Raw genomic sequence first — 72,089 nt, forward strand, 5'->3', positions numbered from 1 at the left:
TGTTTTGCTGGAAACACATTCCCTTTAAGGACCTCAAAAGCCAGGACAGCCTCAGGAGGCCAGTGGAGGAGATCAGCACCTTTGCGAGTGAGATCCGTAAGAGGCTTAGCGATGACCGAGAAGTTAGCAATAAATCTCCTGTAATAATTAGCGAACCCCAGGAAGCACTGTAACGCCTTCAGGGAGGCAGGTTGGACCCATTCTGCCACAGCCTGGACCTTGGCAGGGTCCATGCGGAATTCATGAGGAATGAGGATTTGACCCAAAAATGGTATCTCCTGCACACCAAACACACATTTTTCGGTCTTCGCAAACAGTTTGTTTTCCCGAAGGACCTGGAGCACCTTCCTGACATGCTCAATGTGGGAGGACCAGTCCTTGGAAAACACAAGTATGTCATCAAGGTACACTACAAGAAATACCCCCAGGTAGTCTCTTAAAAATCTCATTTATGAAATTCTGGAAGACCGCGGGAGCATTACACAACCCAAAGGGCATGACTAGGTATTTGAAATGACCTTCGGGCGTGTTAAACGCAGTCTTCCACTCATCCCCCTCTTTGATGCGGATAAGGTTATAAGCCCCCCCCCCCCATAGATCAAACTTAGAGAATCATTGGGCCCCCTGAACCTAATTAAAGAGATCAGGAATCAAAGGAAGGGGATACTGGTTCCTTACCGTGACCTTATTCAGGTTTCGGTAGTCAATGCATGGCCTAAGACCACCATCCTTCTTCCCTACGAAGAAGAAGCCAGCACCTACCGGAGAAGTAGAGGGGCGAATGTAACCCTTGGCCAGGCATTCCTGGATATACCCTCTCTTGGCTTCACGTTCGGGACAAGAGAGATTAAATATCCTACCCTTAGGGAGCTTGGCTCCTGGTACCAAATTGATAGCGCAATCGTATTCTCTATGAGGAGGTAACTCTTCGGAGGCCTCCTTAGAGAAAACATCAGCGAAGTCCTGAACAAACTCAGGTAGCGTGTTCATCTCCTCAGGGGGAGAAATAGAATTAACAGAAAAACATGACATCAAGCATTCATTACCCCATTTGGTAAGATCCCCAGTATTCCAGTCAAACGTGGGATTATGCAACTGCAACCAGGGAAGGCCTAAAACCAAATCGGACGATAATCCCTGCATTAACAGTACAGAGCACTGCTCCAAATGCATGGAGCCAACAAGGAGTTCAAAAACAGGGGTATGCTGTGTAAAATAACCATTAGCAAGAGGAGTGGAGTCGATACCCACTACCGGGACAGTTTTAGGCAAATCAATCAAAGGCATGGCTAGAGACATAGCAAATTCCACAGACATGATATTAGCAGAAGACCCTGAATCCACAAAGGCACTGCCGGTAGCAGACCTACCACCAAAAGAGACCTGAAAGGGAAGCAAACCTTTATTACGTTTCATATTTACGGGAAATACCTGTGCGCCCAAGTGACCTCCCCGATGATCACTTAGGCGCGGAAGTTTTCCGGCTGCTTGTTCTTACGCCTAGGACAGTTGTTCACTTGGTGCTTGTCATCCCCACAGTAGAAGCAGAGACCATTCTTCCTGCGGAACTCTCTACGTTGTTGGGGGACACGGAGGCCCCGAGTTGCATAGGTACCTCCAAGTCTTCCGAGGAAGAACGAAGCAACGGAACCTCGGGAGGCATCATGGGGGAGTCAGAGGAGAAAACACCAAGACGTTCAAGTCGTCATTCCCTGAGACGCCGGTAAGCAGGGACAAATAGTTCAAGAAGCTGCAGCAGGGCCAGGAAACCAACAGAGAAGAATCACAAGCAAGGAGGAACAGGAAAGGCAGGTATAAATAGACAGAGGGTGGGAGCTAGCTCCGTCTGGCCAGGCTGTGATAGGCTCTCCCCCTTCTAAGCCTGCCACCCTGAGTGGTGGAAGATGGAGTCAGTCTCACAGACATAGAAGCAGGTGCAGACTGATTACCTATGGGCGTTGACACAGAAGCTGAGCCTGGCAGATCCTTTACAGTGGATACACATACAGGATCAGAATTAGTCTGATTTAAAATATAGAAAAAATGGGCAGATTAATCCAAGGGTATTATTCATACTCATGCGGTACCGCTGCACCATATGACCAATAGAAAATTCAAAAAAATTACATTCATTATATAATTTTATCAACATAAATGTAGTCTAGAAGAACAACAGTCACATATGAGTCCAACGATTACTTCTTCCGATCGTGTGATTCCAATAACAATTATGAAGTAGTCCTTAAAAAATAAGAAAAAAGGAGAATGTCACTATACAGTCACCTTGGAATATATAATCAAGATATTAACACACATATTATATTCCAAATACCAGCCATCTATGTGTCAACAGGATTTATTGGAAGAAATACAGGCCAAAAGAGCAAATCCAGATGTATTAATGTATACAAAAAATTCATTTGGACAACGGAGGTATGTTATTAAGTGAGCCTAGCATTAACCTTATCTATATACATTGAGCGGATAATCCACATTCAGACCATAAGGATGTAAGGAATTAAGTTTTGTAATCCACTGTATTTCACGTTCTTTTAAAATCAGTTCCCTGTTACCTCCCCGTTTTAATGGGGAAACCCCATCAATGATGGTAAATTTAAGTTGCTGTACTGTGTGTCCAGTTTCAGCAAAATGTCGTGCTACGGGCAATTCCACCTTTTTGGTCCTTATGCAGTTGTCACAGGAAAGACAAGGGAAACATACCTTGCGTGTCCTGCAAGCCTGTCCACCATGTATACTGCCAACATCTGTTCTGACCAATTTGTCTTTTAAATTAAGACATCTTTTGTAGGAAAATAGAGGAGGGGAACAAAATTCTGAAACCTTATCATAAAAGTTTCCCAAAACGTGCCAATGTTTTCTAATGATTCCTGCAACATTAGCGCTCCCAGTGCTAAAAGTAGATACCATCGGGAGTCTTTTATCCTTAGTTGTTCTGTCTCTTTTCTCACTCAAAACCTCCCTATCCAATTGTTGTACCCTATCTAGATGTATTTAAACAATCTTTTTCGGATAACCCCTGTTTAAAAACGTATGCATCATCTCATTTAGTCTGGTATCCAGATCATTTGGGTCATCCACTATCCTCTTTACCCTAAGCAACTGGCTAAAGGGCAGAGACCTAATCATCCTGTTCGGATGATGACTAGTGAAATCAAGCAAAGTGTTACAATCAGTAGGTTTCGTATATAAATCAGTCTTCAATCTACCATCCTGAATAAAGACCATCGTATCCAAAAAGGTAAGGTTTGTATCTGAAACCATCTTGGTAAATTTTATATCTGGATCTATATTATTAAGAACATCAAAAAACTGCTCCAAACCTAACAAGTCCCCTGTCCAAACGAGGAAGATGTCGTCGATGTATCTCCACTACCTCAGCACAAAGCTGAAGTGGTGGAATACATAGACCGACATCTCCTCAAGGTCCGCCATGACTATGTTGGCATATGTGGGTGCCACATTCGAGCCCATGGCGGTACCTCTCAACTGCAGAAAAAACTCATCATTGAACAGGAAATAATTACACATAAGGACAATCTCAAGTAGTCCCAAGAGAAAACTCTTGCACTCCGTAGAAAAGTCAGTCCGATCAAGTACCGTCTTAACACTGTTCAAGTCTCGTTCATGATTGATGGATGTATAGAGACTCGTCACATCGAACGAGACTAACAGTGCTCCCGTAGGAATAGAGACCTCCCTGATCTTAAGCAAAAAATCAGAGGTGTCCCTCACATATGATCTGGCTGACGTTGCAAATCTCCTAAGGACCTTATCTAAGAAGATCGCCATATGGCTTAGTAAGGAAACCCTACCCGAGACTATTGGTCTACCAGGGGGTGTAGTCAGATTTTTATGTATCTTAGGCAAGCAATATAGCATAGGCATAATTGGATATTTTGGAATCAGAAATGAGTGTAAATCAGTATCAATGATATCACATGCAAAAGCATTGTCTATAAGAACCTGCATACGTTTCTCTATGTCCTTCCGAGGATCAAGAGACATCCTTTTATAGACATTGATATCTCCAAGCTGTCTATACACTTCCTGTAAATACATCGTTCGGTCCATAACGACGACCGCACCTCCTTTATCGGCAGGTTTAATCACCAGGTCGTCGTTGTGGACCAAATCATTAAGGGCCTTTTTCTCCCCAACCGTTAAATTGTTCTGCGCTCTCAATTTTAAACCTGTTAAGCATTCTTGTTTAAATTTCTCAACGCCCTTCAGAACGGACAGAACAAACGTTTCAACCACCTGTAAACATGCAGGTGGCTGGAAATTACTCTTGTTGAATAATTGCCATTCTTTAAGACATAATTCCTGACATTTTATTACGTCATCCCGTCCAGGAATTACTTCCTGTTGTGAAAACCACGCTTTCAGGCGTACAGATCTAAAAAAATTGTTTCAATCAATATCTAATTGCAGCCAATTTATGTTAGTTACAGGACAAAACGATAGACCTTTGCTCAAAACAGAAAATTCCAAAGAGGTTAAACAGTGTGCAGATATATTTACCACTGATTTAAGTTTGGAGGCACCTTCCTCCCCACTTGTGTATTTAGTTTGGGATGCTTCATACTTCTGGTTCTTGAGCCATCGATTATAGTGTCTACCTCCCCTCCTTGTGCGACGCCGCCGTCCCCATTTCTTCTCTGAGGACCACCTAAAAAATTATCCTGATTATTAACAGACTGTCCAGCTTTGTTTCTAGGCATTCTTGTTTGTGAATCTCTCCGCATTGGTTTCCTCTGTGTTTTTGGCTGTTGCTCTTGTTTCCAACTATAGACTCATCCATTTGCATAATCATCCCTATCCCGATACCACTTGTGGCGTTTGATTTCTTCCTGTTCCTGTTGAAATTTGTGCAGGATAGACTGAAATCTTTCAATATATAGAATGTGTTCATCATCCAACATTAATGTCCGCAATTTTTCTTCCATATCAACTTTCCTTTTTTCACAGCCCTCAATCTCTATCTGTAAAAATTCTATATTTAATAGTATCACATCAAGAGCATACTTGTTGGAAAGTCCCTCCAAACGAGTACAAAAATCAGTGTTGGTAGGAAACAGGGTTGGTTATAGATGTGATCGCAATCCACGAGGTATAATTTGATGTCGATAATATTCCCCCAATAATGACAAATGAAGTTTCAAACTGATAATCCTCCTAGATTCATATTCACAGTTGCGCTTGATATCCACTTTGGCTGGAATACCCAAAAATGCTCCATCTCCCAATGAGCATCCCAAAATCCTATTCACATCATCGGTGGTATAGGAAAAGATGTTGGATGAATTATTTAATGTCTCTATGGACTCCATGTTACTCACGTGCTTGATCTCCTGGTCAACCAGGTGTATAGACAAATCAAGGGTAGGAGCAGCACTGTGATTCCTTGCCTGTTAAGGCTGGTGCTCAGCTTTCAAACAGGGAGTGACCTCTCCCTGCACAAACGTGTATCCAAAAAAGAGAGATAGAAGCAGCACTCAAAAAAAACCTCTGGTTTATTCATCCAGCATCCACTGCAACGTTTCACCTTCTCTATGAAGGCTTTTTCAAGTCAGGTGTGTTAAAGCATACACGTGTATATATAGGGGGCAAAGCCCAGACAATCAGTGTTACAAATCAGTACATAATTAATAAAAAATATAAAAATACATAAATATTATAAATATAAAGTGACAAGCCCTATGGCGATCTTCTTAGATAAGGTCCTTAGGAGATTTGCAACGTCAGCCAGATCATATGTGAGGGACACCTCTGATTTATTGCTTAAGATCAGGGAGGTCTCTATTCCTACGGGAGCACTGTTAGTCTCGTTCGATGTGACGAGTCTCCATACGTCCATCAATCATGAACGAGGCTTGAACAGTGTTAAGACGGTACTTGATCGGACTGACTTTTCTACGGAGTGCAAGAGTTTTCTCTTGGGACTACTTGAGATTGTCCTAACATGTAATTATTTCCTGTTCAATGATGAGTTTTTTCTGCAATTGAGAGGTACCGCCATGGGATCGAATGTGGCACCCACATATGCCAACATAGTCATGGTGGACCTTGAGGAGATGTCGGTCTATGTATTCCACCACTTCAGCTTTGTGCTGAGGTAGTGGAGATACATCGACGACATCTTCCTCGTTTGGACAGGGGACTTGTTAGGTTTGGAGCAGTTTTTTGATGTTCTTAATAATATAGATCCAGATATAAAATTTACCAAGATGGTTTCAGATACAAACCTTACCTTTTTGGATACGATGGCCTTTATTCAGGATAGTAGATTGAAGACTGATTTATATACGAAACCTACTGATTGTAACACTTTGCTTGATTTCACTAGTCATCATCCGAACAGGATGATTAGGTCACTGCCCTTTAGCCAGTTGCTTAGGGTAAAGAGGATAGTGGATGACCCAAATGATCTGGATACCAGACTAAATGAGATGATGCAAAACAGGGGTTATCCGAAAAAGATTGTTAAAATACATCTAGATAGGGTACAACAATTGGATAGGGAGGTTTTGAGTGAGAAAAGAGACAGAACAACTAAGGATAAAAGACTCCCGATGGTATCTACTTTTAGCACTGGGAGCGCTAATGTTGCAGGAATCATTAGAAAACATTGGCACATTTTGGGAAACTTTTATGATAAGGTTTCAGAATTTTGTTCCCCTCCTCTATTTTCCTACAAAAGATGTCGTAATTTGAAAGACAAATTGGTCAGAACAGATGTTGGCAGTATAAATGGTGGACAGGCTTGCAGGACACGCAAGGGATGTTTCCCTTGTCTTTCCTGTGACAACTGTCCCCTCATGATTAAGGGTGATGTCTACACCCACCCCAAGACACATAAAATCTATAACATTAATTCCATCTACACATGTAGAAGTGAATATGTAATATACATACTACAGTGCCCGTGTGATTTAATCTATGTGGGTGAGACTACGACAGAATGTCGTTTGAGATTGAACAATCATAAATCTAGTATAAGGACCAAAAAGGTGGAATTGCCCGTAGTACGACATTTTGCTGAAACTGGACACACAGTACAGCAACTTAAATTTACCATCATTGATGGGGTTTCCCCATTAAAACGGGGAGGTAACAGGGAACTGATTTTAAAACAACGTGAAATACAGTGGATTACAAAACTTAATTCCTTACATCCTTATGGTCTGAATGTGGATTATCCGCTCAATGTATATAGATAAGGTTAATGCTAGGCTCACTTAATAACATACCTCCGTTGTCCAAATGAATTTTTTGTATACATTAATACATCTGGATTTGCTCCTTTGGCCTGTATTTCTTCCAATAAATCCTGTTGACACATAGATGGCTGGTATTTGGAATATAATATGTGTGTTAATATCTTGATTATATATTCCAAGGTGACTGTATAGTGACATTCTCCTTTTTTCTTATTTTTTAAGGACTACTTCATAATTGTTATTGGAATCACACGATCGGAAGAAGGAATCGTTGGACTCATATGTGACTATTGTTCTTCTAGACTACATTTATGTTGATAAAATTATATAATGAATGTAATTTTTTTGAATTTTCTATTGGTCATATGGTGCAGCGGTACCGCATGAGTATGAATAATACCCTTGGATTAATCTGCCCATTTTTTCTATATTTTAAATCTGACTAATTCTGATCCTGTATGTGTATCCACTATGAGGTCGGTGGCGTCTCGATTGGCAGCAGTGATGGCACTAATAAACTTTTAATAATAATAGTCATTAGAATATGACACGCTCTGATAGAGTCAATTAGGTTTATTCGCCTCTTGGCTAGTACCCACTATAAAACCTCTTGGGGATGATATATCCGCTGGAGGTCTATGTGGTGACTGGAGACAGGTTACTCTCTTATGGATAATGAGAGATGTAATCTGTATGGGATGTTGAATACCTTGTAAGTGCCTGAACGAAAATTGCCTAAATGACGTTGTTTGCGTAAATGCGAACGGACCGTTTTCCCTCTTGTTGGAATGACATGTTGGATCTTATTCCCCTTTTGAGATAACTATCCTCTTTTATGTAACAAAAATAGGTTATGGTTAAACTATGGATTTACCTGGCTGGGATTGCGATATTCCCTCTTTAACCCGTTAGTGACCGACCCATCGTGTTTCTACGTCGGTCACTAACGGGCCTTATTCCGATGCCATAGACTTTTTACGTCGCGGCATCGGAATAAGTAAACAGAGCAGGGAACTGTCAGATCTCCCTGCTCTCAGCTGCTAGAGGCAGCTGAGGGCTGGGAGCGTCCCTGCTCTGCCGTGTGAGATCGATATTAGTATCGATCTCACACGTTTAACCACTCAGATGCGGTGCTCAATAGCGAGCACCGCATCTGAGTGGTTTTGGAGAGAGGGAGGGAGCTCCCTCTCTCCCCCACCGACACTCGCCGAGTGTCTGTGTCTCTAATGGCAGCTGGGGGTCTAATAAAGGCCCCCAGGTCTGCCTGGAGTGAATGCCTGCTAGATCATGCCGCAGGCATGAACTAGCAGATGCCTGTCCGTGTTAAACGGACAGGCAGTAATACACTGCAATACAAAAGTATTGCAGTGTATTATAAATGCGATCGCAGAATCGCATATTATAGTCCCCTAATGGGACTAGTAAAAAAGTGAAAAAAAGTTGAATAGTTAATTAAAAAAAAAATTGAAAAAAATGAAAAACCCAGCTTTTCCCCTTACAAAATGCTTTACTATTAAAAAAACAAAATAAAGTTAAAAAGTTACACATATTTGGTATCGCCGCGTCCGTAACGACCCCGACTATAAATCTATTACATTATTTAACCCGCACGGTGAACACCGTAAAAAAAATAATAAAAAACTATGGAAAAATTGCTGTTTTCTGTGAATACTGACTTTAAAAAAATTTAATAAAAAGTGATCAAAAAGTCGCATCTACTCCAAAATGGTACCAATAAAAACTACAAGTCGTCCCGCAAAAAAAAGCCCTCATACAACCGCATCGGCGAAAAAATAAAAACGTTACGGCTCTTCAAATATGGAGACACAAAAACAAATAATTTTGAAAAAAAAGCGTTTTTACTGTGTAAAAGTAGTAAAACATACAAAAACTATACAAATTTGGTATCGTTGCAATCGTAACAACCCGCTGAATAAAGTTATTGTGTTATTTATACCACACGGTAAACGGCGTAGATTTAGGACGCAAAAAAGTGTGACGAAATTTCAGATTTTTTTCTATTCCCCCCCCAAAAAAAGTTAATAAAAGTTAATCAATAAATAATATGTACCTAAAAATGGTGCTATTAAAAAATACAACTTGTCCTGCAAGAAACAAGACCTTATACAGCTATGTCGACGCAAAAATAAGAAGGTTATAGCTCTTGGAATGCGACGATTGAAAAACGTAAAAAATAGCTTGGTCATTAAGGTCCAAAATAGGCTGGTCATTAAGGGGTTAAAGATGGCGGTTTTGAATACCAAACAAGGGATGACGTCTCTATAGTTGAATCTTGCGAGACATACTTGAGGTTCTGCTGCTCCATGTTGCCCTGACGTTATTCGATTTGACGTTCAGTTTATCCAATCTATGCGCTCCTTGTGGACATTCGCAGTATGGTGTGTTTAACGCCGGTTTGGATGGCTATGGACGATTACGTGCGTTACATATGAGTCTCATGATTACCTTTTTTCCTTTCATAGATCGGTGAGTGCCAGCTGATCTAATTTTTAATCAATTACACATGTTGGTTTAATCAATCATAAAGATCAATTTTTATATGTTAGCCATGTTGCATCATCTGTTTGTATTATTGCATCATGTCATAACTCATATTCACTATCTGAATTTGGTTTCACTTGTCACTTTATATTTATAATATTTATGTATTTTTATTCATTATGTACTGATTTGTAACACTGATTGTCTGGGCTTTGCCCCCTATATATACACGTGTATGCTTTAACACACCTGTCTTGAAAAAGCCTTCATAGAGAAGGTGAAACGTTGCAGTGGATGCTGGATGAATAAACCAGAGTTTTTTTGAGTGCTGCCTCTATCTCTCTTTTTTGGATACACGTTTGTGCAGGGAGAGGTCACTCCCTGTTTGAAAGCTGAGCACAAGCCTTAACAGGCAAGGAATCACAGTGCTGCTCCTACCCTTGATTTGTCTATGTATGTATGTATGTATGTATGTATGTATCTATTGTGAGACAGTGACAGGTAAAGTCATTGAGGGAAGGTACATTTCCCCTAGAATCCTGTCATATGTATCCTAGGCTCCAGGGAATTAGTATTTTTTTTCAATAGAAAGCTCTAGCTTTCCAATCTCGGCTTAAAGAAAAGCCGGAAAAAGGGCCTGGAGTTGGATTGGGGAAGAGCAGGGCGGGTTCCCCAATCCCTAGTCCATCTCTGTTTGTAGGACAAGGCTGCTGCTCAATTAGCTACACCTGCAGCCTGTATATAAAAAGGTACAGACACAGTGCGTGTCAGTCTCACCCCTGACTCAGACCGGAGACTACTAAGTCTGGAGTAGCCTGTATTCTATGTGAGTAAAGACCTGTGTTACTTTGTGTCGAGTGCCTGGTAGGAAGGCACTTGGTATAGTTAGATAATATTTTGTTTAGTTAGTGCTCAGACGAGCAGGATTTATTTTGTATTTTGCCTTGTTGTACAAGAGGCTGTTTCTTTGACATGAATAAAACACAGGCAAAGCCCTGTTATGAACTTTAATGCACGGTGTCCCTGTCTCTGGCTACTAAGAAACCGCTGTACCAACCTCTCCTGATGCTAAACCCTCACATATGGTGGCCGATGCGGGCACGGTCTTAAAGAGACATACACCTATTTAAAAGGACTTTTGCTGCTGCAAGCGGAAAATCGTTGCTAGGGGCAACAACATAATTTTTTTTGCTCCCCGAGAGTGCTTGGAAGTGTATGTCTTGGGTGAAAGCGGCAACAGGGCTAGAAAAAGAGACTGTTAAAATGGATGAAATACTTAAACAGCTGATTCAGGCTAATATCAACCAGGGGAAGATAAGCACAGCTTTGCAAGAAGCCAGCGCGACTCAGCGAATGGTGCATGAGGAAGCCATGCGTGCACAGGCTGAAACCAATATTCTGCTGGGTGAAGCCCACAGACTGGCCTTAAAACAACAGCAGCAAATTAATCGCCATTTGCAAGACCAAATTCAGGCCTCAGTGGAGAGGTCAGCGGGGCCTCATGGTTTGCGCCAAACCACTCGTGCAGCGGTACAGACATCTCTGCAGAAGATGACACCCACCGACGACGTTGAGGCCTATCTCATGGTGTTTGAGCGAGTGGCAGAACGAGAGAAGTTATCTTCAGATCAGTTGGCAGCAGTGGTGGCACCTTTCCTAACCGGAGAGCCGCAAAAGGCGTACTTTGATCTCAATGAGCAGGATGCCAAGGATTACTCCAAGCTGAAGGGTGAGATCCTTGCCCGTCTGGGTGTTAATATGAATGTGCGTGCTCGACGGGTGCACAACTGGACTTTTGTGGAACACCTACCTGCCCGATCACAAATGTATGATCTTGTCCATCTTGCAAGGAAATGGCTACAGCCAGAGGAATCAACCCCTGCGCAGATCGTGGAGGGAGTGGTGCTTGACAAATACATCCGCTCCTTACCACCGAAGGTTCAGCGTTGAGTCGGTCAAGGAGATCCTACAGATGCGGAACAGCTGGTGAACCTGATTGAAAGGTACAGAGCTACTCAGGATCTACTCCAAGAAGTACCGCCTGGATGTTCTAACCCCAGGAACAGCAAATCGTGCGGAGCACCCGGTAAGACTGTTCCATTTACTAGAGGGGTGAAAAATGTCTTTAAGGGAGGTGGCTCAGAAGGGGAGCAGACGGAGGGAAGAAATCCCAGAGAGACACTGAAGGCCAGACCAGGGTCTCAAGTTGGGGACCGGGGCCGCATATAGTGCTGGCGGTGTTATGGACCTGGGCATATTGCTGCCAATTGTCCCCTGACTACTGAGCCAATGGAGTGTGATGCAGCAAGGCGAATATCCTTGTTTGCACGTCCTGTTTGTTCTGCTGAGACGATCTACGAGACTGTACAACAAATGTGTGTCGTAAAAGTGGAAGGGTGTACTGTGAGTGCCTTGCTGGATTCTGGTTACCCTGGTGCATGCCAGCCTGATAGACCCTGGGGTCCTGTGCATTCATGGGGACACTAAAGAATACCCCACCGCTTTGGTCACTGTAGAGACTTCCTGTGGAACCGCTTGCCATGAAGTGGGTGTGGTCAAGTCCCTGATGCACAGTGTGATCCTGGGGAGAGACTTCCCAGTGTTCTGGGACTTGTGGAGGAAGAAAGATGTAACCTCCACTGTAAATGTTAATGATGGTATTAATGTGTGCGCTGTGATTAGCCCAGAACCCTTTAACGAGGATGCTGAGGTGCCAGCAGTAGGGGTGACCACTGAGCCTGATAAATTTCCTCTGGATGTTTTTGCTGGTGAAACAGATGAGCAGGAGGAAATTTCTGATATACCAGAGTTAAATGTATCACGTAACAATTTTGGGACTGCTCAACTTAGCGATCCCACATTGGTAAAAGCCAGGGAAAATACTAAGGTATTAAATGGAGTGCCTCAACATCCAGGGGCTGATAAGGTGTTTCCACACATGGCGGTTAACCAGGATTTGCTGTATCAGATAGATAACGTACGTGGGGAGGTTGTTGAACAGCTGGTGATATCCCAGACGTATCGTAGAACGGTGCTGGACCTGGCTCATAAACACGTGCTGGGTGAACATCTAGGTTGCGAAAAGACCAGAAAGCGTATCTGTCACGGACACTGGGTTTGTGGACCCACTAGGCCGCTCCGCCGTAGCGGGGAGGCAGCTGACCGGGTCACAGTCTATGTGAAAGTAAGATGGCAGACAGTAATGCTTAGGTACCTGAAATAGTCCGGACGGTGACTGTGGCTTCAGCACAGATGGAGGCAGGTGCGGAAAGTGTCGCCAGACGTGGTGGGCAGTATCCGATGAGCAGATGGCACTTGACGTGGCAGAAGACACTTGACGTGGCAGATGGCACTTGATGTGGCAGATGGCACTTGACGTGGCAGATGACACTTGACGTGGCAGATGGCACTTGACCACGGGTAGGCACAGGAACAATGCGGAATACAGGAACAGTAACAGGGCACGGGTAACAGCTGGAACGGGAGACACTAAGGGACCATTTGCGAGACAGACAGGGAAAGACTAACAACGCTCAGGCAAGGATCAGAAGGGCTGGGGCATTCTTATAGAGCAGGAAATCATGTGGGTTAATGATCATTGTTTTCATGTGCGCGCGCTGGCCCTTTAAGAGCGGGTGCGAGCGTGCGCACCCTACGGGACCCGGCTGGACGGAGCGGAAGTGAGTGCTGGCATCTCCTAGGAGGGAGACGGTGGCCAGCGCTCACAGATCCATGGCTGCGGGTGTCGGGAGGTGAGTGAACCCGACGGCCTGCGGCGCTACAGTATCCCCCCTCTTACGCCCCCTCTTCTTGGGACCAGAGTGAGAGAGGAACTTTTTAATAAGAGCAGGAGCACTGAGGTTCTCTTCTGGCTCCCAGGACCTCTCCTCAGGACCAAACCCTCTCCAGTCCACCAGATAGAAAGTCCTTCCTCCTACCCTCTTGCGGTCCAGGATCTCCTTTACCTCGAATACATCAGAAGGACCGCTGGAAGCAACTATGGAACTAGAGGTCTTGCTGTAGCGGTTCAGGACCACTGGTTTCAGGAGGGACACATGGAAGGAGTTAGGGATTCTGAGGGTAGGGGGCAGCCGCAGCTTATAGGAAACAGGGTTAATTTGTTGCAGGATCTCGAAGGGACCAAGGAACCTGGGAGCAAACTTGTATGAAGGCACCCTCAAGCGAATGTTTCGAGAGGACAGCCAGACTTTAGTCCCAGGAAGATACTGAGGCGGCTCTCTTCTTTTGGTATCTGCCTTACGCTTCATGCGATCTACCGCCAGCAAAATAGAGGACCGGGTCTGTTGCTAGATTTGCAGGAAGTCCCCATATGCAGAGTCAGCAGCGGGTACCTGCGATGAAGTCGACACTGGAAGAGGAACTCTGGGATGTTGACTGTACACGATGTGAAACGGAGTGGAAGTGGTGGACTCCCTTGTGTGGTTATTATATGAAAACTCCGCCCATGGTAGAAGCTGTACCCAGTTATCGTGCTGTGAAGAGATGAAGTGGCGGAGGTAATTTTCCATGATCTGGTTGATCCTCTCAACTTGCCCATTGGACTGGGGGTGATAGGCAGAGGAAAAGTCCAAACTCACATCCAGGAGTTTACAGAGGGCTCTCCAGAACTTGGAGGTAAACTGAACCACCCGGTCGGACACAATGTGAAGAGGCAAGCCACGCAAGCGGAAGATGTGCTGAATGAAGAAGCTTGCCAGTCGAGGAGCAGAGGGTAGGCCGGTTAGCGGGATAAAATGTGCCATCTTAGAGAACCGGTCCACCACCACCCAGATGGTGTTGCATCCTGCTGAGAGAGGAAGGTCCGTGACGAAGTCCATAGCGATGTGCTGCCAGGGGGCACTGGGTACAGGCAGGGGTTGAAGCAGGCCGGCAGGCTTGCTGTGAGCCACCTTGTTAGAGGCACACACCGTGCAAGCAGAGACAAAGTCCAGAACATCTTTAGGTAGCGTTGGCCACCAGAAGTGACGAGCGACCAGGTCTTGGGTTTTACAGACACAAGCGTGCCCAGCCAGTTTAGAACTGTGTCCCCAGCGGAGAATTCTTTTTCTGTCAGCCAACTGAACAAAAGTTCTCCCTGGAGGGATATTTCTAAGATGCAGAGGATTGGCGGTGACAACGCAGGATGGGTCTATGATCGTCTGAAGGGACTCCACCGTGTCTTCCGTTTCGAATGATCTGGACAGGGCATCGGCCCTCACGTTCTTGTCCGCGGGACGGTAGTGGAGCAGAAATTGGAAACGGGTGAAGTACAGTGACCACCTGGCTTGACGAGGATTCAGTCTTTGAGCGGACTGAAGGTAAGTGAGATTCTTGTGGTCGGTGAAGATCAGGATGGGGTGAGCAGCGCCCTCCAGAAGATTTCTCCACTCCTCCAGGGCCAATTTGTTAGCCAGTAGCTCCCAATCTCCAATGGAATAATTGCGCTCAGCAGAGGAAAACAGTCTTGAGTAGTAGCCACACACTACTGCCTTTCCTTTGGAGCTTCTCTGGAACAGAAGTGCGCCTGTACCAACAGAGGAAGCGTCCACTTCCAGTGAGAACTGCCGAGATATGTCAGGGTGATGGAGGATCGAAGCTGAAGTGAAGGCTTTCTTGAGGCTAATGAATGCGGACTCTGCCTCCGGAGTCCACACCTTGGCGTTCACACCCTTCTTGGTAAGGGTAGAGATAGGGGCCGTCAGAGAAGAAAAGTTCGGAATAAACTGCCGGTAGAAATTGGCGAAACCCAGGAACCGCTGTATGGCCCTTAGGCCTTGAGGACGTGGCCATTCCAGGACAGACTTTAACTTCTCAGGGTCCATCTTAACTCCTTGATCCGAGATGACATAGCCCAGGAAGGGCAGAGACCTCTTTTCAAATGTGCATTTCTCTAACTTGGCATACAAGCGATTCTCTCTTAGTCGCAGAAGAACTTGACGAACGTGCCTCCGATGGGTCATCAGATCTGGGGAGAAGATTAGAATATAATCGAGATAAACTACAATACACGTATAGAGGAGATCTCGGAAGATGTCATTAACGGACTCCTGAAATACTGTGGGAGCGTTACACAGTTTGAAGGGCATCACTCGGTATTCGTAGTGCCCATCGCGGGTGTTAAATGCCGTCTTCTATTCGTCACCCCGGCGATTCCGGATTAGATTATAGGCCCCCCTCAGATCTAGCTTGGAAAAAATTTTGGCTCCTCGTATGCGATCAAACAGCTCGGAAATGAGTAGCAACGGGTATTTGTTCTTGACCGTGATCTGATTGAGACCACGGTAGTCAATGCCGGGTCGGAGAGATCCATCTTTCTTTTTAACGAAGAAGAATCCTGCCCCGGCCGGGGAGGAAGATTTTAGAATAAAACCCCTCTCCAAGTTCTCCTTGATATAGGCTGACATCGATAGCGTCTCTGGCAAGGAGAGAGGATATACTCGTCCACGGGGAAGAGAAGCATTGGGAACCAGTTCAATGGGACAGTCATAACTCCGATGTGGAGGCAACGTCTCAGCCTCTCGTTTGCAGAAGACATCCGCAAAACTGGAATACTGAGAAGGTAGATCGGAGAGTGACTGAGGCAGAGGGGGCACAACAGGACGGACTTGTGACAGGCAATGGCTATGGCATCTGGAGCCCCATTGAAGAACCTCTCCAGAACTCCTTTCGAGTGTCGGGGCGTGTAGACGGAGCCATGGCAGACCCAGCAGGATAGGATTGATAGCCTTGGGTAGTACCAGGAAGGAGATCTGTTCTGAGTGAAGAGCTCCGACCCGTAATGTCACTGGCTCAGTGATGAGCATGATTGGATCAGGCAGCGGTAGACCATTCACAGAGGCAACTGCCAGGGGTCTCTCCAGACGGACAGTGGGTAGTTGAAACCGATCCACTAGATCTTGGTGGATAAAATTAGCAGCTGCTCCAGAGTCAAGATAGGCGGTCAAGATGATGCCTGTCCGGTGACGATGGCCACAGGTATCGATAATTTGGAAGAGGTTTTAACGTTTGGAGACGTTCCACCTAGAGTTGCCTCTCCAACCAACCCTAGGTACTGGAGTTTCCCGGTTTCTGTGGGCATTGACGCACAAAATGACGCTTGAGGCCGCAATACATGCAAAGTCCAGAGGAGCGTCTGCGCTGCTTCTCCTGTTCAGATAACCGGACTCTGTCTACCTGCATGGGTTCCTCAGGTAGCGCACTAGGAGTGGACAATTGTGGTCTCTGGGCAGGGGGTGCTGGTCTGTGGGCCCGGCTCTCCTGACGAACCTCTTGAGAGCGCTCCCGGATTCTCATATCAACCCGGGTGGCTAACAGGATGAGGGCATCCAAGGTAGAAGGAAGGTCGCGGGCTGCCAGTTCGTCCTTGATGTGAGAGGACAGTCCCTGCCAGAAGGTCGCCACCAGTGCCTCATTGTTCCATGCCAGCTCGGCTGCTAGGGTACGGAAGGAGATCGCATACTCCCCTACTGTGGAGCCTTCTTGCTTGAGGGTCAACAGAGTGGCTGCGGCAGAGGATGTTCGACCCGGCTCCTCGAACACGGCACGAAAGGACTGCAGGAACAAGGCTAGGTCAGCGGATACAGGTCCTTGTTGCTCCAAGATTGGGTTCGCCCATGCGAGGGCCTTGCCAGCGAGGAGGGAGATAATGAACGCTACTTTAGCCTCCTCGGAGGGGAAGAGATGAGGCCGTAGCCTAAAATGCACCGTGCATTGATTAAGAAATCCTCTGCATGCTCTGGGATCACCGTCGTAGCGAGGAAGAGGCAGAGGAACTGAGGATCCGGAACAAACAGGGGGAGCAACAGGCAGTGGCACGGCAACAGCTTCTGGAGGAAGAACCGGGGGTGGAACAGCGAGTAGATCCAGGCGGACCAGAATAGAATTCACCGCCTCAAGGAGTTGATCCTAACGAGTGCGTAGGTCATGCATCTCTGTCTGAATCTTCTGTACTGGGGTCTTGGGCTGGCCAGCGGGTTCCATGGCCTGAGCGTACTGTCACGGACACTGGGTTTGGGGACCCACTAGGCCGCTCCGCCGTAGCGGGGAGGCTGCTGACCGGGTCACAGTCTATGTGAAAGTAAGATGGCAGACAGTAATGCTTTGGTACCTGAAATAGTCCGGACGGTGACTGTGGCTTCAGCACGGATGGAGGCAGGTGCGGAAAGTGGCGCCAGACATGGCGGGCAGTATCCGATGAGCAGATGGCACTTGACGTGGCAGAAGACACTTTACGTGGCAGATGGTACTTGACGTGGCAGATGGCACTTGACCACAGGTAGGCACAGGAACAATGCGGAATACAGGAACGGTAACAGGGCACGGGTAACAGATGGAACGGGAGACACTAAGGGACCATTTGTGAGACAGACAGGGAAAGACTAACAACGCTCAGGCAAGGATCAGAAGGGCTGGGGCATTCTTATAGAGCAGGAAATCATGTGGGTTAATGATCATTGTTTTCATGTGCGCGCACTGGCCCTTTAAGAGCGGGCGTGAGCGTGCGCGCGCACCCTACGGGACCCGGCCGGACGGAGCGGAAGTGAGCGCTGGCATCTCCTAGGAGGGAGACGGAGGCCAGCGCTCACAGATCCATGGCTGCGGGTGTCGGGAGGTGAGTGAACCCGACGGCCCGCAGCCATGGGCGCTACAGTATCTTACAACGATTCTTCTGGCCGGGGGTATATACGGAAGTTCAGAGGTATTGCGAGTCCTACCCGGAGTGTCAGATAACGGCTCCTATGCCACATTTTAGGAGTCCTCTGGTGCCTTTGCCTATTATTGGGATCCCTTTTGAAAGAATTGCAATGGATCTGGTCGGCCCTTTAGTCAAATCCTCTAGAGGACATCAATATATCCTAGTGGTGTTGGACTATGCCACACGCTACCCTGAGGCAGTCCCTTTGCGAAATTCCTCTTCAAAAGCCATTGCAAGAGAGTTGTTTTACATGTTTTCCCGTACTGGTTTACCTAAGGAAATCCTTACCGATCAGGGAACTCCCTTTATGTCCAAAATCACCAAGGAATTATGTAAACTGCTGAAAATTAAACACCTGCGTACCTCTATATATCACCCTCAAACTGATGGTCTTGTCGAAAGATTCAATAAGACATTAAAAGGCATGTTAAGGAAGGTGGTTAGTAAGGATGGGAAGGATTGGGACTGTCTTCTGCCCTATTTGATGTTCGCTGTAAGTGAAGTTCCTCAATTATCCACAGGGTTTTCTCCTTTTGAACTTGTATACGGCAGACAACCCTGTGGTCTCCTGGACATAGCCAAGGAAACCTGGGAGCAAGAGTCCACACCTTATAGGAGTGTAATTGAGCATGTCACGTTGATGAAAGACCAAATCGCTGCGGTCATGCCGATAGTTAAGGAACACTTGGAGCAAGCTCAGGATGCTCAGAGCAGGGTGTATAACCGAACTGCTAAAGTTAGAAATTTTAACTCTGGTGATCGATTGTTGGTCTTAGTACCAACCGTAGAAAGCAAATTTCTTGCTAGATGGCAAGGGCCGTATGAGATAATTGAAAAGGTCGGGGATGTAAATTATTAAGTTTACCAACCAGGTAAAAGGAAGACAGTGCAGTTATAGCATGTAAATTAATTAAGCCATGGAAAGAAAGAGAGACCCTGGTGGCAGTAAGTACCCCCTATAGTCTTAACCCAGATGTGTGTCAGAATCCCTCGCAAAGCCACAGAAACAGGAGACAAAAGAGTTTGTGCAGAGAAACACAGACGTGTTTTCAGAACTGCCAGGACAGACTAGTATAATAAAACATGACATTGTGACCCAGCCTCAGGTTCGGGTCCACTTGAAACCCTACAGAGTCCCTGAAGCTCGTAGACAAGCCATATCTGAGGAGGTCAAGAAAATGCTAGACCTTGGAATTATTGAAGAGTCAAAAAGTGAATGGTCAAGTCCCATTGTATTGATTCCGAAACTAGATGGGTCATTACGTTTCTGTAACGACTTCCGTAAGTTAAATTAGATGTCAAAGTTTGACGCATACCCAATGCCAAGAGTTGATGAGTTAATAGAGAGACTGGGCCATTCAATGTATTTTTCAACACTTGATTTAACCAAAGGCTATTGGCAAGTACCCCTCACGGAGGGCGCCATAGAGAAAACTGCGTTCATCACCCCGGATGGTCTGTTTCAATATATTTGTTTACCATTTGTGCTACATGGGGCTCCAGCGACCTTTCAAAAGGTTAATGGACATAGTCCTCAAACCCCATCGTCGGTATACTTCGGCATATCTGGACATTATAATCTTTAGTGATGACTGGGAAAGCCACTTACCAAAAGTACAAGCAGTACTAAACTCCCTCAGAGCCGCGGGGTTAACAGCAAACCCAAAGAAATGTTCCTTAGGCTTGAAGGAAGCACGGTATCTGGGGTACATAATTGGGAGAGGGGTGATAAAGCCACAGGTCAACAAAGTTGGGGCTATCCAAAACTGGCCCCAGCCCTCAACCAAAAAGCAGGTCAGAGCTTTTCTAGGAATTGTAGGTTATTACCACAGGTTCATTCCAAACTTTGCCAGCACAGCAGCGCCCCTGACAGATCTTACCAAGGAAAGTAAGTCTGTCATAGTCAAGTGGGACACGAAGGCTGAAAGCGCCTTTCAAGAGTTGAAACTGGCCCTGTGTAACCAACCAGTCTTAGTCACTCCTGACTTAAAAAAGGAGTTTGTTGTCCAAACTGATGCTTCTGATGTGGGGCTCGGAGCAGTTCTGTCTCAAGAGGTGGGTGGTGAGGAACATCCTGTGACCTATTTGAGCAGAAAACTTACCCCGGCTGAGAAAAACTATAGCATAGTTGAACGGGAGTGCTTGGCAATTAAGTGGGCACTTGAGTCCCTGAGATATTATTTATTGGGTCGTCGGTTTAGGTTGGTTACAGATCACTCTCCTCTTACGTGGATATGTCAAGCTAAAGAGAGAAATTCAAGAGTTACACGGTGGTTTCTTACTTTGCAGTACTTCAAATAAACTGCAGGGCAATGCTGACGCTTTGTCTAGGACACACTGCCTTGTAGCTAAATGTGTCCGATCCCACGGGCTCGAACAGAGGAAGAGGGTATATGAGACAGTGACAGGTAAAGTCATTGAGGGAAGGTACATTTCCCCTAGAATCCTGTCATATGTATCCTAGGCTCCAGGGAATGAGTATTTTTTGCAATAGAAAGCTCTAGCTTTCCAATCTCGGCTTAAGGAAAAGCCGGAAAAAGGGCCTGGAGTTGGATTGGGGAAGAGCAGGGCGGGTTCCCCAATCCCGAGTCCATCTCTGTTTGTAGGACAAGGCTGCGGCTCAATTAGCTGCACCTGCAGCCTGTATATAAAAAGGTGCAGACACAGTGTGTGTCAGTCTCAGCCCTGACTCAGACCGGAGACTACTAAGTCTGGAGTAGCCTGTATTCTATGTGAGTAAAGACCTGTGTTACTTTGTGTCGAGTTCCTGGTAGGAAGGCACTTGGTATAGTTAGATAATATCTTGTTTAGTTAGTGCTCAGACGAGCAGGATTTATTTTGTATTTTGCCTTGTTGTACAAGAGGCTGTTTCTTTGACAAGAATAAAACACAGGCAAAGCTCTGTTATGAACTTTAATGCACGTCTCGTGTCCCTGTCTCTGGCTACTAAGAAACCGCTGTACCAACCTCTCCTGATGCTAAACCCTCACATAATGTATGTTTGCATGTATGTATGTATATATGTCTGTATGGCCATGTATGATACACACACACACACATATACACACAAACACCTATACACACACACATATGCACAAACACACACATATACACACAAACACTTCACAAACCTTCAGCCGACCACAGACTTCTCCTTACGACTGGTGCCTTGCCCTCATCTACTGCGCATGCGCCGATTTGCGCGTTCATGAGAAAAATTACATTCTCTTCTAAGGACGAAGAGGATATCATTGCGCATGCGCGGCCATCGCTAAAGGTAAGTAGCGGTGGCCGGATCCCTAGACAACGAGCTACAAAGACGGACTGACAGCGACTTTAATCAACAATAGCAAGAAAACGACATCGCTGGGCGACAGACTGGTAATTAGAAAAATTATTAACTTTAGAAGGGTGAGCTTAATAGCTAAATTTATGAAGATGGGAATAACCCTTTAAGACGCATAAAAGTGTGGCAAAATTGCTGTTTTTTTTTCTATCCCCCCCAAAAAATGTTGTATAAAAGTTAATCAATAAATTCTATGTACTCCAAAATGGTGCTGTTACAAAATACAACTTGTCCCACAAAAGACAAGACCTTATACAGCTACGTCGACAAAAATAAAAAAAGTTATAGCTCTTTGAATGAGACGATGGAAAAACGTAAAAAAAATAGCTTGGTATTTTAGGGTACGCACGGCCTATTTTTGGGCCATAAACGCCCGAAAAACGGCTGAAAAATTGGAAGAAGAACGCCTCCAAACCTCTGCCCATTGATTTCAATGGGAAAAATGGCGCTTTGTTCTGACGGGTCGTTTTGAAAAATGGCCGCAAAAAAGAAGTGCAGGTCACTTCTTGGGACGTTTTTGGAGCAGTTTTTCATAGACTCTATTGAAAACAGCTCCACAAACGGCCGTAAAAAACGCTGCGAAAATCGCGAGTGGCTTAAAAAACGACTGAAGATCAGGAGCTGTTTTCCCTTGAAAACAGCTCCGTATTTTCAGATGTTTTTGAGTTTGTGTGTGAACATACCCTAATGCCTAAAATAGGCTGGTCATTAAGGGGTTAAAGTCTGTGAATAATCTGATGCGTTTAAACTTTTTTTTTTTTTGCTCTTCTAGCATTTCCCACATTCTAAACGAGATTATGGTTTCTATTCCTTGTGAATTCTCTGCGGAGTTCTTAAATGTAAATTTCTTTGTAAAACATCTTCCGCATATAGAATATCAAAATGGCTTCTCCCCTGTGTGGTTTCTCTGATGAGCCCTAAGTTTGCCTTTAGTAGTAAAACATTTCCCACATTCTGAACATGAATATAATTTCTGTCATGTGTGACTTCTCTCATGTCTAACAAGATTTGATTTTTTTGTAAAACATTTCCCACATTCTGAACATGAATACGGCTTCTCTCCTGTGTGAATTCTCTTATGTCTAACAAGACCTAAATTATCTGTAAAACATTTGCCACATTCTGAACATGAATATGGCTTCTCTCCTGTGTGAATTTTCTCATGTTTAACAAGATTTGATTTATGTGTAAAACATTTCCCACATTCTGAACATGAATACGGCTTCTCTCCTGTGTGAATTCTCTTATGTCTAACAAGACCTAAATTAGCTGTAAAACATTTTCCACATTCTGAACATGAATATGGCTTCTCTCCTGTGTGAATTTTCTCATGTTTAACAAGATTTGATTTATGTGTAAAACATTTCCCACATTCTGAACATGAATATGGCTTCTCTCCTGTGTGAATTTTCTCATGTCTAACAAGACCTGAATTATCTGTAAAACATTTCCCACATTCTGAACATGAATACGGCTTCTCCCCTGTGTGACTTCTCTCATGTGTAACAAAATGTGATTTATCTGTAAAACATTTCCCACATTCTGAACATGAATATGGCTTCTGTCCTGTGTGTCGTCTCCGATGCATAACAAGATCTGATTTTTGTGCAAAACATTTCCCACATTCTGAACATGAATACTGCTTCTCTCCTGTGTGAATTCTCTCATGTCTAACAAGACCTGAATTATCTGTAAAACATTTCCCACATTCTGAACATGAATACGGCTTCTCTCCTGTGTGAATTCTCTCATGTCTAACAAGACCTGATTTATCTGTAAAACATTTCCCACATTCTGAACATGAATATGGCTTCTGTCCTGTGTGTCGTCTCCGATGCATAACAAGATCTGATTTTTGTGCAAAACATTTCCCACATTCTGAACATGAATATGGCTTCTCACCTGTGTGAATTCTCTCATGTGGAACAATATGTGATTTATGTGTAAAACATTTCCCACATTCTGAACATGAATACGGTTTCTCTCCTGTGTGAATTCTCTCATGTCTAACAAGACCTGATTTATCTCTAAAGCATTTTCCACATTCTGAACATGAATACGGCTTCACTCCTGTATGAATTCTTCTGTTTGTTAAAAGACCTGAGATTTTTGTGAACTGTTTACTACATTGAAACCTTTTACCCCCTTTCTGAGCTGTACTTGTGGTAACAATCTGTGATTGGTCAGAAGGTTCCTCTTGATTAGTGAAATTATATGATGGGTCTTTACTGTGAAGTCCTGGATGTAGATTAAGGGTAATGAGGTTTTCCCCTAAAGGCTGCTGCATTATATCTTCATCTTCTACTTTATAATTTAGCAATAACGTGAAGTTTCCCTCAGAGTTCTTACTGGGATTTTCTGTTAGGATTATAAAAAAAATAGTGATTTTGTTTCACAATAGAAAAGTTGACAAATTTCTAACATTCGTATTCGGCTGGAAACACACATGCAGTGTTTTGAGCCAAAGCCAGAAGTGAATCAAGCAGGAGGGAGATGTTTGCAGAACCTTGTCTGGCAATGAAGTATGCCCTTTGCTAACACATTTGGCCCTTTAACCCCTTTGTGACCAGGGCCGGACTAGATGGCGCCCCGTGCGAAGTTATCTTTCGGCGCCCCATCCCAATCATCCAAAAATGCCCACTAAAAAATAGAATGCCCTAAATAGTGCCCCCACACAGTATAATGCCCCTTTAGCGCCCCTCATACATTATAATAATTAATAATATTATAACCCTTTCAGGGACATAGTATTTTGTCCTCTAATTGTGCCCAAACAATATTGTGCCCCCACACAGTATAATGTCCGCTTAGTGGCCTCCACACAGTATAATGCCCCCTCCACTGGCTGCCACACACAGCCCCTCTTGTAGATAGTGCCCCACTGTAGATTGTGCCATACAGCCTCCCTGTAGACAGTGACATAATCACCCACCTCCCACTTGTAGACAGTGCCATACAGCCCCCCACCCAGAGGCGCAGCTAGGTTCTCCAGCACCCGGGGCAAAGATTCAGTTTGGCGCCCCCCCCCCAACCTCTTTCCCGACACCTCCTTCCCCCTCGCCATGTTTGTTTTCTCTACCAATCGACGTGTCATTGCTTTTTATGTAACACATTTGTACATCTTACAAGCAATATGGTTCTATACACAACACCAGAACCAAACTCAGTACATAAATACAACACCAGCACAAATACAGCTCAATTTAGTGCAACCCCTGCTGTATAGGTGTGTACGGCGTAAAACTACAGCTCCCAGCATGGCCCGAACAATGGTAAGGATATGCTGTTTACCAAAAAAAAATCCTATCATAATCATCTCACTGCAGATCATACAGTGACTACATTACTGATTAGAGGCAGAATAAACATTTACATTAAGTGACTCACCGGTGACGTCTCAGATTCTAGTTCTTTTTCTCCATCCGGTCCAGACCTCTATGATGACTACTCCCGGTCACAGCCCATTTCTGCAGTTTGCCGCTCACATGTCTTCAGCTTCTCACTTTACCAACATTTCTGCACCTAGAAATAAAGATAGTTATCATTATACCACACACTACACCCCTAAATATAATAGTGCCATACACCGTGTCCCACACACACACTGTGCCCCCTGTAGATCGTGCCCCCATATAGCCCACCCCTGTATATAGTGTCCCACAAATAACTCCCTCTATAGTGCTCTACAGATAGCCCACCCCTGTATATAGCCCCCTGTAGATATAGCCCAGCCCTGTATATAGTGATCCACGTATAGCCCAACCCTGTATATAGCCCCCTGTACATATAGCCCACCCCTGTATATAGTGCTCTACAGATAGCCCACCCCTGTATATAGCCCCCTGTAGATATAGCCCACCCCTGTATATAGCCCACCCCTGTATATAGTACTCCACAGATAGCCCAACCATGTATGTAGCCCCCCTGTAGATATAGCCCACCCCTGTATATAATGCTCCACATATAGTCCTCCCCTGTATATAGTGCTCCACATATAGTCCACCCCTGTATATAGTGCTCCACATATAGCCCTCCCCTGTATATAGTGGTCCACATATAGGCCACCCCTGTATATAGCCCCCCTGTACATATAGTCCACCCCTGTATATAGTGCTCCACAGATAGCCCACCCCTGTATATAGTGCTCCACATATAGCCCACCCCTGTATATAGCCCCCTGTAGATATAGCCCAGCCCTGTATATAGTGATCCACGTATAGCCCAACCCTGTATATAGCCCCCTGTACATATAGCCCACCCCTGTATATAGTGCTCTACAGATAGCCCACCCCTGTATATAGCCCCCCTGTAGATATAGCCCACCCCTGTATATAGCCCACCCCTGTATATAGTACTCCACAGATAGCCCAACCATGTATGTAGCCCCCCTGTAGATATAGCCCACCCCTGTATATAATGCTCCACATATAGTCCTCCCCTGTATATAGTGCTCCACATATAGTCCACCCCTGTATATAGTGCTCCACATATAGCCCTCCCCTGTATATAGTGGTCCACATATAGGCCACCCCTGTATATAGCCCCCCTGTACATATAGTCCACCCCTGTATATAGTGCTCCACAGATAGCCCACCCCTGTATATAGTGCTCCACATATAGCCCACCCCTGTATATAGCCCCCTGTAGATATAGCCCAGCCCTGTATATAGTGATCCACGTATAGCCCAACCCTGTATATAGCCCCCTGTACATATAGCCCACCCCTGTATATAGTGCTCTACAGATAGCCCACCCCTGTATATAGCCCCCCTGTAGATATAGCCCACCCCTGTATATAGCCCACCCCTGTATATAGTACTCCACAGATAGCCCAACCATGTATGTAGCCCCCCTGTAGATATAGCCCACCCCTGTATATAATGCTCCACATATAGTCCTCCCCTGTATATAGTGCTCCACATATAGTCCACCCCTGTATATAGTGCTCCACATATAGCCCTCCCCTGTATATAGTGCTCCACATATAGGCCACCCCTGTATATAGCCCCCCTGTACATATAGTCCACCCCTGTATATAGTGCTCCACAGATAGCCCACCCCTGTATATAGTGCTCCACATATAGCCCACCCCTGTATATAGCCCCCCTGTACATATAGGGCTATCCGTGGATCACTATATACAGGGGTTGCCTATATGTACAAGGGGGCTATATACAGGGGTGGGCTTTCTGTGGAGCACTATAGGGGGAGATATTTGTGGGATACTATATACAGGGGTGGGCTATATCTACAGGGGTGGGCTATATCTACTGGGGTGGGCTATATCTACAGGGGGGGACTATATCTACAGAGGTGCTATATCTACAAGGGGGCTATATCTACAGGGGTGGGCTATATACTATATAGCCCCCTGTAGCTATAGCCCACCCCTGTATATGGTGCTCCATAGATAGCCCACCCCAGTATATAGCCCCCCCTGTAGATAGACACCCCCCCGTAGATAAAGTCCCCCGCGTGTAGATAAAGTCCCCCTTGTAGATGAAGGCCCCCCCGTGAAGAAAAACTCCCCCCCCCCATTTATAAAGTCTCCCCTGTAGACAAAGACGTCCCCCCTGTAGATACAGCCACATTTTTATTACAATTAAAAAAAAATTAAAAAAAACACAATTCAAACTCACCTTATTCCCGCTCCCACGCCGTCCGGCAGCCATGGAGACCTGCTCTCTTCTGCGCAGGTCTCCTGGGGATTGAACGCAGCGTCTATGAAAGGCGCTGATTGGCTGGGCAGGATGACTTTCCCTGTCAGTCAGTCAGTGCCTTTCATCGACGGAAGCGTCACTGGTACAAAAGGTACCAGTCGCTTCATTCGTGGAAAGGCGCTGAATGGCCGGTCATTCATTGCTTATAATTATACCTGTGTGCTTGCGACACAGGTACAATTATAGTGCAGGAGGAGGTGGAGCTGGCGCCCCGCCCTAAAATGCTCCCGGGGCACATGCCTTGCCTGCCCCCCCCTAGCTACGCCCCTGCCCCCACCTCTCGTTGTAGGTAGAGCCACACAACCGATCAAGCAGGAAGAGGTTTAAGCCAAGACTTTTGACTCCATTCCAGCCTTATAACGCTTTGTATAACACTTTAAAATAAATCCATGACAGTCCAGGATTCTGGTCTACACGCAGTCCTCCACTATTAATTTATTACACAAAGCTTGACTTAATACAATTATTTTTTTTGAAAAGCAGAACCTTGTCTGGCAATGAGGCCTGTTCTCTGCCAACACATTTAGCCGTTTAAATGCTAATAAGGCATACACAATCCTAACTTAATATTGTTACAGACAGTCTAATATTGCCCACAGTCTACATTTAACCCCTTCCCGCTCCTGGACGTACTATTAGGTCATGGTAGCTGTATCGTTCGCGCTCCATGACCTAATAGTACGTCACGAGAGTAACCTCCATTTCGGCCGTCCTCCCGACACATACTGGAGCTGTGACAGCTGCTGTGTTGTTCAGCAGTTGCCGCAGCTCCTACAGCGGGGACCGATCGCTGTGTCCCCACCGATTAACCCCTTAAAAGCTGCGTTCAATAGTGATTGCGGCTTTTTAGGGGTTAAGTTACCAATCGCCGGCCTGGAACACGATAGCGGCCGGAGATGGTGACTATGGCAACCGGACACCTAACAATGGCATCCGGCTATACCATCGACGGAAGCCTAGTGGGTCCTGACAAAGTCAGGACCCACTATGCTTGCGGTCAGTGAGTAGCTGACAGCTCTAATACACTGCACTACGCATGTAGTGCAGTGTATTAGAATAGCGATCAGGGCCTCCTGCCCTCAAGTCCCCTAGTGGGTCAAAGTAATAAAGGTAAAAAAAGATGTGTAAAAATAAGAAAATAAAAGTTTTAAAAGTAATAAAAAGTAAAAATCCCCCTTTTTCCCTGATCAGTCTTTTATTATTAATAAAAATATATAAACAAACAAATAAACTATACATAATTGGTATCGCCGCGTCCATAACGGCCTGAACTACAACATTATTTCGTTATTTAACCCGCGCGGTGAACGCCGTAAAAGAAAATAATAAACCGTACCAGAATCACAATTGTTTGGTCCCTTCACCTCCCAATAAATGGAATAAAAAAAGATCCAAAAGTTGCACGTACCTAAAAATGGTGATGATCGAAACTACAGTTCGTTACGCAAAAAATAAGTCCTCACACGGCTTTCTTGATGGAAAAATAAAAAAGTTATGGCTCTTAGAATAAGGTAACACAAAAAGTTAATTATTTTTTACAAAAAGTATTTTATTGTGCAAACGCCATAGGACATAAAAAAAACTATAAACATCTGGTATCGCCGTAATCGTATCGCCCCGCAGAATAAAGTGAATATGTCATTTATAGCGCACGGTGAACGCCGTAAAAAAATAGAATAAGAAAACAATAGTAGAATTGCTGTTTTTTAGTCCCTATGCCACTTAAAAATAGAATAAAAACTGATCAGTCCATGCACCCCATGAAAACGACAATGAATTCCTCAAGGGGTCTAGTTTCCAAAATGGGGTCACTTTTGGGGGGTTTCCACTGTTTTGGCACCACAAGACCTCTTCAAACCGGACATGGTGCCTAATAAAAAGGAGGCCTCAAAATCCACTAGGTGCTCCCTTGCTTCGGAGGCCAGTGCTTCAGTCCATTACCGCACTAGGGCCACTGCAGAACTGAACTGGAACCCAAAAAAATAAATAAATGAGGCAATACTTCGCTTCTTACATTATACTGATAATGAGCCATGCCCACCCCGAGATGACCCCAGTTTTGACCATTTGTATTAGACCGTTTCAGTGCCTGGTTTTCCCAAGCATACACCCCCGAGAAGTGTATTTCTATTGAGTCCCTGGTACATTTTAAAAGGAGGCTTCAATTCCGCCAGTACCTGCCGAGTAAGAGGGCAAGGTATGGCGTGAAGATGAGCTGTGTGAGAGTGCATCAGGGTACACCTACAAATTTATGATATATGAAGGAAAGGACACCAGTATTCAGCCCCCAGAATGCCCCCCCTTACTGGGAGTTAATGCAAAAATTGTGTGGGATTTGGTGCACCCACTGCTGGACCAGGGTTACCACCTCTACCTGGATAATTTTTATACCAGCATCCCACTCTTCAAGTGCCTCGCTTCCAGAAGTACTGTGGCATGCGGCACTTCTAGTATGTAATATGTGAGGAGCACAACAGGGTATATGTAATATGTGAGGAGTACATCAGGGTATATGTAATATGTGAGGAGTACATCAGGATATATGTAATATGTGAGGAATACATCAGGGTATATGTAATATGTGTGGAGTACATCAGGATATATGTAATATGTGAGGAGTACATCAGGGTATATGTAATATATGAGGAGTACATCAGGATATATGTAATTTGTGAGGAGTACATCAGGGTATATGTAATATGTGAGGAATACATCAGGGTATATGTAATATGTGAGGAGTACATCAGGGTATATGTAATCTGTGACTAGTACATCAAGATATATGTAATCTGGGAGGAGTACATCAGGGTATATGTAATATGTGAGGGGCACATCAGGATATATGTAATATGTGAGGAGTACATCAGGGTATATGTAATCTGGGAGGAGTACATCAGGATATATGAAATATGTGAGGAGTACATCAGGGTATATGTAATCTGGGAGGAGTACATCAGGGTATATGTAATATGTGAGGAGTACATCAGGGTATATGTAATATGTGAGGAGTACATCAGGGTATATGTAATATGTGCGGAGTACATCAGGGTATATGTAATATGTGAGTACATCAGTGTTAGGGATCTGCCAGGTACTTCATCTAGCTACACTCCTGGGATTAATCAATCCACACCTGAGGCCAGACCTGTTCGACTGACACCTTCTCCCACCAACCAGGGTGGCAGGCTCAGGAGTGGGAGAGCCTATCGCGGCCTGGTCTCTCGGAGTTAGCTCCGCCCCTTGCCCTTTATTACCTGCCCTGTGCTCTCCCTCAGTGCTTGTAATTCTTTTGGATTCCTGGCCCCACTGCTGCTTGCTCCAGCCTGCTTCTGCCGTGCTTCTGCCTTGCTGCAGTTCTGCTTGACCTGCTTTGCTTGCCCTGGCTTGCTTCTGTCTCCGTGTCCGCTCGGGTGTACTCACTTCGTCCTGGTCCTGACTGTTCGTTCGCCGCCCCGTTTCCTCGTGGCGTTCCGTGGCTACTGCCCCTTCCCTTGCGTGTTCCCTGTTTGTCTTCCTGTGCACTTAGCCAGCGTAGGGACCGCCGCCCAGTTGTACCTCGTCGCCTAGGGCGGGTCGTTGCAAGTAGGCAGGGACAGGGCGGTGGGTAGATTAGGGCTCACTTTCCCTTCACCTCCTTCCTGCCATTACATAATTACAAGCCCTTACCTAGTCTACCATTTCTCCTACGCTGACGCTTTCATGGACCCCCTTGAGACCCTGACCCAGCAGATGCAGGGCCTCTCCCTACAGGTCCAGGCCCTGGCCCAAAGGGTCAATCAGGGTGACGCTGCTTTAGTAGTACCCCTCATCTCACCTCTAGAACCCGACCTCAAGTTACCTGACCGGTTTTCAGGGGACCGTAAGACGTTTCTCTCCTTCCGGGAGAGTTGCAGACTGTATTTCCGCCTAAAGCCCCACTCCTCAGGTTCCGAGAACCAGCGGGTGGGTATCATCATATCCCGACTCCAGGAAGGGCCCCAAGAGTGGGCCTTCTCCTTGGCTCCTGACGCCCCTGAACTTTCCTCTGTTGATCGTTTTTTCTCTGCCCTCGGACTCATTTACGACGAGACTGACAGGACTGCTTTAGCCGAGAGTCAGCTGGTGACCTTACGTCAGGGTAGAAGACCGGTTGAGGAATACTGTTCTGATTTTAGGAAGTGGTGCGTAGCTTCTCAGTGGAACGATCCGGCCCTAAGGTGCCAGTTTAGGTTAGGATTATCTGACGCCCTGAAGGATCTGCTGGTTAGCTACCCCTCGCCTGACTCCCTTGACCAGGTTATGGCCCTAGCAGTACGACTTGACCGACGTCTCAGGGAACGTCAGCTAGAACGCTTCAGTGTGCTCCCCTCTGACTTTTCTGCGATTCCCCCCGAGGTCCCGTCTCCTCGCCCCTCCACGGAGGACTCGGAGGTACCTATGCAACTCGGGGCCTCCATGTCCCCTCGACAACGTAGGGAGTTTCGCAGAATGAATGGTCTCTGCTTCTACTGTGGGGACGACAAGCATCTACTGAACACCTGTCCCAGGCGCAAGAATAAGAAGCCGGAAAACTTCCGCGCCTAAGTGATCATCGGGGAGGTCACTTGGGCGCACAGGTATTTCCCGTTAATGTGAAACGCAATAAAATTTTGCTTCCCTTTCAGGTCTCGTTTGCTGGCCGGTCTGCCACGGGCAGTGCTTTCGTGGATTCTGGCTCATCTGCTAATATCATGTCTGTGGAATTTGCTATGTCTCTAAAGATGCCTTGTATTGATTTACCTTATCCTATCCCTGTAGTAGGAATCGACTCAACACCCCTTGCTAATGGTTATTTTACTCAGCATACTCCTGTTTTTGAACTCCTGGTTGGCTCCATGCATTTGGAGCAGTGCTCTGTACTGGTGATGCAGGGATTATCGTCTGATCTGGTTTTAGGCCTTCCCTGGTTGCAGTTGCATAATCCCACATTTGATTGGAATACTGGGGATCTCACCAAATGGGGTAATGAATGTCTGATGTCATGTCTTTCTGTTAACTCTATTTCTCCCCGGGAGGAGGTAAACACACTTCCTGAGTTTGTTCAGGACTTCGCCGATGTGTTTTCTAAGGAGGCCTCCGAGGTGTTGCCCCCCCATAGAGATTACGATTGCGCTATCGATTTGGTGCCTGGTGCCAAGCTTCCTAAGGGTAGGATATTTAATCTTTCATGTCCTGAACGTGAAGCGATGAGGGTGTATATCCAAGAATGCCTGGCCAAGGGTTTCATTCGCCCCTCGACTTCTCCTGTAGGTGCTGGCTTCTTCTTCGTGGGGAAGAAGGATGGTGGTCTTAGGCCGTGCATTGATTATCGTAACCTGAATAAGGTCACCGTAAGGAACCAGTACCCACTTCCTTTGATTCCGGATCTTTTTAATCAGGTTCAGGGAGCCCAATGGTTTTCTAAGTTCGATCTACGGGGGGCATATAACCTTATCCGCATCAAAGAGGGGGATGAGTGGAAAACTGCGTTCAACACACCCGAGGGTCATTTCGAATACCTGGTCATGCCCTTTGGGTTGTGTAATGCCCCTGCTGTCTTCCAGAATTTTATTAATGAAATCCTGAGAGAGTACCTGGGTAATTTTCTTGTTGTGTACCTTGATGACATACTGGTGTTTTCCAAGGACTGGTCCTCCCACGTGGAGCATGTCAGGAAGGTGCTCCAGGTCCTTCGGGAGAATAATCTGTTTGCTAAGACTGAAAAATGTGTCTTTGGGGTACAGGAGATACCATTTTTAGGGCAAATCCTCACTCCTCATGAATTCCGCATGGACCCTGCCAAGGTTCAAGCTGTGGCGGAATGGGTCCAACCTGCCTCCCTTAAGGCGTTACAGTGTTTTTTAGGGTTCGCCAACTATTACAGGAGATTTATTGCCAACTTCTCGGTCGTCGCTAAGCCTCTTACGGACCTTACCCGCAAGGGTGCCGATGTCCTCCATTGGCCCCCTGAGGCCGTCCAGGCCTTTGAGACTCTCAAGAAGTGCTTTATCTCGGCCCCTGTGCTGATTCAGCCCAACCAAGAGGAGCCATTTATTGTGGAGGTTGACGCTTCCGAGGTGGGAGTGGGGGCCGTCCTGTCCCAGGGTACCAGCTCCCTCACCCATCTCCGCCCCTGTGCTTACTTCTCTAGGAAGTTTTCGCCCACGGAGAGTAACTATGATATTGGCAACCGCGAACTTCTAGCCATTAAATGGGCTTTTGAGGAGTGGCGGCACTTCCTGGAGGGGGCCAGACACCAGGTAACGGTCCTTACGGATCACAAGAATCTGGTTTTCCTAGAATCGGCCCGGAGGCTTAATCCTAGACAAGCTCGGTGGGCACTATTCTTTACCAGATTTAATTTCTTGGTTACCTATAGGGCTGGGTCCAAGAATATTAAGGCTGACGCTCTGTCACGTAGTTTCATGGCCAATCCTCCTTCCGAGAAGGATCCCGCTTGTATTTTACCCCCTGGTATAATCGTCTCTGCCACGGATTCTGATTTAGCTTCTGATATCGCGGCTGATCAGGGTGCAGCTCCCGGGAACGTCCCTGGGGACAAACTGTTTGTTCCCCTGCAATACCGGCTGAGGGTACTCAGGGAAAACCATGACTCCGCTCTATCTGGTCATCCTGGCATCTTGGGCACCAAACACCTCATTACCAGAAACTATTGGTGGCCTGGGTTGCCTAAAGATGTTAGGGCTTACGTCGCCGCTTGTGAGGTTTGCGCTAGGTCCAAAACCCCTAGGTCCCGACCTGCGGGCCTACTACGTTCCTTGCCCATTCCCCAGAGACCTTGGACCCATATCTCCATGGATTTTATCACCGATTTGCCTCCATCTCAGGGCAAGTCGGTGGTGTGGGTGGTAGTCGACCGCTTCAGCAAGATGTGCCACTTTGTGCCCCTTAAGAAGCTACCTAACGCCAAGACGTTAGCTTCTTTGTTTGTGAAACACATCCTGCGTCTCCATGGGGCCCCAGTCAATATCGTTTCTGACAGAGGGGTACAATTTGTTTCCTTATTTTGGAGAGCTTTTTGTAAAAAGTTGGAGATTGATCTGTCCTTCTCCTCCGCCTTCCATCCCGAAACCAATGGCCAAACGGAAAGGACCAACCAATCCCTGGAACAATATTTAAGGTGTTTCATCTCTGACTGTCAATTCGATTGGGTCTCATTCCTTCCCCTTGCTGAATTTTCCCTGAATAACCGGGTCAGTAACTCGTCAGGGGTCTCCCCGTTTTTCTGTAATTTCGGGTTTAACCCTAGGTTCTCCTCCGTCTCCCCTGGTTGTTCCAATAATCCTGAGGTAGAGGAGGTTCATCGGGAACTGTGCACTGTCTGGGCCCAGGTTCAGAAGAACCTAGAGGCGTCCCAGAGCGCACAAAAGATTCAGGCGGATAGTAGACGTTCTGCTAACCCCCGGTTTGTCGTCGGGGATTTGGTCTGGTTGTCGTCCAGGAACTTGCGCCTTAAGGTCCCGTCCAGGAAGTTTGCTCCCCGATTTATTGGACCTTATAAGATCATTGAAGTCCTCAACCCTGTATCCTTCCGTCTGGAGCTCCCCCCATCCTTTCGCATACATGACGTCTTCCATGCCTCCCTCCTTAAACGCTGCTCCCCGTCCTGGTCCCCCTCGAGGATACCTCCTGTTCCCGTTCTCACCCCTGAGGGGGTGGAATTCGAGGTGGCCAAGATTATGGACAGTAGGATGGTCCAGGGCTCCCTCCAGTACCTGGTCCATTGGAGAGGATACGGGCCGGAGGAGAGGACTTGGGTACCTGCCCGTGATGTTCACGCTGGGGTATTGATCAGGAGGTTCCACCTCCTCTTCCCCACTAAACCGGGTCCCCTTAGTAAGGGTCCGGTGGCCCCTCATAAAAGGGGGAGTACTGTTAGGGATCTGCCAGGTACTTCATCTAGCTACACTCCTGGGATTAATCAATCCACACCTGAGGCCAGACCTGTTCGACTGACACCTTCTCCCACCAACCAGGGTGGCAGGCTCAGGAGTGGGAGAGCCTATCGCGGCCTGGTCTCTCGGAGTTAGCTCCGCCCCTTGCCCTTTATTACCTGCCCTGTGCTCTCCCTCAGTGCTTGTAATTCTTTTGGATTCCTGGCCCCACTGCTGCTTGCTCCAGCCTGCTTCTGCCGTGCTTCTGCCTTGCTGCAGTTCTGCTTGACCTGCTTTGCTTGCCCTGGCTTGCTTCTGTCTCCGTGTCCGCTCGGGTGTACTCACTTCGTCCTGGTCCTGACTGTTCGTTCGCCGCCCCGTTTCCTCGTGGCGTTCCGTGGCTACTGCCCCTTCCCTTGCGTGTTCCCTGTTTGTCTTCCTGTGCACTTAGCCAGCGTAGGGACCGCCGCCCAGTTGTACCTCGTCGCCTAGGGCGGGTCGTTGCAAGTAGGCAGGGACAGGGCGGTGGGTAGATTAGGGCTCACTTTCCCTTCACCTCCTTCCTGCCATTACAATCAGGGTATATGTAATATGTGAGGAGTACATCAGGATATATGTAATATGTGAGGAGCACATCAGGATATATGTAATATGTGAGGAGCACATCAGGATATATGTAATATGTGCGGGTACATCAGGATATATGTAATATGTGAGGAGTACATCACGGTATATGTAATATGTGAGGAGTACATCAGGGTATATGTAATATGTGAGGAGTACATCAGGGTATATGTAATATGTGAGGAGTACATCAGGATATATGTAATATGTGAGGAGTACATCAGGGTATATGTAATATGTGAGGAGTACATCAGGGTATATGTAATATGTGAGGTGTACATCAGGGTATATGTAATATGTGAGTACATCAGGGTATATGTAATATGTGAGGAGTACATCAGGATATATGTAATATGTGAGGAGTACATCAGGGTATATGTAATATGTGAGGAGTACATCAGGATATATGTAATATGTGAGGAGTACATCAGGGTATATGTAATATGTGAGGAGTACATCACGGTATATGTAATATGTGAGGAGTACATCAGGATATATGTAATATGTGAGGAGTACATCAGGATATATGTAATATGTGAGGAGTACATCAGGGTATATGTAATATGTGAGGAGTACATCAGGATATATGTAATATGTGAGGAGTACATCAGGGTATATGTAATATGTGAGGGGCACATCAGGATATATGTAATATGTGAGGAGTACATCAGGGTATATGTAATCTGGGAGGAGTACATCAGGGTATATGTAATATGTGAGGGGCACATCAGGATATATGTAATATGTGAGGAGTACATCAGGGTATATGTAATCTGGGAGGAGTACATCAGGATATATGCAATATGTGAGGAGTACATCAGGGTATATGTAATCTGGGAGGAGTACATCAGGGTATATGTAATATGTGCGGAGTACATCAGGGAATATGTAAGATGTGAGGAGTACATCAGGGTATATGTAATATGTGAGTACATCAGGGTATATGTAATATGTGAGGAGTACATCAGGATATATGTAATATGTGAGGAGTACATCAGGGTATATGTAATATGTGAGGAGTACATCAGGATATATGTAATATGTGAGGAGTACATCAGGATATATGTAATATGTGAGGAGTACATCAGGGTATATGTAATATGTGCGGGTACATCAGGATATATGTAATATGTGAGGAGTACATCACTGTATATGTAATATGTGAGGAGTACATCAGGGTATATGTAATATGTGAGGAGTACATCAGGGTATATGTAATATGTGAGGAGTACATCAGGGTATATGTAATATGTGAGGAGTACATCAGGATATATGTAATATGTGAGGAGTACATCAGGGTATATGTAATATGTGAGTACATCAGGGTATATGTAATATGTGAGGAGTACATCAGGATATATGTAATATGTGAGGAGCACATCAGGATATATGTAATATGTGAGGAGCACATCAGGATATATGTAATATGTGCGGGTACATCAGGATATATGTAATATGTGAGGAGTACATCACTGTATATGTAATATGTGAGGAGTACATCAGGGTATATGTAATATGTGAGGAGTACATCAGGGTATATGTAATATGTGAGGAGTACATCAGGGTATATGTAATATGTGAGGAGTACATCAGGATATATGTAATATGTGAGGAGTACATCAGGGTATATGTAATATGTGAGGAGCACATCAGGATATATGTAATATGTGAGGAGCACATCAGGATATATGTAATATGTGCGGGTACATCAGGATATATGTAATATGTGAGGAGTACATCACGGTATATGTAATATGTGAGGAGTACATCAGGGTATATGTAATATGTGAGGAGTACATCAGGGTATATGTAATATGTGAGGAGTACATCAGGGTATATGTAATATGTGAGTACATCAGGGTATATGTAATATGTGAGGAGTACATCAGGATATATGTAATCTGTGAGGAGTACATCAGGATATATGTAATATGTGAGGAGTACATCAGGGTATATGTAATATGTGAGGAGTACATCAGGGTATATGTAATATGTGAGGAGTACATCAGGATATATGTAATATGTGAGGAGTACATCAGGGTATATGTAATCTGGGAGGAGTACATCAGGATATATGCAATATGTGAGGAGTACATCAGGGTATATGTAATCTGGGAGGAGTACATCAGGGTATATGTAATATGTGCGGAGTACATCAGGGAATATGTAAGATGTGAGGAGTACATCAGGGTATATGTAATATGTGAGTACATCAGGGTATATGTAATATGTGAGGAGTACATCAGGATATATGTAATATGTGAGGAGTACATCAGGGTATATGTAATCTGGGAGGAGTACATCAGGGTATATGTAATATGTGAGGAGCACATCAGGATATATGTAATATGTGAGGAGCACATCAGGATATATGTAATATGTGCGGGTACATCAGGATATATGTAATATGTGAGGAGTACATCACGGTATATGTAATATGTGAGGAGTACATCAGGGTATATGTAATATGTGAGGAGTACATCAGGGTATATGTAATATGTGAGGAGTACATCAGGGTATATGTAATATGTGAGTACATCAGGGTATATGTAATATGTGAGGAGTACATCAGGATATATGTAATATGTGAGGAGTACATCAGGATATATGTAATATGTGAGGAGTACATCAGGGTATATGTAATATGTGAGGAGTACATCAGGGTATATGTAATATGTGAGGAGTACATCAGGATATATGTAATATGTGAGGAGTACATCAGGGTATATGTAATATGTGAGGGGCACATCAGGATATATGTAATATGTGAGGAGTACATCAGGGTATATGTAATCTGGGAGGAGTACATCAGGGTATATGTAATATGTGAGGGGCACATCAGGATATATGTAATATGTGAGGAGTACATCAGGGTATATGTAATCTGGGAGGAGTACATCAGGATATATGCAATATGTGAGGAGTACATCTGGGTATATGTAATCTGGGAGGAGTACATCAGGGTATATGTAAGATGTGAGGAGTACATCAGGGTATATGTAATATGTGAGTACATCAGGGTATATGTAATATGTGAGGAGTACATCAGGGTATATGTAATATGTGAGGAGTACATCAGGGTATATGTAATATGTGAGTACATCAGGATATATGTAATATGTGTGGAGTACATCAGGGTATATGTAATATGTGAGGAGTACATCAGGGTATATGTAATATGTGAGGAATACATCAGGATATATGTAATATGTGAGGAGTACATCAGGATATATGTAATATGTGAGGAGTACATCAGGGTATATGTAATATGTGAGGAGCACATCAGGATATATGTAATATGTGCGGGTACATCAGGATATATGTAATATGTGAGGAGTACATCACTGTATATGTAATATGTGAGGAGTACATCAGGGTATATGTAATATGTGAGGAGTACATCAGGGTATATGTAATATGTGAGGAGTACATCAGGGTATATGTAATATGTGAGGAGTACATCAGGATATATGTAATATGTGAGGAGTACATCAGGGTATATGTAATCTGGGAGGAGTACAACAGGGTATATGTAATATGTGCGGAGTACATCAGGGTATATGTAAGATGTGAGGAGTACATCAGGATATATGTAATATGTGAGGGGTACATCAGGGTATATGTAATATGTGAGGAGTACATCAGGGTATAAGTAATATGTGAGGAGTACATCAGGGTATATGTAATATGTGAGGAGTATATCAGGATATATGTAATATGTGAGGAGTACATCAGGGTATATGTAATATGTGATGAGTACATCAGGGTATATGTAATATGTGCGGAGTACATCAGGGTATATGTAATCTGTGAGGAGTACATCAGGGTATATGTAATATGTGAGGAGTACATCAGGGTATATGTAATATGTGAGGAGTACATCAGGGTATATGTAATATGTGAGGAGTACATCAGGATATATGTAATGTGTGAGGAGTACATCAGGGTATATGTAATATGTGAGGAGTACATCAGGGTATATGTAATATGTGAGGAGTACATCAGAGTATATATAATATGTGAGGAGTACATCAGGATATATGTAATATGTGAGGAGTACATCAGGGTATATGTAATATGTGAGGAGTACATCAGGGTATATGTAATATGTGAGGAGTACATCAGAGTATATATAATATGTGAGGAGTACATCAGGATATATGTAATATGTGAGGAGTACATCAGGGTATATGTAATGTGTGAGAAGTACATCAGGGTATATGTAATATGTGAGGAGTACATCAGGGTATATGTAATATGTGAGGAGTACATCAGGGTATATGTAATATGTGAGGAGTACATCAGGATATATGTAATATGTGAGGAGTACATCAGGATATATGTAATATGTGAGGAGTACATCAGGATATATGTAATATGTGAGGAGTACATCAGGGTATATGTAATATGTGAGGAGTACATCAGGATATATGTAATCTGTGAGGAGTACATCAGGGTATATGTAATATGTGAGGAGTACATCAGGGTATATGTAGTATGTGAGGAGTACATCAGGGTATATGTAATATGTGAGGAGTACATCAGGGTATATGTAATATGTGAGGAGTACATCAGGATATATGTAATCTGTGAGGAGTACATCAGGGTATATGTAATATGTGAGGAGTACATCAGGGTATATGTAATATGTGAGGAGTACATCAGGATATATGTAATATGTGAGGAGTACATCAGGATATATGTAATATGTGAGGAGTACATCAGGGTATATGTAATATGTGAGGAGTACATCAGGGTATATGTAATATGTGAGGAGTACATCAGGATATATGTAATCTGTGAGGAGTACATCAGGGTATATGTAATATGTGAGGAGTACATCAGGGTATATGTAATGTGTGCGGATTACATCAGGGTATATGTAATCTGTGAGGAGTACATCAGGGTATATGTAATATGTGAGGAGTACATCAGGGTATATGTAATATGTGAGGAGTACATCAGGGTATATGTAATATGTGAGGAGTACATCAGGGTATATGTAATGTGTGAGGAGTACATCAGGGTACATGTAATATGTGAGGAGTACATCAGGGTATATGTAATATGTGTGGAGTACATCAGGGTATATGTAATATGTGAGGAGTACATCAGGGTATATGTAATATGTGAGGAGTACATCAGGGTATATGTAATATGTGAGGAGTACATCAGGATATATGTAATATGTGAGGAGTACATCAGGATATATGTAATATGTGAGGAGTACATCAGGGTATATGTAATGTGTGAGGAGTACATCAGGGTATATGTAATGTGTGAGGAGTACATCAGGGTATATGTAATATGTGAGGAGTACATCAGGATATATGTAATATGTGAGGAATACATCAGGGTATATGTAATATGTGAGGAGTACATCAGGGTATATGTAATATGTGAGGAGTACATCAGGGTATATGTAATCTGTGAGGAGTACATCAGGGTATATGTAATATGTGAGGAGTACATCAGGATATATGTAATATGTGAGGAGTACATCAGGGTATATGTAATCTGTGAGGAGTACATCAGGGTATATGTAATATGTGAGGAGTACATCAGGATATATGTAATATGTGAGGAGTACATCAGGGTATATGTAATATGTGAGGAGTACATCAGGATATATGTAATATGTGAGGAGTACATCAGGGTATATGTAATGTGTGAGGCGTACATCAGGGTAAATGTAATATGTGAGGCGTACATCAGGGTATATGTAATATGTGATGAGTACATCAGGGTATATGTAATATGTGATGAGTACATCAGGGTATATGTAATATGTGCGGAGTACATCAGGGTATATGTAATATGTGAGGATAACATCAGGAGATATGTAATATGTGAGGAGTACATCAGGGTATATGTAATATGTGAGGAGTACATCAGGGTATATGTAATCTGTGAGGAGTACATCAGGATATATGTAATCTGTGAGGAGTACATCAGGGTATATATAAGCTGTGAGGAGTACATCAGGGTATATGTAATCTGTGCGGAATACATCAGGATATATGTAATATGTGAGGAGTACATCAGGGTATATGTAATATGTGAGGAGTACATTAGGGTATATGTAATATGTGAGGAGTACATCAGGGTATATGTAATATGTGAGGAGTACATCAGGGTATATGTAATATGTGAGGAGTACATCAGGGTATATGTAATATGTGAGGAGTACATCAGGGTATATGTAATATGTGAGGAGTACATCAGGATATATGTAATATGTGAGGAGTACATCAGGATATATGTAATATGTGAGGAGTACATCAGGTTATATGTAATATGTGAGGAGTACATCAGGGTATATGTAATATGTGAGGAGTACATCAGGGTATATGTAATATGTGAGGAGTACATCAGGGTATATGTAATATGTGAGGAGTACATCAGGGTATATGTAATATGTGAGGAGTACATCAGGGTATATGTAATATGTGAGGAGTACATCAGGATATATGTAATATGTGAGGAGTACATCAGGGTATATGTAATGTGAGGAGTACATCAGGATATATGTAATATGTGAGGAGTACATCAGGGTATATGTAATATGTGAGGAGTACATCAGGGTATATGTAATATGTGAGGAGTACATCAGGGTATATGTAATATGTGAGGAGTACATCAGGGTATATGTAATATGTGAGGAGTACATCAGGGTATATGTAATATGTGAGGAGTACATCAGGATATATGTAATATGTGAGGAGTACATCAGGATATATGGAATATGTGAGGAGTACATCAGGGTATATGTAATATGTGAGGAGTACATCAGGGTATATGTAATATGTGAGGAGTAGATCAGGATATATGTAAGCTGTGAGGAGTACATCAGGATATATGTAATATGTGAGGAGTACATCAGGGTATATGTAATATGTGAGGAGTACATCAGGATATATGTAATATGTGAGGAGTACATCAGGGTATATGTAATGTGAGGAGTACATCAGGATATATGTAATATGTGAGGAGTACATCAGGGTATATGTAATATGTGAGGAGTACATCAGGGTATATGTAATATGTGAGGAGTACATCAGGGTATATGTAATATGTGAGGAGTACATCAGGGTATATGTAATATGTGAGGAGTACATCAGGGTATATGTAATATGTGAGGAGTACATCAGGATATATGTAATATGTGAGGAGTACATCAGGATATATGGAATATGTGAGGAGTACATCAGGGTATATGTAATATGTGAGGAGTACATCAGGGTATATGTAATATGTGAGGAGTACATCAGGGTATATGTAATATGTGAGGAGTACATCAGGGGTATATGTAATATGTGAGGAGTACATCAGGGTATATATAATATGTGAGGAGTACATCAGTGTATATGTAATATGTGAGGAGTACATCAGGGTATATGTAATATGTGAGGAGTACATCAGGGTATATGTAATATGTGAGGAGTACATCAGGGTATATGTAATATGTGAGGAGTACATCAGGGTATATGTAATCTGTGAGGAGTACATCAGGATATATGTAATATGTGAGGAGTACATCAGGATATATGTAATATGTGAGGAGTACATCAGGATATATGTAATATGTGAGGAGTACATCAGGATATATGTAATATGTGAGGAGTACATCAGGGTATATGTAATATGTGAGGAGTACATCAGGATATATATAATATGTGAGGAGTACATCAGGGTATAATAAGAGGGTATAATAATGGGGTAAATAATACAATTCTCCATAGATGTGGGTTACGCTGTGATGAATCCGTTATGCACAGGCCGGTGTCGCACTGATATATGCTGTGCTTTCCGATCCCCTTTTGGTCCACACTCTGCACCTTTGTGGTTTGGGGAGTTTTGCTGGGAAAGTGTTGTCCCGGTATAATACGGCCCCCCTCGCTTCCAGCAGATGTTTGGGCCCTTCTCTTCCTGGTTCCCAAATATTAGAGCCCTGATAATCGCCTCCTGATACAGAAGGACGGTTCCCCTCGGACCGGCTCATCGGCATATTTTTTCATCCTCGACTAATGGGAGCCTTTTTATTAACACCATTTTGGTCACTTGCAACTTTTGAAACACTTTTTATTCCATTTGTTTTCCCGGTTCTGTATAAATCTCGTTACCTTTATCCTGCCGGTTATTTTATTGTTTGGTGATTGAGCAGAGTAAAGGGTTATTTTTGTGGGCGAGCTGTAGTTTTATTGGTACGACTTTTTGATCACTTTTTATTACATTATTTTTTAGCGCTAAAGTGACAAAAAAAATATCGATTCTGCCGGTTTCATTGTTTTTACAGTGTTCACCGTGCGATTTAAATAAGGTTATATTGTAATTCTGCGCCTGCGCGTTCGGCATGATGTTGGTGGTGGACTTCCGTCTAATGACGCGCCGGGAGTCACATGACCATACGTCACGGATGACATGGGCGACGGTGATTGGCCGTTTTCAAGGCTTTGCCTCAGCCCCAGGGGAGGAGTATTAATTCTATAAACACGGAGTCCTGAGTGGAGCGCGCCGCTGACACCCATGCGAGCACGCTTCCGTGTGTGTAACAGAATATCTCTTACAGTTCTACATCACTGGCGCTTCAGTCAGGCTGATAAAAGTACAGACCCCTGATGAAATAATACATAGAAACGCGTAGGTCAGATGAGAGAGGGATTATAGCGCAGGTGACAGTGGCAGCACTGGGGTACTGAGGAGCGGTAACTGAGGGCTCTGGTGTGTTGCAGGGTCCCATCCACTGATACACCAATGTTTAAGCGCTGATCCCACATTTTCAAGCACTCAATTAGAGGAGGGGTCACAAACGAACCAATAATTGCAGTATACATAGAATACGTTTTTTACCAAGCACGGGGGGGGGGCTCTTTTCACGGTGGTGATTTTAATCCTGTTTTTAGAGAGTTATCTAATAAAAATGATACATTTTACTCATTAATCACTTCAGTGAACTCTTATATTGTAATTCAGACTTTTAATGATTCGGTGATACCAATTAGGTTTATTTTTTTACAATACTTTAACCCCTTTAGCACACAGCCTGTTTTGGCCGATGTGCTACAAACCCCCTACATGCGGAGATCGGGTTACTGTAATGTAGAACTAAGGAGGAACCCCACCTTACCAAACCTCCCAATTCATTATTACTGACCTCTGGTAACACCTCCTGGAATTTCCTCCTCCACTTCACTCTTACACGGGTGATCGCCCCTCACCCGCTCTTCTTCTTCTTCATCCTCCGCTTTATTATTAGTCAGATCTTCCCCCTGATTTCACATATGTAACAATTCAGTATAATACAGCAGAGAGTGCGAAGAATCTAACAGATCAACATAAGAAACCACCAAAATCTATGACCCCATCTATGACCGCAGGACCAAAAAGCTCCACACCCCCCTATATAGATCTGGTATATGGCTCAGCTTCATCTACCTGATGATTCTCTGGGACATTGTGATTTTCCTGTGGACAGTCCTGGAAATACAGAGGACTGGGACATCTCTCTGGTGGATTTCTCCTACTGGATCCATCTGTAGGAAACACACAGTGATGGAATAGATTATTTACATGGGATGATGAGATGATGGGAGTGGTATCTAGGTGACCCTCAATACAGGTTTGTCTTTACAACTAATGAACGTCCCCCCTCCTTACACTGATCAGCCATTACATCCGTCTCCTCTTCTGCTTCATCTTTAACCTCAACCTTAATATCCATCAGATTTTCACTCTAAACAAACAAGAAAAGAAAAAACATAGTATGAACTTCGAGTTAATTACTTTATGGTCATATTTTGATGAGACTTTGGCACCATCTACCCAGTGGCAGATTATCATTAGGGTTTGTTCAGCAGCCTGGGGCCCAAAGCTTCCAGGGGGCCCATGGCCGCCCGAACCGCACATGACCCCTCATACCTGGTCGCATCGCTAGCACCGGAGGGGGCCCGGTTCTAGCAACAGCCACTAAGGGGCATAGCTAGGGGGGGCAGGCGGAGCATGTGCCCCAGGCGCAATTAGGTGGTAGGAGGGGGGCTCCGCAGAGCAGCTGATCGGTGCTGATAGGTGCCCTGTATGTTGGGACACCTGCAGCAGCGATCAGCAGAAGGAAGAGCTAGGAGTTCATGCAGCAGCGTTCTGACTGTGGTCTCTGACTGCTCGGGAGTGGACCGGTCCAGTCACCTGACCTGTCACCTGACCTCATGTCAGTGACATGAGGTCAGATGACTCTGGTCAGGAGACTGGACCGGTCCACTCCCGGGCTGTCACCGACCCTAGTCAGAAAGAACTGTGCCACATGAACTCCTCGGCTCCTCCGATAAGTCACGTCAGGCAGAGCAGAGAGTGGTAGCTGTAGGCCCACGGCTTCAGTGTGTGGTAATATCTACCGGGAGTAGCGTGTGGTAATATCTACCGGGAGAAGCGTGTGGTAATATATACAGGGAGCAGTGTGTGTGGTAATATATACAGGGGGCAGTGTGTGTGGTAATATATACAGGGGGCAGTGTGTGTGGTAATATCTACCGGGAGAAGCGTGTGGTAATATATACAGGGAGCAGTGTGTGTGGTAATATATACAGGGAGCAGTGTGTGTGGTAATATCTACAGGGAGCAGTGTGTGTGGTAATATCTACAGGGAGCAGTGTGTGTGGTAATATATACAGGGAGCAGTGTGTGTGGTAATATATACAGGGAGCAGTGTGTGTGGTAATATCTACAGGGGGCAGCGTGTGGTAATATATACAGGGAGCAGTGTGTGTGGTAATATATACAGGGAGCAGTGTGTGTGGTAATATATACAGGGGGCAGTGTGTGTGGTAATATATACAGGGAGCAGTGTGTGTGGTAATATCTACAGGGAGCAGTGTGTGTGGTAATATCTACAGGGAGCAGTGTGTGTGGTAATATATACAGGGAGCAGTGTGTGTGGTAATATATACAGGGAGCAGTGTGTGTGGTAATATATACAGGGAGCAGTGTGTGTGGTAATATATACAGGGGGCAGTGTGTGTGGTAATATATACAGGGAGCAGTGTGTGTGGTAATATCTACAGGGAGCAGTGTGTGTGGTAATATCTACAGGGAGCAGTGTGTGTGGTAATATATACAGGAGCAGTGTGTGTGGTAATATATACAGGGGGCAGTGTGTGTGGTAATATCTACAGGGAGCAGTGTGTGTGGTAATATCTACAGGGAGCAGTGCGTGTGGTAATATCTACAGGGAGCAGTGTGTGTGGTAATATCTACAGGGAGCAGTGTGTGTGGTAATATCTACAGGGGGCAGTGTGTGTGGTAATATCTACAAGGAGCAGTGTGTGTGGTAATATATACAGGGAGCAGTGTGTGTGGTAATATCTACAGGGAGCAGCGTGTGTGGTAATATATACAGGGAGCAGTGTGTGTGGTAATATATACAGGGAGCAGCGTGTGTGGTAATATATACAGGGAGCAGTGTGTGTGGTAATATATACAGGGAGCAGTGTGTGTGGTAATATATACAGGGGGCAGTGTGTGTGGTAATATATACAGGGAGCAGTGTGTGTGGTAATATCTACAGGGAGCAGTGTGTGTGGTAATATCTACAGGGAGCAGTGTGTGTGGTAATATATACAGGAGCAGTGTGTGTGGTAATATATACAGGGGGCAGTGTGTGTGGTAATATCTACAAGGAGCAGTGTGTGTGGTAATATATACAGGGAGCAGTGTGTGTGGTAATATCTACAGGGAGCAGCGTGTGTGGCAATATATACAGGGAGCAGTGTGTGTGGTAATATCTACAGGGAGCAGTGTGTGTGGTAATATATACAGGGAGCAGTGTGTGTGGTAATATATACAGGGAGCAGCGTGTGTGGTAATATATACAGGGAGCAGTGTGTGTGGTAATATATACAGGGAGCAGTGTGTGTAGTAATATATACAGGGGGCAGTGTGTGTGGTAATATATACAGGGAGCAGTGTGTGTGGTAATATATACAGGGAGCAGTGTGTGTGGTAATATATACAGGGAGCAGTGTGTGTGGTAATATATACAGGGAGCAGTGTGTGTGGTAATATATACAGGGAGCAGCGTGTGTGGTAATATATACAGGGAGCAGTGTGTGTGGTAATATCTACAGGGAGCAGCGAGTGTGGTAATATCTACAGGGAGCAGCGTGTGTGGTAATATATACAGGGAGCAGTGTGTGTGGTAATATATACAGGGAGCAGCGTGTGTGGTAATATATACAGGGAGCAGTGTGTGTGGTAATATATACAGGGAGCAGCGTGTGTGGTAATATCTACAGGGAGCAGCGTGTGTGGTAATATCTACAGGGAGCAGTGTGTGTGGTAATATCTACAGGGAGCAGTGTGTGTGGTAATATCTACAGGGAGCAGTGTGTGTGGTAATATCTACAGGGAGCAGCGTGTGTGGTAATATCTACAGGGAGCAGCGTGTGTGGTAATATATACAGGGAGCAGTGTGTGTGGTAATATATACAGGGAGCAGTGTGTGTGGTAATATATACAGGGAGCAGTGTGTGTGGTAATATCTACAGGGAGCAGTGTGTGTGGTAATATATACAGGGAGCAGTGTGTGGTAATATCTACAGGGAGCAGCGTGTGTGGTAATATCTACAGGGAGCAGTGTGTGGTAATATCTACAGAGAGCAGTGTGTGGTAATATCTACAGGGAGCAGTGTGTGTGGTAATATATACAGGGAGCAGTGTGTGTGGTAATATATACAGGGGGCAGTGTGTGTGGTAATATATACAGGGGGCAGTGTGTGTGGTAATATCTACAGGGAGCAGCGTGTGGTAATATATACAGGGAGCAGTGTGTGTGGTAATATCTACAGGGAGCAGTGTGTGTGGTAATATATACAGGGAGCAGTGTGTGGTAATATATACAGGGAGCAGTGTGTGGTAATATCTACAGGGAGCAGTGTGTGTGGTAATATCTACAGGGAGCAGCGTGTGTGGTAATATCTACAGGGAGCAGTGTGTGTGGTAATATATACAGGGAGCAGTGTGTGTGGTAATATATACAGGGAGCAGTGTGTGGTAATATCTACAGGGAGCAGTGTGTGTGGTAATATATACAGGGAGCAGTGTGTGTGGTAATATCTACAGGGAGCAGTGTGTGTGGTAATATATACAGGGAGCAGTGTGTGTGGTAATATATACAGGGAGCAGTGTGTGTGGTAATATCTACAGGGAGCAGTGTGTGTGGCAATATATACAGGGGGCAGCGTGTGTGGTAATATATACAGGGAGCAGTGTGTGTGGGATTATCTACAGGGAGCAGTGTGTGGTAATATCTACAGGGGGCAGTGTGTGTGGTAATATCTACAGGGAGCAGTGTGTGGTAATATCTACAGGGAGCAGTGTGTGTGGCAATATATACAGGGGGCAGCGTGTGTGGTAATATATACAGGGAGCAGTGTGTGTGGTAATATATACAGGGGGCAGTGTGTGGTAATATCTACAGGGGGCAGTGTGTGGTAATATCTACAGGGAGCAGTGTGTGGTAATATCTATAGGGAGCAGCGTGTGTGGTAATATCTACAGGGAGCAGTGTGTGTGGTAATATATACAGGGAGCAGTGTGTGTGGTAATATCTACAGGGAGCAGTGTGTGTGGTAATATATACAGGGAGCAGTGTGTGGTAATATCTACAGGGAGCAGTGTGTGTGGTAATATCTACAGGGAGCAGCATGTGTGGCGCTATGTACAGGGGGCTGTGTGTGGCGCTATGTACAGGGGGCTGTGTGTGGCGCGATGTATAGGGGGCTGTGTGTGGCGCTATGTACAGGGGGCTGTGTGTGGCGCTATGTACAGGGGGCTGTGTGTGGCGCTATGTACAGGGGGCTGTGTGTGGCGCTATGTACAGGGGGCTGTGTGTGGCGCTATGTACAGGGGGCTGTGTGTGGCACTATGGACAGGGGGCTGTGTGTGGCACTATGGACAGGGGGCTGGGTGTGGAACTATGGACAGGGGGCTGTGTGTGGAACTATGTACAGGGGGCTGTGTGTGGAACTATGTACAGGGGGCTGGGTGTGGAACTATGTACAGGGGGCTGGGTGTGGAACTATGTACAGGGGGCTGGGTGTGGAACTATGTACAGGGGGCGGTGTGTGGAACTATGTACAGGGGGCTGTGTGTGGCACTATGTACAGGGGGCTGTGTGTGGAACTATGTACAGGGGGCACTGTGTATGTGGTGCTTTACCTTACAGTGTTTGGTACTATTTTATTCAGAGGCGCAGTGTATGGTACTATTGTATTTAGGGGCGCAGTGTATGGTGCTATTATATTTAGGGGTGCAGTATATGGTGCTATTATATTTAGGGGCGCAGTGTATGGTGCGATTATATTTAGGGACACAGTGTGTGGTATTATATTCAGGGGCACAGTGTTTGGTGCTATTATATTTAGGGGCGCAGTGTATGGTGCTATTATATTTAGGGGCGCAGTGTATGGTGCTATTATATTTAGGGGTGCAGTGTATGGTGCGATTATATTCAGGGGCACACTGTTTGGTGCCATTATATTTAGAGGCACAGTGTTTGGTGCTATCATATTTAGGGGAATAATGTGTGGTACCATGATAATTTTATCAAGAATTTTATCTTCGTTTATAGGTGTGGAAACGTTGGAAAAGTGAGAAGCTGAAGACATCTGAGTGGAAAATTCTTCAGAAATGGGTCATGGCCTGGATACGATGGAGAAGAAAAGAGGAAAAAAAAACTACTAGAGTCTGAGAAGACGTCACCTGTGAGTCACTAGATTTACAGAGAATCTGTCACCTCTGCTGACATGTTTATTATAGGAAATCCTTGTATTTCGCATAATGTCTTTGTGCAGTCCAGGACTGATAGACAAATGTGTGTTACCATTCGCCTTGTCAGGAGGATGTGTCCCTGCAGAGTGTGATACGGTCAGCGATGGTTGGAGATTGTCAGCAGGTAGGGACACAACCCTGTGACAAGGGGAATTGTAACACCCAATTGTTAATGATTGCACAAAAAGGTAGTGTTAACAATAGTTACGGCGCAGCAGTGGAGATGGGGGGCCCAAGTTTGGGTAACAGCCCAGGGCCTATGGTCTACTTAATCCGCCACTGCATCTACCTCATGATTCTCTGGCACATTGTGATTTTCTTCTGGACAGTCCTGGGAATACAGAGGACTGGGACATCTCTCTGGTGGATTTCTTCTACTGGATCCATCTGTAGGAAACACACAGTGACTGATATATAGACAGATATACAGTAGTCATGTATTCAGACACTTCATTAGGCCCACGGCAGCCATAGAACACCCTGCGATCTTACACAGGGTGCCGGTGGGGTGAGAGAGGGAGCTCCCTCCCTCTCTCCAAAACCACTCAGATGCGGCGCTCGCTATGGATACCAAAGAAACGCAACGCAATATTTATTCCTACGATTCCGCATTTTATAGAAATATCCCACATGTGGCGCATGAGTCCTATTTAGTGAAACATGGGCCCCAGAAACGAAGGAGCACCTTGTGGATTCTGGGGTCTCCTTTTCATTTTCTAGGCACCACTATAGGTTTGAGGAGGCCTTAAAGGGGCTCTCCAAACCCTAAAAATTGATGATAGTGTACCAATAGCTGATAGGTCCGACTCCTGGTACCCCCAACGATCAGCTGTTTTGAAGGGGGTGCAGTGCTTGGGGGGGGGGGTGGGAATAGAAAAAAAAACAGAAATTCCGCCATCGTTCTATGCATTATAAACTTACGCAGTAAGTAAAAGTAGTAAACACGCCCCGATGTACGCACATAATACACGCCCAGTTGGACTTTTACTTTAAACACGCCCAGTTGGACTTTTGCAAGCCTCATTTGCATAAATACAAAAATGGTCATAACTTGGCCAAAAATGCTCGTTTTTTAAAAATAAAAACGTTACTGTAATCTACATTGCAGCGCCTATCTGCTGCAATAGCAGATAGGGGCTGCAAAATCTGGTGACAGAGCCTCTTTAACTTTATTGTGAGGATCATTACGGTCGCGGCGATACCATATTTGTGTACTTTTATTTCTTTTTTACACTTTTACTAAATAAAAACACTTTTTAATGGAAAAAATGTTTCCAATGTAGTCATTTTTATTAATAATTTTTATTTCACAGTAATTACTTATTTTTTTCTCCCACTAGGGGACTTCACTGTGCGATCTTCTGATCGCAGATATAGTGCTTTGGTATACTTAGTATACCGGAGCATTTCTGCTTCTGGCACGGCCTAATAGGCACAGCCAGGGCAGGCCTGGGGGCTTTGTTAGGCCCCCGGCTTCCATGGTACCTCATCGTGGGCCCGCGATCGCGTTTCCGGGCCGCCCATGGGTGACAGAGGGAGCTCCCTCCCTTCGTAAACCACAATTGATGATGTAATCACCATTGACTGCAGCATTTAAGGGGTTAAATGGCCGTGATTGACGGAAACTTCGAGGTGGAGCACCCGCTTCAGCCTGCATGGGACGACCGTGCAGAACTTAGACTGGGCAGACATGAAAAGCCATTTTGGTGGTCACAAAGGGGTTAAACTTGAAATCGTTTTTCTTTTTTTCGTCTTACTAGGGGACTTGAAGATCCAACGTTGTGGTCACTGGTATAATGCTTATGTGTTGCAGGGTATTACACCCGTCAGCTTTACACTGACAGACTGACTATTAGACTCCCCCTGACAGGCTTCCGTAGATGGAGGACCTGGAGGACATTGTTAGACCTCCAGTTGCCATAGCAAAGCCGAACAGAAACTAAACTGCTGAGCGCTTCTGCCGCTTCGTTTTAGCGATCGGTGGGGGTCTCCGTAGACGTCAGAAGTTTGTTGAACGTTTAGTTACACTTTAAGCATTTTTTTAGTCTAATGTTTAACTTATGTTCTGGGGTCAAACATCTTCTATAAAGTGTTTGTTTGGAGCTGCCGGCGACAGCTCTATAGAATGCCGGACAGCAAGCACTGGACATAAGGGAATAGGAGGGGGGGTGGTGACCCCATTATGTAATACAGCAGTGTGCAGTGAGCATGCTCCCACCTCGCCCCCTGCACTGAGAGGAGGGGGAGGCAGCCGCTCACTCCCTGGACCACACGTCTATCACACACCGCAGTATGGAGATGTGTATTACCAAGCTGCGGATGTGTATACCCCACATGATGACACAGAAGAGGGTCCCGGACAACAACAGTCTCATCATGTGGGGAATACACCCCCCCGACACGGCAATACCTCTGTATACTGCAGTGTAAAGATGTGTACTCCATGCAGTTATGGGGGAACTGAGGACAATAATAACGGAGGCTGTCAGGACATGCTGGGAGTTGTAGTTCTGCACAGCAGGAGCGACACAGGTTGGAAAACATTGCCCCAGGACATAAAGGCGACGGTGTAAGTGCAGAATGAAGTGTCTACCAGGAGAACGTCTCATCCATGTGCAGAAGAGAAGACCCCAGTATTAGATCTCACACTGAACCTGCAGAACATCTTTCCACATGATTGTCATGTCCGCTGTTCACACATGGTAGAACTTTACACTCCTCATGTAGGAGATTATAAGAGCGGCGCAGATCAGTCACTGGTTATATAAGACCATGTTCACACACACAAGTCACTGTCCATCTCCGCTGAATGCAGAAGCTGCAGAAACTACAACATTCAGATATATGGAAACTTCTACAACAAATCTGTGACCATCCCCTAGTGCAGCACTGCAGCAAAGCGAGGAACGTGCGATCAGAGATCAGGAATCACATGTCTGTATATACTGCACATTACGAAACTAACACTTCAACAATAAACTAATAATATATCAATTATATATCTATATCTCACCCTGTGATGTGCGCGGCCGGTAGTCCTCCATCATGACCTCCTCGTACCGATCCTTGTGTCCTTCTAGATACTCCCACTCCTCCATGGAGAAATAGACAGTGACATCCTGACACCTTATAGGAACCTGACACACACAATGACACAGTCATCACCCAGACACCTCCAGTGCTGTTACTGTAGAAATTCCCAGCATTCCCAGCAGTGTCACCTCTCCAGTCAGCAGCTCCGTCATCTTGTAGATCAGTTCTAAGATCTTCTTCTCGTATATCCGGGAGTGAGGGGGAGGCTCTGTGATGGGGCTCTGACTACTGCTCCATCCTCCTGACTCCTGGATGATGGGAGTCATACAGTCACCCGATGTCTTCTTCACTATTGTGTACTCCTGTGTATGGAGAGAGACACTTAGAGAACTGAACACAGTATTCCCCCCTCAGTAGAAAGAGGGAGATTGTGACCCCGCTGTATAGAGCTCTAGTGACCCCACATCTGTAATACTGGAGACCTCACCTACAAAAAGACATTGAGAAAATAGAACGAGGCCAAAACTAAAGAGGAAATAATATTGGGGGGACTAGATGGACCATGTGCTCTCCTCCTGCCGTCATCTTCTATGTTTCTATATAGAGGTCATCCTGATCCTCCTGGTTCCTTGTCATTGCTCTACAACATTACTATTGCTGCATTGGTGACATGACACATAACTGACCATATTGGTGGCTGATCTTCAGCTTTTCTGCTGGTGGCTTCTTGACGTCACTTGGAAGGTCTGGACGCTGTTATACAGGACACTGGATTCTTCCTATTACTTCCCATTATGTATTGTCCCTTCCCTATGTGTGACTTGTTCTATAATGTAGAAAAGTTTACCTCTCCGCTCAACAGGTAGATGATCTCCAAGGTGAAGTCTAATATTCTTCTGCTCATCTCATTCCTGTCCTTGTCCATCCTTGGTGGGTCACTCAGGAGAAGGAGCGTTGTGGAGGAGAAGATGAGAAAACTGGAGGAACTGGAGGATCTAGTACTGCAGACGTCTTTATGAAGAAAGGAGAAGATGGAGATCATACAGGGGACAACATCATGTGTGACATACAGAACCTCACTTATTCATCATTGAGAGAAACATCTTCTCAGAGCCGTCACCACATGGAATAAAGGGGTATTCCCAACACGGACATTTCTCCCCAGGATATGCCAGAAATGTCTGGTAGATGCGGCTCCACCTCTGGCCGTGCTCGGCTGTTTCTGGAACTCCTATACAAGTGAATGGAGAGAGTCGTGCACACGTGTGGTCACCTCTCCATTCATTCTCCACCTGGATGTAGTCATCACCTCACCAGGCGGGTCGGGGGACCTGACAACCTGACACATGGCGGATACTGGGGAGACATTGCTGACATCTCACAAGACGTGGTGCACACTATGCAGTCAGTGTTTGATATGAACTGTGAGGTTCTGCAGAAGCTGAGGCAACATTATATATAGGGAACATGCAGTGTGATCTCTTATCATCATGTTATAGCGCAGGTGGAGCGGAGCAGAGTGATACATTGTTTTCTGGGATAAGATTCTGTATAGACTTTTATTTTACTCATTTAACCCCTTCCTGCACAGGACATTTACCGCTCAGGAGTTGTTCACATGACATAGAGAAGACCGGACACCTGCTGCAAAGGCCGGAGACCGGAGAGGACTGCGATTACAGCCATTTAACCCCTTTGATGCTGTGGTCAATGAGGCATGGGTTTGAGGTTTGGGAGCGGGCTCCTCTGTGAGATCATCCGAACCTCGAGATTGTGGAGTAATGATGAGTTGTCAATTTCAATTGTGAACAGAAACGGAAAAAACTTCACCTTACAAAATGTTTTATTATGGATTTTTTGGAACTATAAATAATTGTTATCACCCCAAAAATAATGTCCGGACTTATAAATGATGATATTTTACGACTTCTTTCAGCGTGACGAATAAGGAGCTCAGAAACATTATTGTAAAGTGTCTTCCCATTTGCGGTCAGGACTGGATGACATTATTCGGGATGGTGTACGAGTTATTCCAGAGAGACCCCAACACGAGGACAACGTCTCCCCCGAGTTTATGTAGAGAGTGAAATACGGAGTCAGACTTGTCTCACCACTGAAGGTTATTTCCACCGTGGTCATAAAAAGCCGATCCTGGAATTATAACAAAGCTACAAATAGTTCTTCATCTTGTACAGATAACGGGGTGTCACTAGTAAGACAGATATAGATTATACACATCACGTCATTTATCTCATCCGCTCCCTACAATGTCAGGGTCAATATGTCAGTTGTACAACAGTTAGGGTATGTGCACACGACCTCTTCTCAGATGTAATGGAGGCGTTTTACGCCTTGAATTACGCCTGAAAAGACGGCTCCAATACGTTGGCAAACATCTGCCCATTGCTTGCAATTGGTCTTACGATGTTCTGTGCAGACGAGCTGTCAAATTGAACGTCGCTGTCAAAAGACGGCGCGTAAAATGACGCCTGCGGCAAAGAAGTGCAGGACACTTCTTGGGACGTATTTGGAGCCATTTTTCATTGATTTAAATGAAAACCAGCTGCAATTACATCCGTAAAAGACGCCGCGAAAAACGCGTGCACTTGTAAAAACGTCTGAAAACAGCTCCATAATTTCAGACGTATTTGGCGTTGGTGTGCACATACTCTAATGGTGCGAATACATAAACCCCTTCTAGATAGTAACAAGAAAGACTAAAGCAATCCATCAGTCATGTCCAAAGGCGGCCATCCCCATGACAACACTGAACGTCATGGTGCGGGGGGAGAAGTATGGAGCGGGTTTACAGGCTGAGCCCGCTCCAATGGAACCCATGAACGGAGCCCTGACACAGATGTGAACGAAACCTAAGCAGGCTAAAAAAGGTATCAACTATTTGTATATAAGACAGTCTCTCTCCTCTTTGTATATCCGACAGGAGAGAGACTGTCTAATGTAAATAGAGGAGAGAGAGAAACGCTGATAGTCTCTCTCCTGTTTACTTCATAATTACCTGGCTACCTCCTCCTCCTTCGGTCTCTCCTTTTCCCTTTAGAGCCCGCAGGATCCAGTGTGTGTCCTTGAGTTCCTTATGCTCTTGTCTGCCCCTCAGTACATGAGGGGCAGGGCCAGGAAGCAACGGTTGTGTTGCATGGTGAGGCGGCCCGGCAGGTGTGCAGAGGAGGGTGAAGACGTCGGGGGTCAGGGGGGTGTAAGTTCGGAGAGCCTGCTGGTGCTGGACTCGCTGCTGCTCTAGCGGCTTCTTCCTCCAGTGCCCCTCCCGCCAAAATGTGAAGCCAATACCGTGGGGTCGGGACTGAGATCAATTTTTACGATTCTAATAAAAATTGTAATCGTGCTGCAATAAAAGGGCAAATTAATTGAATTAATTTGATTAGGTGCTCAACCCCAGCAGCAAGTGTATTACAGCGGACACGTCGCACTAAGGCCCCATGCACACGGCCGTGCCTGTAGTCACGGCCCGCGATGATGGGCACGGCCACCGCGGACAGCCACTCACATTTTCGGCCCGTGCTCCCATACAAAGTGTGGGAGCACGGCCCGTAAAATGCAAAAAAACTAACGTGTTCCATAATTTGCGGTACACTTCTACACCCCGGACACCTTCCCTCAAATATATGGGAAGGTGTCTGTGGTCAATAGTAGTGGATGGGTCTGTAATTGCGGACCGTAATTACGGTCCATTTTTAAATTTGTGTACATGGGGCCTAACGGCCAGGAACAGAGAGAACTCCAATCCCGGCTATTTAACTACTTAGATGCCTTGGTCAATAGCAACTGCGGAATTTAAGCTGTTAGAATGAGGGGGTCGTCCTCTGACAGCTCATCGGCTCCTCCCGACGCAATCACGGGGTGCAGATGGTTGTCATGGCAGCCGGGGGGGGGGGTAATGAAGGTCTGCCATCTTTCTACTCCTATTAAGCCTCAATAGTTCAAGTCGCCAAGGGAAGTAGTACAATTTGTTAAAAGTAGTCAAATAAAGTTTTTAGTTATGTTCAAAAATACTAAAATAACTTCCCATTTTTTCTCTAAAGTAACGTAAAAAAAACACTAAATAAACATAACTGGTATCACCGCATCCATAAAAGTCAGAACCATTACACTTTAACCCCTTAAGGACGCAGCCTTGTTTTGGCCTTAAGGCTGAGCCCATTTTTCAAATCTGACATATTTCACTTTATGTGGTAATAACGTCGGAATGCTTAAACCGACCCAAGCGATTCTGAGACTGTTTTCTCGTGACACATTGGGCTTTATGTTACTGGTAAAATTTGGACGATATATTCAATGTTTATTGGTGAAAAATTTCAAAATGTAGAGAAAATTTATAAAAAATAGCATTTTTCAGAATTTAAATGCATCTGCTTGTAAGACAGACGGTTATACCACCCAAAATAGTTACTAGTTCACATTTCCCATATGTCTACTTTAGATTGGCATCGTTTTTTGAACATTCTTTTATTTTTCTTGGACGTTACAAGGCTTAGAACATAAACTGCAATTTCTCATATTTTTAAGAAAATTTCAAAAGCCTTTTTTTTAAGGTGTCTGTTCATTTCTGAAGTGGCTTTGAGGGGCCTATGTATTAGAAACCCAGATAAAACACCCCATATTAAAAACTAGACCCCTCAAAGTATTCAAAACAGCATTTAGACAGTTTTTTAACGCTTCAGGCGTTTCACAGGAATTAAAGCAAAGTGGAGGTGAAATTTGCAAATTTCATTTTTCTTGCTGAATTTCAATTTCATTCAATTCTTTTCTGTAACACAGAAGGTTTTACCAGAGAAACACTACTAAATATGTATTGTCCAGATACTGCAGTTTTTAGAAATGTCCCACATGTGGCTCTAGTGCGCTCGTGGAATAAAACACAAGCCCTAGAAGCAAAGAAGCACCTAGTGCATTTTGAGGCCTCTTTTTTATTAGAATATATTTTAGGCAGCATGCCAGGTTTGAAGAAGTGTTGAGATATCAAAGCAATGGAAACCCACCAGAAGAAGTGACCCCATTTTGGAAACTACACCCCTCAAGGAATTCATTTATGGTTGTTGTTATCATTTTGACCGCACAGTTTTTTCACAGCACCTATTTGAATTGGGCTGTGAAATAAAAAAAATGTCATTTTTTCCAATAAGATGTAATTTTTGATCAAAATTTCTTAGTTTTACAGGGAACAAAATACCCCATTTTGTTGCCCATTTTCTCCTGAGTGCAGCAATACCCCATTTGTGGCGATAAACTGCCGTTTGGGCCCATGGCAGGGCTCAGAAGGAAAGGAGCGCTATGTGTTTGTTGGAGTCCAGATTTTGATGGATTGGTTTTCGGGTGCCATGTCGCATTTGCAGAGCCCCAGAGGTATCAAATCAATGGAAACCCACCAGAAGTGACCCCATTTTGGAAACTACACCCCTCAAGGAATTCATTTATGGTTGTTGTTATCATTTTGACCGCACAGTTTTTTCACAGCACCTATTTGAATTGGGCTGTGACAATAAAAAAATTAAATTTTTTCCAATAAGATGTAATTTTTGATCAAAATTTCTTATTTTCACAGGGAACAAAATACCCCATTTTGTTGCCCAATTTGTCCTTAGTGCGACAATACCCCATTTGTGGTGATAAACTGCCGTTTAGGCCCATGGCAGGGCTCAGAAGGAAAGGACTACCATTTGGCCTCCTGGAGCTTTTCTGGTGCTAAGTCATGTATGCAGAAGCCCCTGAGGTACCAGTACAGTTGAAACCCCCGAGATGTGACCCCATTTTAAAAACGACACCCCTTAAGACATTCATCTAGAGGTGTAGTGAGCATTTTGACCCCACAGGTACTGTGTAAAAGATAATGCGCAGCAGATGGTGCAGAGTGAGATTTGCAATTTTCTATATACAGTGAAGGAAATAAGCATTTGATCCCTTGCTGATTTTGTAAGTTTGCCCACTGTCAAAGACATGAACTGTCTTGAATTTTTAGGCTAGGTTAATTTTACCAGTGAGAGATAGATTATATTTAAAAAAAAAACAGAAAATCACATAGTCAAAATTATATATATTTATTTGCATTGTGCACAGAGAAATAAGTATTTGATCCCTTTGGCAAACAAGACTTAATACTTGGTGGCAAAACCCTTGTTGGCAAGCACAGCAGTCAGACGTTTTTTGTAGTTGATGATGAGGTTTGCACACATGTTAGATGGGATTTTGGCCCACTACTCTTTGCAGATCATCTGTAAATCATTAAGATTTCGAGGCTGTCGCTTGGCAACTCGGATCTTCAGCTCCCTCCATAAGTTTTTGATGGGATTAAGGTCCGGAGACTGGCTAGGCCACTCCTTGACCTTAATGTGCTTCTTTTTGAGCCACTCCTTTGTTGCCTTGGCTGTATGTTTCGGGTCATTGTCGTGCTGGAAGACCCAGCCACGAGCCATTTTTAATGTCCTTGTGGAGGGAAGGAGGTTGTCACTCAGGATTTGACGGTACATGGCTCCATCCATTCTCCCATTAATGCGGTGAAGTAGTCCTGTGCCCTTAGCAGAGAAACACCCCCAAAACATAATGTTTCCACCTCCATGCTTGACAGTGGGGACGGTGTTCTTTGGGTCATAGGCAGCATTTATCTTCCTCCAAACACGGCGAGTTGAGTTAATGCCAAAGAGCTAAATTTTAGTCTCATCTGACCACAGCACCTTCTCCCAATCACTCTCAGAATCATCCAGATGTTCATTTGCAAACTTCAGGCGGGCCTGTACATGTGCCTTCTTGAGCAGGGGGACCTTGCGGGCACTGCAGGATTTTAATCCATTACGGCGTAATGTGTTACCAATGGTTTTCTTGGTGACTGTGGTCCCAGCTGCCTTGAGATCATTAACAAGTTCCCCCCGTGTAGTTTTTGGCTGAGCCCTCACCTTCCTCAGGATTAAGGATACCCCATGAGGTGAGATTTTGCATGGAGCCCCAGATCGATGTCGATTGACAGTCATTTTGTATGTCTTCCATTTTCTTACTATTGCACCAACAGTTGTCTCCTTGTCACCCAGCGTCTTACTTATGGTTTTGTAGCCCATTCCAGCCTTGTGCAGGTCTATGATCTTGTCCCCGACATCCTTAGAAAGCTCTTTGGTCTTGCCCATGTTGTAGAGGTTAGAGTCAGACTGATTCATTGAGTCTGTGGACAGGAGTCTTTTATACAGGTGACCATTTAAGAGCTGTCTTTAATGCAGGCACCAAGGTGATTTGGAGCGTGTAACTGGTCTGGAGGAGGCGGAACTCTTAATGGTTGGTCGGGGATCAAATACTTATTTCTCTGTGCACATTGCAAATAAATATATATAAGTTTGACTATGTGATTTTCTGTTTTTTTTTAATTTTTATATAATCTATCTCTCACTGGTAAAATTAACCTAGCCTAAAAATTCTAGACTGTTCATGTCTTTGACAGTGGGCAAACTTACAAAATCAGCAAGGGATCAAATATTTATTTCCTTCACTGTATATGGCATGTCAGTGTCCGATATAGTGTGCCCAGCATGTGCCACCGGAGATCTACACCCCATAAGCTGTAATGTGGGTTCTCCCGGGTACGGCAATACCCTAAATGTGGCTGTTATCAGCTGCCTGGGCACACGGCAGGGCTCAGAAGGGAAAGATGAGGGTGATAAGCTGTGCGGAGTGCATCGGGGTAAATTAAAAATTAAGGGATGTATGATAAATTCGAAAACAATCTTTCATACAGAGCCCTGGTTTTTCGGGACACGTGTCACATTGGTATATTGTTTCCCTCCTTATCCCCCTCTTTGAGCAGACTCTGCACCTCTTTTGACTTTTTCCCTTCTTGCCAGTTTGGTGAACTTCTCCTGAAAAGTGTTGCCCTGGTACGATGCATGTGGCCTTGCTTCCAGAAGTACTGGGTGCCCCCCCTTCTTGGTCCTTAAAGATTAGGCTCTTGATACCCACCTCTTGAAATTCCAGGAAAGTTCCCGTCTGGCCTGCACATCGATGTAGCACGTACGCATTGTACAAAGCCATCGGCATGATGTGCACGGCCAGCTTCTTATACCACACCGCATAGCGCTGTAGGGCTTCAGGGCTTGATCTGACAAGTCTACCCCTGCCATGTACCTATTGTAGTTCACGATGCAGTCTGGTTTGGGGGTCTCTGTACTGGTGCCTCGTACAGGTACATGGGTACTGGTGTGACATCTCTCTTGTCTTGTCTTTGACACACAATATGTTGCTGCTAGATTGTGCCCTGCTCTCACCCCTTCTTGTTTGCCCTGCAGAGTCTTAGGGAGGCCTCTCAGATTTCTTCTAGCAGTGCCCCATGCCGCAGGACTTCTGGAAGCGAGGCAGTTGAAGAGTGGGACACTGGTATAAAAATTATCCAGGTAGAGGTGGTAACCCTGGTCCAGCAGTGGGTCCACCAAATCCCACACAATTTTTGCATTAATTCCCAGTAAGGGGGGGGGGGGGCATTCTGGGGGCTGAATACTGGTGTCCTTCCCTTCATATAACATAAATTTATATGTATACCCTGATGCACGCTCGCACAGATTATACAACTTCACGCCATACCTTGCCCTCTTACCCGGCAGGTACTCGCGGAATTGAAGCCTCCCTTTAAAATGTACCAAGGACTCACCAATAGAAATACACTTCTCGGGGGTGTATGCTTGGGCAAACCGGGCACTGAAACGGTCTAATAGGGGTCTCAGTTTGTACAAACGGTCAAAACTGGGGTCATCTCGGGGTGGGCACTGCTCATTATCAGCATAATGTAAGAAGCGAAGTATTGCCTCATAACGCATCCTGGACATGGCCATGCGGTACATCGGGGTGTGGTATAAGAGTCCGTGCTCCAGTAGGTCCTAATGGATGGCTTTTTCAGAAGCCCCATGTTCAAATGAAGTCCCCAGAACTTGCTCAACTCTGCTGCATCTACAGGGGTCCACCTGTGGGATTGGGCATAAAATGATGTGGGGTTCTTAGTAATACACTGTTGGGCATATAAATTCGTCTGGGAGACCATAAGATCTATAAAGTCATCAGTGAAGAAGAACTTGAAAAAGTCCATTTCACTGAGCCCTGCCATATTAAATTTTATCCCTGAGCTGCCCGTGCACTCTGGGATTTGGGGCTCATAAATGTCTGGTGTGGGAGTCCAAATGGGGTCAATTCGCTCGGGGGCTTGAACTGCGCCAGGGTCATTTCGCTCGGGGGCTTCAACTGCAGTGGTGGTCCTGGGGCGTCTCCTAGGGGGTTCCCCTTCTTCAACAGAGTCTCACCACCCGACGACTCTGTGTCGGAGGCAAGAAATGAATATGCCTCTTCGGCACTAAATGTCCGTTGGGACATGTTTGATTCCTTCCCTAACTAGGAGCAATCGGCTGCTACCTAAACCAGCCAAAAATATTGATGTTTTTATAGAACGAGTGGGCTTCCCTGACACTAAACCTAACTACTGCGAGGGTTCCTAACACTAAACCTAACTAGATTTTATTTGAACTTCCCTGAGACTAAATCTAACTACGGCGACTATTCCCTGACACTAAACCTATCTAGATTATTCCGAGCTTCCCTAACACTAAACCTAACTACGGTGATGGACCCCTAACGCTAGATCTAACTACGGTGACGGATTACTGACGCTAAATTCCCTGACGCTATACCTAACTACGCGTTTTGACGGTTCCCTGACACTAACTAAGGCCTCATGCACACGACCGTAAAAACACCCGTTATTATGGGTCGTAATTACGACCCGTAATAACGGGCTCATAGACTTCTATTGGCCACGGGTACCTCCCCGTATGCTTACGGGAAGGTGCCCGTGCCGTTGAAAAAGATAGAACATGTCCTATTTCAGGCCGTAATAACGGCACGGGCCGGCCCATAGAAGTCTATGGAGCTCCCGTAATGACGGGTGGCTACATGTGTGCACCCGTCATTACGGGAGCTTTGCTAGGCGACGTCGGTAAATAGTCACTGTCCAGAGTGCTGAAAGAGTTAACTGATCGGCAGTAACTCTTTCAGCACCCTGGACAGTGAATTCCGATCAGAATATAGAGCAACCTGTAAAAAAAAAAAGACGTTCATACTTACCGAGAACTTCCTGCTTCCTCCAGTCCGGCCTCCTGGCCGTTTGCCTTGGTGACGCGTCCCTCTCGACATCCGGCGCGACTTCCCTGGATGACGTTTCAGCCCATGTGACCGCTGCAGCCAATCACAGGCCAATCATTGGCTGCAGCGGTCACATGGACTGCCGCGTCATCCAGGGATGTCGGGCTGGATGTGAAGAGAGGGACGCGTCACCAAGACAACGGCCGGTAAGTATGAATTTCTTTAACTTTTATTACAGAAAGGGCTGCCCCTTCTCTCTATCCTGCACTGATAGAGAGAAGGGGCTGCCGATTAGTGCAGTGCTATTTTTCAGCCAAAAACGTGCCTGTAAATACGGGTGGAATACTGCTGACACCGGGCCCGTATTTACGGGTGGGAAAAAATACAGTCGTGTACATGAGGCCTAACCCTAATACTAAACTAACCAGTTAAATTGTCTAAATTAAGTTTTTATATATTTTTTTGTTTTATATGTTTTATAAAGAAAAAAAAAAGAAAGTTACTCACTAACTGTCCAATAGTGGCGATCGTGGAGGCGGGACCATCGCGATGCATTTTCCCCGCGACGTAATAGTCCGTCACTGAGCGCGAACGATACACTTAGCGCGACAGATTATTACGCCGCCGAGTGTGAAGGGGTTAATGTTATTTACCCGTACAGTTAACGCAATAAGGGGGGAGCTAGAATCGCTGTTTTGTGGTCAGCTCGGCCCACAAAAAACAAGAAACCGTCACTCCGCTCCATCCACAGAAGATAAAATAGTTCTGGCTCTGAGAATACGGCGACACAAAACTCATATTTTTTTTCCGATTCGTTTTGTTCTTTGTAAATGTCGCACATCATGAAAAACGATAGAGATTTGGGATCTCCGTAATTGTATTGACCTTCAAAATAAAAAAAATGTCATTTTTACCAACCTGGTGAGCGCGATAAGGCTCTGCGCACACACAAAATAAACACCGGCTTAAACTACAATCGAAAACCGCTCCTGATTATCAGACGTTTTCGCTGCATTTTTAACGGCCGGTTTTGCAGCTGTTTTTCTATAGAGTCTGAGAAAAACGGCTCCAAACAGCTGAAGAAGAGACATGCACTTCTTTTTCACGCGGCCGTTTTTCAAAACGCCCCGTCGTAACAAAATCACGTTTTTCCCTTTTAAATCAATGGTCAGGTGTTCGAAGGCGCGCTGCTTCCCATTTTTCAGCCGTTTTTTGGGACGTTTACGACCTGAAAACACTTGTGTGAACATACCCTGAAAACTAAACCGAAAAACATTGGAGGAATCCATTTTTTCCCCCATTTCACCCCACAAGGAAGTTTTTTTCAGTTGCAGTGACATTATGTGATGCTTTATAGGACGCCCTGAAAAACGACAACTCGTCCCGCAAAAAATAATCCTTCACACCGCGGCACGGACAGAAAAACACAAAAAGTGATAAATCCTCGAAGACGGGGAGGGAAAAAAAAATAAAATGGCCTGGTCATTAAGGGGTTAACCTGCGGTGCGGATTATAAACACGCAGGATATCGGATTTATACCGCGGATTCGCTGCGCATTTGTTGCAGAATTTCCCCATTAAGTTCAATGGGAAAGTCAAGTTTCGCAACAAACGCCATTGTTCCCAGAATCCTCTGCGGCTCCACCGCGTGTTCACAGCAACGCTGCAGGTTACACATATAGAAAAGAAGGCGTCATGTGACCCCTGCAGCCAATCACAGGTCACATGTCATTATAGGGGTCTCCTGGACACAGCCGGAAGAGCAGGGACGTGTTGCTATGGTAACGCTGGGAGTGGTCAGGATCGGCCTTGTTGTATTTCTGTAGTAGATATTCGGGTGAAATAACCACTTACTCCAAAGAGGCCGGCACTGGAGGGGTTAAATCCCGGCTAGGAGTCCAGTGGGCGGGGTCACTCAATGATTGACAGCTCTCTGTATACACACTTCATACAGGGGTGACTGATAACAGAGAGAACACCCGACCAGCGCTGCTCTCTACCTAATACAGGGCTATAGCTGAAGGACCTGTGATGACGTCACCACCATGTGACCGGGGGCAGGAGGGGCGCAGCTTATCAGTGGACGAGAAGTGGATGAAGGACATGTAACGACTTCACGATCACGTGACCGCTGCATCAGGGGGCGGAGTTTAGAAGTACAGAGAAATGATGAAGGACCTGTCATGACATGAGAGGTAATGAGGATCATGTGACCAGTGCAGGAGTGATCGGAGCTAAGCCGTGCAAAATATAATGAGTTGTGGCTAAAGGACCTGTGGTGACATCACCACCATGTGATCAATGTTGAAGGGGCGGGGCTTATCAGCGGGGAGGAGACGTGGGGGATGACAGACACGTGATGGTGATCACGTGACATGACGGGCGGGCCTATGAGGGGGCGGGGCTAGTGTGCTGTGTGAAGAAGTAATTATCAAGTGACGTTATATCCCATAATAACAGTCAGGACATGCTGGGAGTTGTAGTTCTCTTCTCTTATATCTCCTCCTGTAATGTCCTCTGATATCCCATAATAACAGCCTGGACATGATGGGAGTTGTAGTTCTCTTCTCTTATATCTCCTCCTGTAATGTCCTCTGATATCCCATAATAATAGCCTGGACATGCTGGGAGTTGTAGTTCTCTCCTCTTATACCTCCTCCTGTAATGTCCTCTGATATCACATAATAACAGTCTGGATATGCTGGGAGTTGTAGTCCTCTCCTCTTATATCTCCTCCTGTAATGTCCTCTGATATCCCATAATAACAGCCTGGACATGCTGGGAGTTGTAGTTCTCTCCTCATATCTCCTCCTGTAATGTCCTCTGATATCCCATAATAACAGCCTGGACATGCTGGGAGTTGTAGTTCTCTCCTCTTATATCTCCTCCCTGTAATGTCCTCTGATATCCCATAATAACATTCTGGACATGCTGGGAGTTGTAGTTCTCTCCTATTATACTCCTCCCTGTAATGTTCTCTGATATCCCATAATAACAGCCTGGACATGCTGGGAGTTGTAGTTCTCTCCTCTTATACCCCTCCCTGTAATGTCCTCTGATATCATATAATAACAGTCTGGACATGCTGGGAGTTGTAGTTCTCTCCTCTTATACCTCCTCCATGTAATGTCCTCTGATATCACATAATAACAGTCTGGACATGCTGGGAGTTGTAGTCCTCTCCTCTTATACCTCCTCCTGTAATGTCCTCTGATATCACATAATAACAGCCTGGACATGCTGGGAGTTGTAGTTCTCTCCTCTTATATCTCCTCCTGTAATGTCCTCTGATATCACATAATAACAGCCTGGACATGCTGGGAGTTGTAGTTCTCTCCTCTTATACCTCCTCCTGTAATTATGATATCCCATAATAATAGTCTGGACATGCTGGGAGTTGTAGTTCTATCCTCTTATACCTCCTCCTGTAATGTCCTCTGATATCACATAATAACAGCCCGGACATGATGGTAGTTGTAGTACTCTCCTCTTATACCTCCTCCCTGTAATGTCCTCTGATATCACATAATAACAGTCTGGACATGCTGGGAGTTGTAGTTCTCTCCTCTTATACCTCCTCCTGTAATGTCCTCTGATATCACATAATAACAGTCTGGACATGCTGGGAGTTGTAGTTCTCTCCTCTTATACCTCCTCCCTGTAATGTCCTCTGATATCCCATAATAACAGTCTGGACATGCTGGGAGTTGTAGTTCTCTCCTCTTATATCTCCTCCTGTAATGTCCTCTGATATCACATAATAACCGTCTGGACATGCTGGGAGTTGTAGTTCTCTCCTCTTGTATCTCCTCCCTGTAATGTCCTCTGATATCACATAATAACAGCCTGGACATGCTGGGAGTTGTAGTTCTCTCTTATACCTCCTCCTGTAATGTCCTCTGATATCACATAATAACAGCCTGGATATGCTGGGAGTTGTAGTTCTCTCCTCTTATACCTCCTCCTGTAATGTCCTCTGATATCACATAATAACAGCCTGGTCATGCTGGGAGTTGTAGTCCTCTCCTCTTATATCTATTCCCTGTAATGTCCTCTGATATCACATAATAACAGACTGGACATGCTGAGAGTTGTAGTTCCTTCCTCTTATACCTCCTCCCTGTAATATTCTCTGATATCACATAATAACAGTCTGGACATGCTGGGAGTTGTAGTTCTCTCCTCTTATATCTCCTCCTGTAATGTCCTCTGATATCACATAATAACAGTCTGAAACATGCTGGGAGTTGTAGTACTCTCCTCTTATACCTCCTCCTGTAATGTCCTCTGATATCACATAATAACAGCCTGGACATGCTGGGGGTTGTAGTTCTCTCCTCTTATATCTCCTCCTGTAATGTCCTCTTATATCACATAATAACAGTCTGGACATGCTGGGAGTTGTAGTCCTCTCCTCTTATACCCCTCCCTGTAATGTCCTCTGATATCATATAATAACAGTCTGGACATGCTGGGAGTTGTAGTTCTCTCCTCTTATACCTCCTCCATGTAATGTCCTCTGATATCACATAATAACAGTCTGGACATGCTGGGAGTTGTAGTCCTCTCCTCTTATACCTCCTCCTGTAATGTCCTCTGATATCACATAATAACAGCCTGGACATGCTGGGAGTTGTAGTTCTCTCCTCTTATATCTCCTCCTGTAATGTCCTCTGATATCACATAATAACAGCCTGGACATGCTGGGAGTTGTAGTTCTCTCCTCTTATACCTCCTCCTGTAATTATGATATCCCATAATAATAGTCTGGACATGCTGGGAGTTGTAGTTCTATCCTCTTATACCTCCTCCTGTAATGTCCTCTGATATCACATAATAACAGCCCGGACATGATGGTAGTTGTAGTACTCTCCTCTTATACCTCCTCCCTGTAATGTCCTCTGATATCACATAATAACAGTCTGGACATGCTGGGAGTTGTAGTTCTCTTCTCTTATACCTCCTCCTGTAATGTCCTCTGATATCACATAATAACAGTCTGGACATGCTGGGAGTTGTAGTTCTCTCCTCTTATACCTCCTCCTGTAATGTCCTCTGATATCACATAATAACAGTCTGGACATGCTGGGAGTTGTAGTTCTCTCCTCTTATACCTCCTCCCTGTAATGTCCTCTGATATCCCATAATAACAGTCTGGACATGCTGGGAGTTGTAGTTCTCTCCTCTTATATCTCCTCCTGTAATGTCCTCTGATATCACATAATAACCGTCTGGACATGCTGGGAGTTGTAGTTCTCTCCTCTTGTATCTCCTCCCTGTAATGTCCTCTGATATCACATAATAACAGCCTGGACATGCTGGGAGTTGTAGTTCTCTCTTATACCTCCTCCTGTAATGTCCTCTGATATCACATAATAACAGCCTGGATATGCTGGGAGTTGTAGTTCTCTCCTCTTATACCTCCTCCTGTAATGTCCTCTGATATCACATAATAACAGCCTGGTCATGCTGGGAGTTGTAGTCCTCTCCTCTTATATCTATTCCCTGTAATGTCCTCTGATATCACATAATAACAGACTGGACATGCTGAGAGTTGTAGTTCCTTCCTCTTATACCTCCTCCCTGTAATATTCTCTGATATCACATAATAACAGTCTGGACATGCTGGGAGTTGTAGTTCTCTCCTCTTATATCTCCTCCTGTAATGTCCTCTGATATCACATAATAACAGTCTGAAACATGCTGGGAGTTGTAGTACTCTCCTCTTATACCTCCTCCTGTAATGTCCTCTGATATCACATAATAACAGCCTGGACATGCTGGGGGTTGTAGTTCTCTCCTCTTATATCTCCTCCTGTAATGTCCTCTTATATCACATAATAACAGTCTGGACATGCTGGGAGTTGTAGTTCTCTTCTTATACCTCCTCCTGTAATGACCATTGATATCACATAATAATAGTCTGGACATGCTGGGAGTTGTAGTTCTCTCCTCTTATATCTCCTCCTGTAATGTCCTCTGATATCACATAATAACAGTCTGGACATGCTGGGAGTTGTAGTCCTCTCCTCTTATACCTCCTCCTGTAATGTCCTCTGATATCACATAATAACAGTCTGGACATGCTGGGAGTTGTAGTCCTCTCCTCTTATATATCCTCCTGTAATGTCCTCTGATATCCCATAATAACAGTCTGGACATGCTGGGAGTTGTAGTTCTCTCCTCTTATATCTCCTCCTTGTAATGTCCTCTGATATCACATAACAGTCTGGACATGCTGGTAGTTGTAGTTCTCTCCTCTTATACCCCTCCCTGTAATGTCCTCTGATATCACATAATAACAGTCTGGACATGCTGGGAGTTGTAGTTCTCTCCTCTTATACTCCTCCCTGTAATGTCCTCTGATATCACATAATAACAGTCTGGACATGCTGGGAGTTGTAGTCCTGTCCTCTCATACCTCCTCCTGTAATGTCCTCTGATATCATATAATAACAGCCTGGACATGCTAGGAGTTGTAGTTCTCTCCTCTTATATCTCCTCCTGTAATGTCCTCTGATATCACATAATAACAGCCTGGACATGCTGGGAGTTGTAGTTCTCTCCTCTTATACTACTCCCTGTAATGTCCTCTGATATCACATAATAACAGCCTGGACATGCTGGGAGTTATAGTCCTCTCCTCTTATACCTCCTCCCTGTAATGTCCTCTAATATCACATAATAACAGTCTGGACATGCTGGGAGTTGTAGTTCTCTTCTCTTATACATCCTCCCTGTAATGTCCTCTGATATCTCATAATAACAGTCTGGACATCCTGCGAGTTGTAGTCCTCTCCTCTTATATCTCCTCCCTGTAATGACCTCTGATATCACATAATAACAGTCTGGACATGCTGGGAGTTGTAGTTCTCTCCTCTTATACCTTCTCCCTGTAATGTCCTCTGATATCACATAATAACAGTCTGGACATGCTGGGAGTTGTAGTTCTCTTCTTATACTTCCTCCTGTAATGTCCATTGATATCACATAATATCAGCCTGGACATGCTGGGAGTTGTAGTCCTCTCCTCTTATATCTCCCCATGTAATGTCCTCTGATATCCCATAATAACAGCCTGGACATGCTGGGAGTTGTACTTCTCTCCTCTTATACCTCCTCCCTGTAATGTCCTCTGATATCCCATAATAACAGCCTGGACATGCTGGGAGTTGTAGTTCTCTCCTCTAATACCTCCTCCCTGTAATGTCCTCTGATATCCCATGATAACAGTCTGGACATGCTGGGAGTTGTAGTCCTCTCCTCTTACACCTCTTCCCTGTAATGTCCTCTGATATAACATAATAATAGTCAGGACATGCTGGGATCTGTAGTCCTCTCCTCTTATACCTCCTCCCTGTAATGTTCTCTGATATCTCATAATAACAGTCTGGACATGCTGGGAGTTGTAGTCCTCTCCTCTTATACCTCCTCCCTGTAATGTCCTCTGATATCCCATAATAACAACCTGGATATGCTGGGAGTTGTAGTCCTCTCCTCTTATACCTCCTCCCTGTAATGTCCTCTGATATCACATAATAACAGTCTGGACATGCTGGAAGTTGTAGTCCTCTCCTCTTATATTCCTCCCTGTAATGTCCTCTGATATCACATAATAACAGCCTGGACATGCTGGGAGTTGTAGTTCTCTCCTCTTATACTACTCCCTGTAATGTCCTCTGATATCACATAATAACAGCCTGGACATGCTGGGAGTTGTAGTTCTCTTCTCTTATACCTCCTCCCTGTAATGTCCTCTGGTATCATATAATAACAGTCTGGACTTGCTGGGAGTTGTAGTTCTCTCCTCTTATACCTCCTCCCTGTAATGTCCTCTGATATTACATAATAATAGTCTGGACATGCTGGGAGTTGTAGTCCTCTCTTATACCTCCTCCTGTAATGTCCTCTAATATCACATAATAACAGCCTGGACATGCTGGGAGTTGTAGTTCTCTCCTCTTATACCTCCTCCCTGTAATGTCCTCTGATATCATATAATAACAGCCTGGACATGCTGGGAGTTGTAGTTCTCTCCTCTTATACTCCTCCCTGTAATGTCCTCTGATATCCCATAATAAC

At 44.8% G+C, this 72,089-nt stretch overlaps 1 protein-coding gene and 1 long non-coding RNA gene across 2 annotated transcripts in view; one reads left to right on the forward strand and one right to left on the reverse strand.

Moving 5' to 3' along the window:
* Positions 1 to 22,420: 22,420 nt before the first annotated feature.
* LOC142664544 (uncharacterized) lies at positions 22,421 to 45,261 on the reverse strand. The gene is made up of 3 exons (XM_075843706.1): positions 45,175 to 45,261; positions 25,172 to 25,306; positions 22,421 to 24,142 (listed from the first exon to the last, which is right to left on the reverse strand). Exon 3 carries the CDS (start codon positions 24,069 to 24,071, stop codon positions 22,761 to 22,763), a length of 1,311 nt encoding a protein of 436 aa, XP_075699821.1. The 5' UTR covers positions 24,072 to 24,142; positions 25,172 to 25,306; positions 45,175 to 45,261; the 3' UTR covers positions 22,421 to 22,760.
* Positions 45,262 to 65,883: 20,622 nt separating this feature from the next.
* The window catches only part of LOC142664587 (uncharacterized), a 15,715-nt gene continuing 9,509 nt past the window's right edge, over positions 65,884 to 72,089 (forward strand). Inside the window, exon 1 of the long non-coding RNA XR_012851326.1 lies at positions 65,884 to 66,202. This is a non-coding gene — a long non-coding RNA (uncharacterized LOC142664587). The remainder of the gene's footprint in view (positions 66,203 to 72,089) is intronic.

Source organism: Rhinoderma darwinii, chromosome 1 (assembly GCF_050947455.1).
Source record: "Rhinoderma darwinii isolate aRhiDar2 chromosome 1, aRhiDar2.hap1, whole genome shotgun sequence".
In the NCBI taxonomy this organism is placed as follows: Eukaryota; Metazoa; Chordata; class Amphibia; order Anura; family Rhinodermatidae; genus Rhinoderma; species Rhinoderma darwinii.

What these genes read in the sequence shown, in the direction of transcription:
- LOC142664544 (XM_075843706.1), bottom strand. Translation starts at nt 24,071, where the DNA reads ATGCAGCAGCCTTTAGGGGAAAACCTCATTACCCTTAATCTACATCCA.